Source organism: Eptatretus burgeri, chromosome 17 (assembly GCF_056783735.1).
Source record: "Eptatretus burgeri isolate ZD-2024b chromosome 17, Ebu_testis_v1, whole genome shotgun sequence".
NCBI classification, from domain to species: domain Eukaryota; kingdom Metazoa; phylum Chordata; class Myxini; order Myxiniformes; family Myxinidae; genus Eptatretus; species Eptatretus burgeri.
Genome location: NC_140977.1, coordinates 45,261,137 through 45,322,047, shown reverse-complemented (window position 1 = coordinate 45,322,047; position 60,911 = coordinate 45,261,137). Strand labels below are relative to the sequence as shown.

At 43.6% G+C, this 60,911-nt stretch overlaps 2 protein-coding genes across 7 annotated transcripts; one reads left to right on the top strand and one right to left on the bottom strand.

Annotated features, from left to right (window-relative positions):
• Positions 1-6,011: 6,011 nt before the first annotated feature.
• Positions 6,012-44,883, bottom strand: LOC147009953 (uncharacterized). 6 transcript variants are annotated; one of them, XM_085863231.1, is made up of 9 exons: positions 44,491-44,883; positions 35,502-35,549; positions 35,329-35,385; positions 26,679-26,735; positions 26,524-26,580; positions 26,254-26,361; positions 23,449-23,586; positions 13,248-13,380; positions 6,012-6,612 (listed from the first exon to the last, which is right to left on the bottom strand). In XM_085863231.1, the coding sequence occupies exons 1-8, from the start codon at positions 44,666-44,668 to the stop codon at positions 13,283-13,285; spliced, it is 741 nt and encodes a 246-aa protein (XP_085719357.1). In that variant the 5' UTR covers positions 44,669-44,883; the 3' UTR covers positions 6,012-6,612; positions 13,248-13,282. The 6 variants fall into 6 exon arrangements, with proteins under 6 accessions (XP_085719357.1, XP_085719358.1, XP_085719359.1 ...); XM_085863232.1 differs by lacking the exon at positions 13,248-13,380 and having other exon boundaries at positions 6,021-6,612; XM_085863233.1 differs by lacking the exons at positions 6,012-6,612; positions 13,248-13,380 and adding an exon at positions 17,498-20,298.
• A 6,373-nt stretch (positions 44,884-51,256) lies between these two features.
• On the top strand, positions 51,257-57,128 carry LOC147009952 (uncharacterized). Its single transcript, XM_085863298.1, has 5 exons — positions 51,257-51,655; positions 51,797-51,853; positions 51,965-52,021; positions 52,182-52,289; positions 55,822-57,128. The coding sequence occupies exons 1-5, from the start codon at positions 51,484-51,486 to the stop codon at positions 56,973-56,975; spliced, it is 1,548 nt and encodes a 515-aa protein (XP_085719424.1). The 5' UTR covers positions 51,257-51,483; the 3' UTR covers positions 56,976-57,128.
• The last annotated feature ends 3,783 nt before the right edge of the window (positions 57,129-60,911 follow it).

The following is a 60,911-nucleotide window of genomic DNA, read 5'->3' as shown; positions in this document are numbered from 1 at the left end:
GGAGGAGAAATGGTGTCGGGGTAATCCTGAAAGAGGATTATGTCAAGAGGGTATTGGAGGTGAGGAGAGTGTCGGACCGAGTGATGAGTGTGAAGTTGGAAATTGAAGGGGTGATGATGAATGTCATCAGTGCATATGCCCTGCAAGTGGGGTGTGAGATGGAGGAGAAAGAAGATTTCTGGAGTGAGTTAGATGAAGTGGTGGACAGTGTATCCAAGGAAGAAAGAGTGGTGATTGGAGCAGATTTCAATGGGCATGTTGGGGAAGGGAATAGAGATGATGAGGAGGTGATGGCTAGGTACGGTGTCAACGAGAGGAATGTGGAAGGGCAGATGTTGGTAGATTTTGCAAAAATAATGGAAATTGCGGTGGTAAATACGTATTTCAAGAAGAAGGAGGAACACAGAGTGATAGACAAGAGTGGAGGAAAGTGCACACAGGTGGACTACATCTGAAGCAGGAGATGCAACCTGAAAGAGATTAGAGACTGTAAGGTGGTGGCAGGGGAGAATGTAGCTAGACAGCATCGGATGGTGGTTTGCAGGATGATTTTGGAGGTGAAGTTGAGGAAGAGAGTGAGGGCTGAACCAAGGACCAGATGGTGGAAGCTGAAGGAGGAAGACTGTTGCGTGAAATTCAGGGAGGAGGTGAGACAGGTGTTGGATTGTGGTAAAGAGGTGTGGGACGATAGGGCAACTACTGCAGAAGTGGTGAGGGAGATAGCAAGGAAGATACGTGGTGTGACATCTGGATAGAGGAAGGAAGATAAGGAGACTTGGTGGTGGAACGAGGAAGTACAGGAAAGTATAAGGAAGAAAAGGTTGGCGAAAAAGAATTGGGATAGCCAGAGAGATGAAGAAAGTAGACAGGAGTACAAGGAGTGGCGGCGCAAGGCAAAGAGAGAGGTGGCGAAGGCTCAGGAAAAGGCATATGACGAGCTGAATGAGAAGTTGGATACAAAAGAAGGGGAAAAGGATTTGTACCAATTGGCCAGACAGAGGGATGGAGCTGGGAAGGATGTGCTGCAGGTTAGGGTGATAAAGGATGCAGATGGAAATGTGCTGACAAGCGGGGAGAGTGTGTTGAGAAGGTGGATGGAGTACTTTGAAGAGCTGATGAATAAAGAAAATGAGAAAGAGAAGGTTGGAAGAGGTGGAGATAGTGAATCAGGAAGTGCGGTGGATCAGTAAGGATGAAGTGAGGACAGCTATGACGAGGATGAAGAGTGGAAAGGCAGTTGGCCCATATGATATACCAGTGGAGGCATGGAAGTGTTTTGGAGAGATTGCAGTAGAGTTTTTAACCAGATTGTTTAATAAAATCTTGGAAAGTGAGAGGATGCCTGAGGAGTGGAGATTAAGTGTACTGGTACCGATTTTTAAGAATAAGGGTGATGTGCAGAGCTGTGGTAACTACAGAGGTATAAAGTTGATAAGCCACACCATGAAGTTATGGGAAAGAGTAGTGGAAGCGAGGTTGAGAGGAGAGGTGACGATTTGTGAGCAGCAATATGGTTTTATGTCAGGAAAGAGCACCACTGATGCGATGTTTGCTTTGAGAATGTTGATGGAGAAGTATAGGGAAGGCCAGAAGGAGTTACATTGTGTGTTTGTGGATTTAGAGAAAGCTTATGATAGGGTGCCAAGAGAGGAGTTGTGGTATTGTACGAGGAAGTCGGGAGTGGTGGAGAAGTATGTGAGGGTGGTGCAGGATATGTATGAGGGCAGTGTGACAGCGGTGAGGTGTGCGGTAGAAATGACGGACCGGTTTAAGGTAGAGGTGGGATTGCACCAAGGATCGACTCTGAGCCCTTTCCTGTTTGCAATGGTGATGGACAGGTTGACGGATGAGATCAGACTGGAGTCTCCATGGACTATGATGTTCGCGGATGACATCATGATCTGTAGGGAGAGTAGGGAGCAGGCTGAGGTGAGCCTCGAGAGGTGGAGGTATGTACTCGAGAGAAGGGGAATGATAGTCAGTCGGAGTAAGACGGAGTACATGTGCGTAAATGAGAGGGAGGGTGGTGGAATGGTGCGGTTGCAAGGAGTTGAGGTGGTGAAGGTGGATGGGTTTAAATACTTGGGATCAACTTGGGATTTAAATACTTGGGTGTGTGTGTGTTTGGTTGGTATCTCCATATATGGGGTTTCAGAATGTGGAATGGAGTCTTCCCAGGGTGGGCTCAAAGTATCCACCTTCATTTCAGTAAGGGGTCACCATTCATAGATCAAGCTGTAAACTTTTCTGTTTTCAAAGTTTTCTGCCAAGGGCTCTCTTCAGGATAATTACTGAGCCAAGGACGGCTTCCAACTGTAGTTTGTTTGACGTGATATTCCCAGGGATGGTTTTTTAATACCTCTGTGAGGTTCTTCGTCATCATGCCCGTGAGGTTCATCATCACTGGTACAACTTTGGCATTCTTCAGCTTCCAGGATCTTTTCACTTCATGCTTGAGGTCTTGGTATTTGGTCATTTTCCTGATTTCTGCATCATTAGTCCAAAATCATCAGTATAAACACCTCAAATAGCAATGCCTTCTTCTCTTTTCTTTTTTGCACCTATTGTTGCGGGCCAGGGATCGGTTGCGAGCACGACCGCTAGGTGGAGCAGTAGGGTCGACTCTTCTGAACACCCTGAATCTAGATCGTACCTTTCGGAGAACTCCGAAAGGTACGGGTCCCTTACAGGACCGTGAATCGTCAATAAATCAACCATGTGGGACAGGGTTATTTGCCAAACTTCAAAATACCTAGAGACCCACGTGGCGAACTACCGAGTATTCACACCCTCGACAGAACTCGAATGGGACGAGTCGTTTCCGTGTTCGACCCGTGCGTGACCCGAGCGGATGGTCACCGAGCTTCCGTCGGTCCCAAATGCACACCACTACGGTAATGGCCTTTCTAATTCCCCAACACGCACCTTGCTAAACCAATGAAGGAAGGGACAGAAACGAGCTGAAACATTCAACAAATGGGGTATTTATTAACAGTAGTTGGGGAAGGAGGGAAGCACGTAAGGGCAGAGTTATCACGACTAATAGAGATGCAAGTATGTACAGCAAAGAGCACTTAAACAATTCCTACTTACAGACAGGGCCCACAGACAGACGCACACCCAAAAGAAACGAAAGGGACCTTCCCGCCTCATGCGATCTTCGACGAGATGAGCGAACCAGGACGAGACCAGTCGCGTCGAGATGCGACCAGGCCAGCACCAGCGACGACACGAGACCATAAGCATCGAGTGATGCATTCCGCGCTCAGGCAGATCAAGCACTCGAGTTGAGGGAGAACCAGACTCCAGCGACAGGACGAGATGAGAGCAGACGCCGGCGACAAAACGAGATTAATCTCCTCCATTCGTCCAAAAATCACCAACCATTCTCTCTAGCAGGGAGGGCTTCTTTTTCTCACCACTCGCCTCTTGATTGGCCAGAACCATCGCGTGATTCCCTGGCCGCCCTCCATTGGACAGATGCACGGTAGGTGGGGCAACTCCCACCCTTCTGGGCGGAGTCCCGAGTGGAGGCATTTGTGGCTCTGCCCACCTCCTCACCTCTGGCCGTGTGCTTAATGGCGATCGTGTGGAGTTGGAAACGGGGTGGGTTAGATGCCCGCTCCTTGCCGATTGGCTAAAGAGACGCCATGCCTATGGTAGGCAGTAGTTGGGGCGCGCTTGCTGGCGCGCTTGCTGGCGAGCGCGCGAAGAATGCCGCGAGCGTTATGGTGTCAGGATGGAAGTGAAGATGGCGTTGTTATCGTTGTTAGAAGTGTAAAAATCCTATCTATAAAAATAACTCGCAGCGCATGTACATTTAATTACCCATTAAACAAGGGAAAGGGAGCTATCTATCCACATTTACTTATCGAAATAACTGAGCTATGGGGACCTGAATGTCTGTGTGCACAAGGCTTCAAAATTCATAACAGTATGATATCTGGTCGCAATGCTTTGTTTTCGATGTTAACGTCAGATGGGATCATAAGGCTGTATGTGAGCGGAACTTCAATGTTTTCATTGATTGCTTTTGGTTCATTTTTCCCACAAATCTTCTGGAATTGGAATATCAAAGTTTCTGCAGATGTGCCAGCAGATTACTTTACAAACTCTGTTGTGTCGTTGTGTGTACAGCTGTTCTGACATGTTTTATTTTTATTTCTTTTTCGTGTTCAGTCATTAAGCATCACATCATTCTCTTTGCCAACCCCACCTCTACCCCTCACCTGTATTTTTTTTTCCTCCTCCCCTCCCCCCCAACCTTTTCTCTCACTCTGTCCCCTACTCGCTCCCCCTCCTCATAAAATGCAGCACACTCTCCTCCCACACCTCTCTGTCTGTCTGTCTGTCTGTCTGTCTGTCTCTCTGTCTCTCTCTCTCATATATGCTTTGGCATATTTTTACGGCACTACAGCTCCCAGATTTCATTCATAGAAAACTACAAACCATTTTTATTGACTTCTTTTGGAGGGGAAAGCACTGGCTCTGGCCCGATGTGCTAAGCCTGCCTATTGCCGAAGGAGAACAGGGGCTGGTTGCTATGACCAGCAAAGTGATGGATTTTCGCCTCCTTTCGTTGCGCAGGTTGCTATACACGAATGTTTCTTAGAAAGCCTTCGCTCACTGCCTCCTTCGACAGGCAGGGAAACTTGGCTATGATCAGGAACTCTTTCTCATAAACACCAAGAAAGTTGACATCACATCAGTACACTGTTCTATAGAAGTATGCTGGAGGCATGGCAGGCAGTCACCGTCCGCCGTGATGACAGTAGCGACTCTCAAAATATTTTTCAACGAGATTTTTTTTAAACCCTATTTTTAAAGAAGTTCGTGGTGACCGCAATTTTATGCAAAAATTTATTGATGCCGGATATACTAAGGTTAAACATTTTAGAACTCCTTTTCCTGATAAGTGGAAGCCAGTTGCCGAGGTCGCTGTGGCCAATGGGAATAGGTCCATTCGAGTCATAAGGAGAATTTTCTCTGTAATTCTATGTTTTTACAAGCAGTCCGGGTTAAAATGGACTCCACAGATGGACTCCAACACCCCTTTCCAGCACTTTTACTTCACTTTCAAGGTTTTATCCCTTTTAACTCAATGGAAAAACATATTGTTTATATTTTGTGTTGTAGCTCTTGTTCCCGATAGACCTGCAGAACCCGGGTTACTCCTTCCACTACGATCCAATGGCTTGTTATGTATAAGGCGCCCATTGCCAAGCACTCTGGAGACTTGCATTGGCGGCTGGCGCACTACATTTTACCCTCTAATGTTTTGTCTCGTCACATATGCTCGAGTAACATGGAATTGTGTCTTTCTGTGGTGCTAGTGAAAATATTTTTTCACATTTTTATTGAGTGCCCAAGGTTGGCCCCCCTTTTTATGATTTTACCTTGTTTTTACACATTGTGTTTTTATCTTCGGTTTTAGTATCTCTTACCGATGCAAAAATGAGCGTCTTTTAGCAAATGATTTGTCTTCCGAGGCTAAACTCGCTATATACTTGTCAAGGAAGCATAAAATGCAAAATACTGACAATTCTGATGATGATGTAGTTCATCTTTTTAAAGCCTTCATCACATCACGTTTGCACTTTGAATTTCAACTCGGTGATTTTACGTTGTTTTTAAAGAAGTAGTGTGTGAAGGAATCATTATGAACTCTTGTTGATGGTATCCTGAAAGTTAATTTATGATTTTACCTTGTTTTTATGTACTACCTCTTTCCTCATTTTAACTTTGTAAAATGTTTGCCTTTGGTTTCTGATTTCCTTGTGCACAATGATTCCTGGAAATAAAGAGGAACAAAATGTCAAATGTCTCTGTCTCTCTCTTTCTCTCTTTCTCGCTTTCTTTCTCCCCCCCCCGCCCACACACACACACACTTTATTGACCCGTCAGTGAAGCGACAGATTGTATTTGCTTGTGTTAAATGAAAAACTACAATCTAAAAAAGGTTTTAAACAAGATAGGGATGATGTTAGTTTAGAGAGTATCTCGTAGTATTACCGTCACATAAGTCCAGACTCTTGTCGAGCTAGAAGTAGTAGAAGCTCCAATATTTCATTTCAGCATAAGTTATAAGAAGCTCCTTTACAATGTCAGGGAGTTCTTGCAACTTCAGTTGTCTTTCCTACTTTATTTTATTTTTTTATTAAGTCAGACTAACCAATCACAAATGCTGACAAGAAGGGCATTCAGTAGATCGCATACCTCCACCACGTAATGCCTGATCCATGAGAACATATCTGGCCAATACATTTTTTAAATCCATGCTATATATCATTGAGCCCGATCTCTCAATGGTGAAAATCCCTTAAAAATTTGGAATAGTCGGATCAAGATTCGGATCTTCACCAAAATCGAATGAATTTGTCATGGTCACACACTTAACTCAACGTGTCCCCCAAGTTTCATCCGAATACATCCACAACTTTTTAAGATATCATGCTATATATTAGTTGAGCCTGATCTCTCAATGGTGAAGAATCACTTAAAAAAAATTTTCAGATTCGGATATTCACCAAAATTGAATTGATTCTTCCTTGTCGCACACCCAACTTGTCCACCAAGTTTCATCTGAATCCTTCCACAACTTTTTGAGATATCCTGTACACAAACAAACAAACAGACAGAAAGGGGTGAAAACATAACCTCCTTCACCTTCAGTGATGGAGGTAATAATTATAGAATGCTGTTATCAGAGATGTGCACACAGTTTGTAAGAAGTTGATGTTTATATACTGGTATTAATATTGTAGTCGAGCTGCCAATTTGTAGAGTCTCCGTATGTGGCAACACGACAAGAGTAATCAAGTCCTGTTGTAACCAGTGGAGTGTTTGTAGAAGATTGAAGCAATAATTGTTGAATTGTAAAGGAGGCAGTGTTGTGGGGATTGTTGTGTGATGGCAATACTGTAAGCTACTCTCTAAACCAACATAATCCCTATCTTGTTTAAACCCTTTTTTAGATTGATCCCTACATTCTTTTTTTAATTATTATTTAGCATAAATATTTTTATTCAATTGTTTCTGTAATTTTTTTTATAATGTTCAATAACAGAATGGTATTGTCGGCAGGTGCTCAGGTTGACAACAATCAAGTAGTCCTGGTGCCAGGTATTAGCCGAAGGGATTTTATTCAGTAATTTTAGACCAAACAAATGAATTGAAAAAGAACCCTGCAACACGCGGAGTATAAAAACACCATATCTACAATCTTCAATTCTCTTCACACTTCTTCAATAACAATCAAAATTCAATTACAATCAAAATAACATCACCGGTACAACAAATCCACTATGCTCAGATAGTGATTATCCCCACCTCAACGTGTATTCTCATCCCTCAAGAAATCTCATAAACTTCCTTTGTCTGACTTCTCTCCAACACTTTAAATTTTCTTTGTTCAAAATGAATCTCATCACCACAAGCAATAACGATAGCATCATGTTTTATTTAATTGCACATCTCTTAAATTAATTACCTTGTTAACATTTCAATACGAACTACTTCTCTCCATTGAACTGAAAGGGTAAAAGGAATGCACTGGACTACATTTCACTTTCCGACATCTTCCCCCGCTTGTTTTGTTGGTGACCCGTCCAACAGGGTTTAAGTGTAGTACCTTCAATCCTTGTCCATTTAAAAAAAAAACAGCACAAAACTAAAATCCAGTGCATATGATCAAATCATTTTTGTAAGATCAGCTGACAGTTTTTGATTGTATCATCCCATGATCAATGGTATTCCTAACTAGAAAACACTAACCCCATTTTTTCCAAATACTTCGTTTTTTAACTGGGTCACTGCATCAGTACAGAACGAAGAAGCCTTGCAGGGTTCGGATGAATGCCTTTGGTACATCTGGTGGACCGACTCACTGATGCACCTGCCATGAAAGAAGTCTGTTTCACTTCAATCATGTCCCTCTCCCGGTACCAGTTGTCGATACTCAACCTCGGACTAAGATTCAGACTTCTCGGAAGAGCTTTCATCCAACTCAACATCAAGAAAAACCTCTTCCATATCTGGTCTCCCATCATCCAATTCAGTCCGTGGGTCAGCGATAATCAATCTCCGGTTGACCCACTTTAGGGTACTATCAGAAGTCGAGTGTATTTCAAAAATATCGTCTTCCTCATTCTTACTCACGACAACGTATGGAGTATGATCAAATTTATCCTTCAGTTTGAGTTGTCCTGTGAAAGCCTGTCGCTTGAGTAATACCCGTTGTCCAACAGCAAGTGGCTCATCATGGGTACGCACATCATGCCTTCTCTCTTCTGATTTGGATGCTGTTTGTAGCCTGGAACATATCACCTCATGGGCCCTCCTCACCAATTCTGCTTTCGTTTTGGTATAGTTCTCATTCCAATCACTTCTTAAATTGGACAGAAGATGATTGACTGTCAAGGCCACTTCATGCCCAAACATCAACTGGTACGGGGTAACACCCATCACTCTATCCATGTGATGTAGTATTGTATATGTATACCACTGTTGAATCAGCTCTGGCCATCGTCGTCGCTCTGTTGAGTGAAGTGACTTCAGCATTGAGCACAATGTTTTATTAAAACACTCAACTTGACCATTCCCAGAAGGGTGATATGGGGCTGTATGAGACTTCTTCACTCCATATAAGCAGCACACCTCTCTGATCAACTCGCTCTCAAAGTTTTTCCTTTGATCGGAATGGATGTGGGTCAGCATCCAATAATGTGCAAACCACTGATATCTAAGGGCTATCGCCACTGTTTTTGCAGTCTGATCCCTGCATGGGACTGCCATTGAAAATTTTGTGAACACATCCGTTAGCACCAACACATCTTGATGCTTCGCTTCCCACGGTCAAGTTTCAGAAAGTCTATAGCTAACAATTCCTGAGGTCTAAAGGCAAGTAAATGCCTCATCGGTGGTCTCACCATCGGGGAAGGAGCCTTAGTTGTCACGCACTTGAAACAGTTATTTACATACTTCTTTGTCTGCTTATGTATCCTGGGCCAATAACACCTTTTCTGGAATAGGCTGAGAGTTCGACCAATGCCCTGGTGGCCCCATTTGTCATGCATCAATTCGAACATCAGTGGTTGCATCACTTTGGGTGTGAGAAGTTGTCTTAATTTGCCGAACACCTGGTCTTCCACTTATTGATACAGTTTGTACGCCCTTGTGTTCTCTGATACGAGGTCACTCGCAAAACAAACCTGTCAGTTCAGGCACCTCTCTGTCAAATTCAAAACCTGGCTGCCATTTTTGGTTCCAAAATTTCCAAACTAGGCCCAATGCAGCACCTTCCTTCTGCAACTTGGCCAGGTCCTCATGAGAGTACGACAGGAGTACCAATGACCTTACTCCAATTGGAGAAGTCTCATCTGGAACTATCACTTTCACATCTGCAATCGCCGCAGCATGTAAACCCAGAAAACAAGCCACTTCCCTCAGTTCAACAACCATGTCATCTATGGTAGTGTTGACAGGACATCGACTCAGTGCATCTGTTCAACTGACTGGGACAATACTTTAGCTCAATATTGTAGGACGCTAACTGTGCCGCCCATCTGAACTTGGCAGCTCCAAGTTTTGCTGTTTTCAGATGCGTTAACGGGTTATGGTCGGTCTACATGACACAATGTGAGCCTTGGGTATGGGGTCCAAACTTTTCAGCTATAGCCCACGTCAATGTCAAAAGCCCGATTTTGAAACTTGAGAGATCCGGGTAATTCTTCTCAGTCACACGAAGAGTCCAGTTGCCATAACCTATGGGATGAATTCCCCAATCATCATCTTTTTGCATCAGGCATGCACCTAATCCTTTGATTGAAGCATCAATATTGATGAAGTCTCGATCAAACCATGGGTATGCCAAAACAGGAGCTCTCGTGAGTGCATCTTTCAAAGCATTGAGAGCCTTTCTCTTGGGGATCACCCCACTCAAACAGGAGCTTCTTCCCCGTTTGTTTCCTTGTCTTAGCCGACACTGAATGCAATGGTCCAGCTATTTGTGAGAATCCAAGAATGAATCTGCACCACCATCATATCTTGTCTTTTCGGACTTATCTAAGTCCCCATTTCAGACTAAGTCCAACGAGGGTTGATAATAGGAGAGTACCCACCCTCTGGGAGGGAAGAGTTTGCACATTACTTGATGAAAAAAGTGTGGTCTGTACATTGCAAGAAGACTCCTTTGATGCTTGTGTGGTGTGTGTTTAAAGGGGTCCAACGTGTCTCAGGTGTAAAGGTCCAAAGGGTTTAAGCCTTTAAGTGGTCGAAGGAGACTAAACGTTCTGAAGGGTCTATAGGGGTCCATACAGTGGCCTGCAAAAGTATTTACCCCCTACCAATGAGAACAAAATTCGACCAACAAGATTTGGGAAAAATCAGGAAAAGGGTCCTGCCTCGCTGGCTCACAATCTGAGACCTCCCTTGGATATTCGGGAAATTCGGGGAAATCAGCAAAAGAGTCTGCCTAGATGGTTCACAATGTGAGACCTACCTTGGATACTCGGGAAATTCAGGAAAAATCAAGAAAAGAGACTTGAAAAGGTGAGTTATATTTTGGGGACTTGGAAAGCGTATTCTCCCAAGAAGACTATGAGTTATAAACATATCAATGTCGTTCTTCGTTGGATGGTGCTTGATGAGAGGTAAGCTCGGTTGATTAAAAATTAATTGAATGATATATTGTTTCGAATCTGGAAGCCTTTTGCACACAAACAGACAGCAGTCCCCGTAGCTTAGTTATGTCGATAACTTATATAGTTATCGATAACTTATATAGTTAGTGTTTATAGTTAGAATCTCTCCTGTCTAATGGGAATTTTGTGTGTGCGCTGCGAGTTATTTTATAGTCAGGTTTATTACATTACAACAACAACAACAACAACAACAACGGCACCGTCCCTGACTCAACCCGGTCGCCATTGCCCATGTGTTTTTGTCTGAAGGCGTGGGCAGAGCCTCCATCGCCAAAGATCGAGGCTCCGCTCCAAGGAAGGGCGTGGGACGTTTCCTCCAGCCAATGAGCGAAGGGGTGAGCATCGCACACGCACCCCAGCCAATGGGAGGCGAGCATGCCGAAAGCTACTACCGCACCTCGTCCAATCAGGAGGCGAGTGGTGAGGAAAGAAACCGCTCCCACCTCAAGAGAGTAGAGGAGTGATCATGGCGACTGCTTAGCGTCTGCAGTCTTGGTGGCGATTGCTTAGCATCTGCAGTCTTGGTGGCGATTGGCTTCGTCTGCGGTCGTGGTGGCTTGGTCTCATTCGTGGGCCGTGGACTTCGGGTCGTGAGTTTGAGTCCCACCGTGGTGGTTTGGAGTTGGTGTGACCGCACGAGGCAGGAAGGTACCCCGGCCTGGCTCGACCGAATAAAGACCCATGGGTCCAGTTTATTTTGGGTGTGTGTGTGTGTGTGTGTGTGTGTGTGTGTGTGTGTGTGTGTGTGTGTGTGTGTGTGTGTGTGTGTGTGTGTGTGTGTGTGTGTGTGTGTGTGTGTGTGTCCATGGGCCCTGTCTGTAAGTAGAATTGTTAAGTGCCTTGTACAATGTGAATTACATTTCTTATTCATGATAACTCTGCTCTGTGTCTCCCTTCCCGATTATTGCCTATTGTAAAATAAATCCCCATGTTAAATGTTCCAGTTCGTAGCCTGTCGTTTCTTCCATTGACCCAGCACAGTGCAGGCTTGAGAAATAGTAAGGCCGTTCGTGCCGTAAGTTGTTCATTTGGACCGACGGATCTTGGTAATCCCTGCTCGGTTTACACCCGGATCGGACTCGGTAAACGGTCCGTTCCGCCCGAGGTCCGTCGAGGGTGTGGTTTTCCCCAGTAATTGGACAACGTGGGTACTTAGGTATATTGAAATTAGGCAATTAACCCTACCCCACGCCTTCAAAATATTGGCGACCACGGTCCACTCAGGGATCCGTGAACTCTCGGACTTATCCGAGTCACGACCTAAATTCTGGGTGTTCGGTGAGACGACTCCACTGCTCCACATAGTGGTCGTTTATCGCCACTGAACCCCGGCCCACAACAATATTACTTAATTCGATATTATGTCAGTAATGCATTTATTTATTATTTTTCAGCAATATCAAGAAAGTGCTGGGAAGACCTGGGAATTATTTAGACATTCTTACGATACATTGGAAAGAATCCCCCTTTCTACTGATTTAAAATTGAAAGAACTGAAACTTCGTTCACAAGACAAAACTGGAAGAAAAAAAGAGAGAACTTTATTGAGTTGATATTCACCATGTATTATTGAACTGTTTAAAAAAAAAAGAAGGGTTTAGGGATGGGTTGGGGTTTGAATGTGAGGTTTAGGGTTAGGGTTTTGGTTTGGAGTGTTGGGATTACGGTTGAGTTTGGGCTTGAATGTGAGGGTTAGGGTTGGGTTTTGGGTGATAGAGTTAGGGATGGGTTTCATTTTCCTGTATGATTGTGAATTTTGTCTTTTGTAAATCCTGTGAATAAAATAAAATTACCCTAAAATATCTTCTCCTTTCAAGTCATATAATTAATAAGTCCAATGGTGTCTAAAATATTGCTGTGGAAATGGCTCTGAAGGGATTACAAATCTTTCAAGTGTCTGTGCGTTTGTTTATTCCTCTTTCATGGCTTAACCATAGCACCCAGAGGCCCCAAATTTTGCGTGTATGTACTTCAGAATCTTGGCAAGATTTTATGTGAATGCACATTGACCTGGAAGGCCATGTTGAGACTAAGGGCCACAATAAAGAGTATATTGGGATGTGGGTGAAGCAGTGCTGCCACCAGTCCACAGGCAAAAGGTAACCATGAGGCCAATAACTTCATGGTTTTTCAATCTCCAACACGTCCTGAAACCCCCGCCTTCTGATAAATAATTTCAAATCACTGGGTACTTTTTATCTGGCAGCACCAGGTACACCCTTCCCCTTTGGTATGTTGTACAATGCAAAGTCCAAAACATATTCAAGAGCTTCAGGTTAAAAAAAAAAACCCCTGAAAAGAATTAGGAAATTAACATGATTATTCTGCTTTCATTTTGCATCAAAGAGTGTCTTAGAATGTTTTAAGGTTAAAATTACAAAATTCCCCAATCATGGGAGGGGGGGGGGACCTCCTCCCAATCGCGTCGCTTCCTCACACCATTACTCCTTTCCTCTTTTTCTTCCCTTAATGTTGGCAACTATGACACAAGTAAAATTTGGTGTGGATTTGACTCGAAATATATGCGGAAATCAGTCAGCTCCCCACCTTCATAGTCCCCTGACTTGTCCCTGGGTACCAGGTCAGGTATGGGAGCATGCGCCAGAGCAGCACGTCACTGCGTCCACTCCAGGGGCCTCCATCTGGCCATCCTCCAGGTAGATGCCTGGCCCATCCCCATCTGTTTGGAGAGTGATGGAGGGCATGCTTGCTTTTTTGTGCCAGAAGAAATTGAGAATTTCTATCACATGTCTGACGTCCACATACAGCCTCAAAAAGAGCTGCACATTGCTCTTTATGGAGATCATACATTTTTGCCCTTATCAGCTGTTTTGGTTGAAAGAGATCCAAACAAGAACTTGTTTCTTACAATGGTAGTAGTATCAATCTGAGAGTTCTGGGACAATCCCATCTTACATTGAAGTTTGGGGGAAAAAAGGAAAAACTATTTGACCAATTAATGCCAATGTTTATGTATCACATATTTTATATTGAAGTAAATGAGGGGTAAAAAATCATACCTATTCCTCCCACAGGAATGTATACCCCCATCTCGATTTTCAAAGAAATATCCCGTTTGAACATTTGATCAATAATATTCCATTTGACCATTTGAGCTTTTGATTAATAATATCCCATTTCAACATTTGGCTCAAGTCTGAAATTATTTATCGATAGGCTCAAAGATTTTTAAAACCAAGTGAGGGCAAAGCCCCACTCCTCTGTTTGATATCATTATACTGGCTAACATGTCTGTTTAACCCAAAGTTCTCAATCAATAGAGGCCATACTGTTCAAAGTTTAATAGCATGAGGACTCATTAGACCAATAAACAAAGGCAACTAAAATCATTGTATAAACAAAAAGTATCGATAAATCAGTCCTAAGAAATCATTGTATAAACAGAACAAACTATAAAAACACAAAAATGTACCCACTAATTTTTATTTTAAGTGTAAAAGTATCTTTAAATAAGTTCCAGAATTTTTTTTTTTAAATATGGTGAATACAACTCATTGTGATGTATGTGACAAAGACTGTAAACATTTCGAGAAACACTGAGAATCACAAAAACACACATTCAATATATTTAATGTAATTCATTCATTGGAATGAGAAACAAGACATTGTAAAATTTTCAATAAAGATGTGCTTACAACAGTTATAAAAGACACTTTCAATCATGCAAACACGAAAATAATGTAGAAGAAATACACGGACAGACGATGCTTTTAAAGAACACATTAACAGAAGAAAAAAAAATGGGTTTAAAAATCCAGAACCAAAACAAAAAAAACAAGCAGTCATAGACTGGTACTTACTAAATGGTCAACTTGACCTCTGACCTTGTCGAATAAAAGCTGTCTCTAGAGAAGGTAGCGACGCAAACCAGAAGTTTCCACGATGATTCTGCACCAAACCATCAACAATCGTAACGTCGACCGAAGCAAAAATCTCCATTTCTCCACGCAATTATTTAATATTATTTTATCAAAGTCACAAAACCGTAATATTCGGCCATCCACCAACAATCTTTACATAATCCGATGGCTTAGCGAGTCAGGCATGCGACGATATCCTTTATTGGGATAAAAATGACTTTTAAACACCATCTTTATCGAAAACACCGTCAGCGCGCACACGGAAAACCTTAACGTGATCAACGACGCCTCTGTTCGAGCGCGCTGCACCACGTGACGAGCTGTGATGCGGTGAGTGAAATATTTTTTATACAATCTTAAAACATCTCCAAAACATCCGATTTTTACCAGAATTTCGACAACCGAGTTTTAAGCGTCCCAAGCTATCGCAAAAACCGAAGACAATTAAAATCGAATTTAAAACGAACTCGTAACGTCGACCGAAGCAAAAATACTCCATTTCTCCACATAAATTTACGAAATTATGTTTGACCTCACTGTGACCTTGACCTTTGACCGATTTTGACCAAAATCTAAGCAGCGCTAGCCATCACCCTCCTGAATCACGTGGTTTAATTTCACATTGGTAGCTTCTTCCGTTCTCGAGTTATCGTGCCTACAAACAAACACAAACACACACAAATAAACACACAAACACACAAACAAACAAGCAGTCATAGACTGGTACTTACGAAATCGTCAACTTGACCTCTGACCTTGTTTAATAAAAGCTGTCTCTGGAGAAGGCAGCGACGCAAACCAGAAGTTTCTACGATGATTCTGTACCAAACCATCAAACATCGTAACGTCGACCGAAGCAAAAATCTCCATTTCTCCACGCAATTATTTAATATTATTTTATCAAAGTCACAAAACCATAATATTCGGCCATCCACCAACAATCTTTACATAATCCGACGGCTCAGCGAGTCAGGCATGCGGCGATAACGTTTATTGGGATAAAAAAAATGACTTTTAAACACCATCTTTATCGAAAACACCATCAGCGCGCACACGCAAAACCTTTACGTGATCAACGACGCCTCTGCTCGAGTGCGCTGCACCACGTGACGACCCATGACGCGGTGAGTGAAATATTTTTTATACAATCTTAAAATGTCTCCAAAACATCCGATTTTTACCAGAACTTTGACAACCGAGTTTTAAGCGTCCTAAGCGATTGCAAAAACCGAAGACACAATTAAAATCGAAGTTAAAACGAACTCGTAACGTCGATCGAAGCAAAAATACTGCATTTCTCCACATGAATTTACGGAATTATGTTTGACCTCACTGTGACCTTGACCTTTGACCGATTTTGACCAATATCTAATCAGCGCTAGCCATCACCCTCCTGAATCACATGGTGTAATTTGACATTGGTAGCTTCTTCCGTTCTCGAGTTATCGTGCCTACAAACAAACACACAAACACACACACACACACACACACACACACACAAACAAACACACAAACACACAAACACAAACAAACAAACAAACAGAGGACAGAAGTCATCAATATACTTACAAAATCTTTAGATTTTCGAAGTAACAAACAGAGGAAGGAGGTCATCAATATACTTACGAAATCTTTAGATTTCGTAAATAACAAGAGTAAGAATTGCTTTGCAATACAAGAGAGTCCCAATACAACAAAACAAGAGTCCCAATTGATGTTCGGGATATTAAAAAGAAATTGTTCGTGTTTGACGCACACTTGAGCCGAGATCAGAACGAAAATGAAGAAGAAGAAAGACTCTAATCTCTTCTATTCAGCTTGGCATATTCAGCAAAATAAAAGGAAAAGCAAGTTTCATTTACTGATATCTTTTGTAGACTAGATACCAAATGGCAATGAGGATAACAAACCAGAGATAAACATTAGTTTGCTTTAACGCACGCTTCAGCCAATACCGGAACCAAATTAAGATATCAAGAGCAAAACAAAGATATTAATTAGGTTATTATGAAAACCCTTTTGAAGGAAGTGGTTTCAATGTGAATGTTTTATTTATTTTCAGATATACACATCCTGATATCTAACCTTCTCAATGCTTCTTCATAGATAGATTTACCGAGAGAAATACAACTTGAAAAGGCAGTCATTAATATTTAAAATAAAGATAATAAATGTTTTCTCTGATCTGTTCTTGCTCACTTGTATCCCTCCATATCAAAAAACAGAAAGAGTAATGAATTACAAGAAGTATGAAAATACCATAAAAGTTGATGGATTGACCATTCCGATATCATTAAAGTGTACTGTATTCCAAAATTTGAAGAAATGAATAATAAATAAGTCCATTAACATCTATGGAATATATATATATATATATATATATATATATATATATATATATATATATATATATATATATATATATATATATATATATATATATATATATATATATGTATATGTATATATGTATAGATATTTATATATACATATATACATATATAGATTGATATGAATATACCGGGCGTAGTGGCATGCGCCTGTAATGTGCCTACTCGGAGGCTTGGGTTGGAGGATCGCTTGAGGACGGGAGCTCCGTGCTGGGCCGTGCTATGAGAGAGTGTAGGGCAGCCCGGAATCATGGCGAAATCCAATCCTTATCCCTGTGTCGTAAGAGGCGACAAGGGTTGCGTCAGGAAGGGCATCCGGCGTAAAACCTATGCCAAATCAGTATGCAAATCATAACGGATGATCTGCTGTGGCGACCCCTAACGGGAGCAGCCGAAAGAAGAAGATTATATATATATATATATATATATATATATATATATATATATATATATATATATATATATATATATATATATATATATATATATATATATATATATATATGTATAAACGAAAAGCGCGGTGATGCCGTCCGGTCATCCGCGAAGCCGCCTGTCAGTCAGTGAAGACCATATGCCTTTTAATCATGTCCTGTTTGAACGTTAGTTGCAGACGACATGAACGTCTATAAATTACATACTATTGGAATGTTTCTTTCACAGTGAAGTTGTGTGACTATATGTCTATTAATTACATATTGTTTGAAAGTCGGTTGCAGACTGCACATATGTATATTAATTATGTACTGTCTGAACATCAGTTGCACCCTCACTTCACACACATACGTCTGTGAATTACGTACTATTGGAATGTATGTTTCAACGCTTTAGACTGCTGAGACCCCTTCGGCCGTTGAAGACCCTTTAAGACCCCCAAGACCCATAAGACACCTCAAAACCCCAAAGAACCCAAACACTCAAAAGGCCTAAAAGACCCCAAGGACCCAAAAGACCCCAAATACCCAAAACTCTCCGAGGACCGAAAAGTCCCTGAGCACCCATAAGACCAAAAAGATCCCGATAACCCTTTAGACCCCTTAGACCTTAACATCATTTCGACCCCTTACACCCTTCAGACAGATTAGACAGCTTAGACCCTTGACCATTTCAACCACTTGGACATTTTTATATTACAAACAAATTTCAAATAAATATAATATCACCAATATTACAAATAAGTTTTAAGAAAAGAAATGTTTGTATTATGATTGGTGTAAATCATGACAATACAGCAAATCTGTGACGCCAATCTCTGTAACGCGTAGCAATCTGATCGACACCAGTAACAGATAAAAACAAAGTTGAGGTGTTAAGCGTTTTGAAAAAACATAAGTATGATAAAACACACATTGATCTTCTCTATTTTGAAGATGAGAAAAGAAATTCACATTCTGATTTCACAAAAATATCTCAGATGTTTTCCTACTTTGAGATATAATGGGATATTTCTGAAAAAAATAGACTTATGGATAGCCCCATAGAACAAATATAGAGTTTTTAGAGAACATAGAGTTTTTTTCCCCCTTCTGCAGCCTGATGAATATAAAATGTGGGACACATAAACACTGGGATACAGAAACTCATGAAATGAGGCAGGCACTGGATCATTGAGTCTAGTGGGGCTTATTACACAGAATAACTCATGGGATCATTGTTCACAAGCTAATGACCAATTAATAACTGAACTTATTTAAGATGAAATCATGAGTCTTGTGGAGAGGGAGAAATACGCCACATATTTTGGAACGATGGTCAAATTGTTTTTCCTTCTTTCCCAATCACTTCAGTATAAAATGGGAGTGTCCCAGAACTCTCATACTGATACTACTGTACAACTGATGGTATAATGAATGGAAACTGTTCTCTCTATGAGGCGTTCCTTGGTGAAGGCATCAAATGGCTTTTTTCCTGTTTTGTGTGTATTTTGCACGGTTGTTACTACAGAAGAATCAGCAATCTCCTTTGTATCAAGAATGATAATTTCGTTACTTTCCTAATTTAATGGATTACTAAGTTCTTCCTTCGCATTCATTGCCATCTTTCAAATAACTTGCATGAATGCTTGCTATCTGATCATGATGCTGTGTGTCCATATCCCATTCTTCTGATTAATAGCATTCTCATATTCACCTATCACACAGGATACCTCCAGACCAGCGACCATCCTCCTATTTTATATACTTGAGAACCATCTAGGTGGCCATCTTGGAAAATGGCCACGATGAAGTTATTTCAAGAGGCCTCAATATCTAAAATAATTTGAAATACATTTCTTAACACATGTGCAAAGTTTGGTATTTTTTTTATTTTTTTTTGTATACCTTGGTCGAGGCTCGTATGAGAGCTAACACACAACTCACAGCAAGGAGGCATGAGACAAGAGGGGCGGGAGTGGAAGGGACAAAACAGTGGGGAACAGACACATTAGGTGAACTGTGGAAGGGAGAGGGATGGGGATGGGACGGGGAACATGGCGAAGAGAGGATGGACATTTCAGGGACTTTCAGGAAGGAAAGCAGGAGAAATGAAGGAAGTGGGCTTGGGTGGATTATCGGGGGTAGAAAAGATAAGTTGTATATAAGTATTTGTATAAGTATTTTCCTGGGAAAGCCACATTTCCAACCCTTCCTCCAAAGGCAGTCACTGACTGGGAATCCTCCGTCATGCAAAGTCCTTCCTTGACCCACCTGAGCTCCTGACCACGCACAATGCTTTCGTCCACAGCCTGATGGAGTACTGTTCTCCCCTCTGGGCTGGTGCTCATGCCTCTCACCTTTCTCAGCTTCACACTGTGGAAACCAAGGCATTCAGGATCATTGGTATCTCCTGCGATGAGGCTGAGTCTTTGGGCCTCTCACTCTCTCACCACAGGCAGGTCAGTGGTCTGTTGTCTACCGTCTCCTCTCCGGTCTCGCCCCCCTGCTCTGTCTGCAATATGTCTGCCCCCCCATATTTCCGCAGGGCGCTCAAGGTCTGCCAGCAACCCCCTTCTGGTAAAACTACCAAAATCACAAATCTTATGCCCCCCTTGCTGTGCGTAGTGTGTAAGCTCTCATACGAGCCACGAAAATGTATTTAAAAAAAAAGAAAGTGCACAATTATTGTGCTCTGCCACCATGTTCATCAGGTTAAAATGGGTGATAGCTCAGCGTTGAGCCCCGTTGAAAGGATCAAAGTCCTGAGGGTATGCACAAATGGTGAAGCCAACACAGGCAGTCACGCTTCAAAAGTCCTCAGAAGGTGAATCTCCGAATCACCAAAGCCTGAAGAAGAACCCGAGTCAGCCAGTAAATCTGCACCACAGATAATGAAGACGGGAACTCCAAGCTGAAAAGCACGATGTGGTTGAAGAATATTAGAGGTTGGACCGAGGGACGAATAAGCTCTGAGGATATGGATCGGTCAACACACCTCCCCAAAATGGCACGAACGAGGGAATACAAGGAGCAACGTTTATATAACCCTGGAGATAACAAGTGAAGTTCAATGTCTGACATGCAGGTCCAACGAATTGTTGAGGAAGTTCAGCAAAGAAGAATATCTCAGGGTAGATGTACAAAAATAAGTGGAATCTCCAGTGCACAGTGGGTTAAGAATGATCCACAGTGGCAAATGAATTTGGGGTCATTAAACCTTCACATGTTCACGAACAGGAGATCCCCGATCCCTCCTTTAATGTGGATGTTGGTTTTAAAATATATGCACCACTTAACTCCAGATTGTGGCAACTCCAGAGAAGTCCTAAAGTCTGTCTGTCTCCCGTTTATTTCTCCTGCCTCCCTTCTTGCTCCCTCTGCTTTTCCACTCTCCAACCCACCCAGACCATGTAGGATTTACACATCCCTTAAACAACAGAATCCATGTTTGCCTTTGCTGACCTCCACTCATTTCCTTATCTTTCTTCTCCCCTGTGGAACCACCTTCTTCAATCAGTTTTAGCTCACTCTTCCCTCGACAGCTTCAAGCTACCAACCGGTACACAGCAAACATAGTGTCTTCTTACATCATGATCCACAATTTTTTCAACTGCAATGAACCCTCTTGAATTCCCTCCTTCTTAGTTGCAAGTCCCAATCTTGGTTTTGTTTTATCCTTCTTTTCTGTTCATTCATTGCTCTGTTCACCTGTTACCCCAATCATATTTAGCAGCCTTTCTCCCTCCATATAATTCTTCCAAGAACCAAGCTTTGAATACAAGATAAAATAAATACCTCACAGTGATGTCCAATCATATTTTCCAATCAGCTTTATTTGTGTTCAATTTTACATTCTGGAGTCATTTACCTCCTGGTCTTGAAGTGGTTGGTGTCTAGCTTGCCAAGAAACTTCTTTCTCTCTAATCTTCGATGATGTATTTGTGCAGTTGAGATGCAAATGAGGTGATGATTTAACAGTGTGATTAAACTCATGTATTTTAAAGTTAGACAAAGTTGTGAAAACTTTATCACAAACAGAACACGATAGGATTTTCACCCTCGTGGATCATCTCATGTTTATTTAAGTAAAACGACAATGTAAAGAGCTGCCGTGCCTTTCCATCCTGAGGAATACTTTCACATTTCTTCAAATTGTGATAATGTAATGAAAGTTTTCTTTTCAAAAAAAATAATTTGCGTGCCTTTTATCCTTTATGATTCTTCTCATGAATATCTAGTTGACGAGGATATCTGAATGCTTTGTCACAAACAACACACTTGAATGGTTTCACATAGGCATGAATCCTTTCATGTACCCTCAATGTCCACGACGCAGTGAAGGACTTTTCACAAACAGAACATTTGTGTGGCTTTTCACCTCTGTGAATCATCTCGTGCTTCTTGAAGTAAGATGAACTCGTGAAGGATTTTTCACAAACAGAACACTTGTGCGGCTTTTCCCCACTGTGAGTCATCTCATGTTTCTTGAGGTAAGATGAACACGTGAAAGATTTTTTACAAAATGAACATTTGTGTGGTTTTTCCCCACTGTGAGTCATCTCGTGTTTCTTGCGATCGGATGATTCTATGAAAGATTTTTGACAAACGAAACATTTGTGCGGCTTTTCTCCCCTGTGGATCATCTCGTGTTTCTTGCAGGAAGATGAACAAGTGAAGGATTTTTTACAAAATGAACATTTGTGTGGGTTTTCTCCGCCGTGAATCATTTCATGTCGCCTTAGTTCGGCTGAGACAATAAAGGATTTTTGACAAACAAGACATTTGTGTGGCTTTTCTCCACTGTGAGTCATCTCGTGTTTCTTTAGATCGGATGATTCTATGAAGGATTTCTGACAAACAGAACATCTGTGTGGCTTTTCTCCCCTGTGAATCATCTCATGTTTCTTGCGGGAGGATGAACACGTGTAAGATTTTTTACAAAATGAACATTTGTGTGGGTATTCTCCACTGTGAATCATTTCATGTCTTTTTAGGACAGATGCGGCTTTAAATGATTTTTGACAAACACAACATTTATGTGGCTTTTCTCCACTGTGAGTCATCGCATGTTTCCTCAAATCCGATGATTCTATAAAGGATTTTTGACAAACAGAACATTTGTGCGGCTTTTCGCCCTTGTGAATCATCTCGTGTTTCCTGAGAGAAGATGAACACGTGAAAGATTTTTGACAAAATGAACATTTGTGCGGGTTTTCTCCACTGTGAGTCATCTCGTGTTTCCTTAAATTAGATGGGGCTATAAAGGATTTTTGACAAACAGAACATTTGTGTAGATTTTCTCCCATGTGAATCATCTCGTGTTTCTTGATGTAGGATGAAGATGTAAAGGATTTTTCACAAAATGAACATTTGTGGGGCTTTTTAACACTCATGTGTTTACTCTCGTGCACATTTCGTTGAGAGGAGTACCTGAAGGTTCGTTCACACACGGAACACTTGTGTGGCCTTTCACCGGTGTGAACCATCAAATGAATACTCAGATCGTATGCACCTATGAAAGATTTCTTACAAACTAAACATTTGTGTGGCTTTTCTGTCAAGTGAATCATTTCATGTCTCTTTAAAGCATACGTAGTCGTGCAAGCTTTCGCACAAACAGTACACCTGTATGGCTTTTCACCTCTATGAATCCTCTCATGCATCTTCAAATAATATGAAGTTGTAAAACGCTTTTCACAAACAGCACACTTGTGAGGCCTTTCACCGGTATGAATCCTCTCATGTACAAGTTGGTGAGTTGAAGTTCGGAATGCTTTTTTACAAAAAGTGCAATTGTATGGTTTATTTCCAGTGTGAATCATCTCATGTATCTTTACATAAGAAAAAGTTGTGAAAGCCTTTTCACAAAAGGAACACTTGTGTGGTTTCTGTCCATTGTGGTCGAGCTTGTGTGTTTTTAGAAAAAACAAGTTTGTAAAGGATTTTTCACAAAGAGCGCACTTGTACAGCTTTTCATCAGTACGAGTGGTCTCATACATCTTCATAGCAGATGAAGTAGTGACGGATTTTTCAAAAAAAGTACATTGTTGTGCTTTCTCACCGGTGTGAATCACTTCAAAATTCTTCAATGCAAATGAGGTTCCCCTTCTCCTGTACATGTTTCTTTTCAAAATAGCGTTGCTTGAAAAAGAGCGAGACCAACTTGAACACAAATTGAGAGGATGTTCCATCCGTGCCTCTGCAATGCAAGGGGGGGGGGAAAATAAAAATAGTAATAATCATAATCTATCTATAATTCCAGCAATCTCTGTGTGTCTGTCTGTGACCACTGTTTCTCAACAACCACTGGTCCCATCAAAGTGAAACTTGCCAGGTATATTGCTGGGGACCTGAGTATGTGCCTTTTCAAGGTTTGATATTGTTACGTCTGAGGGGGGGGGGGGTATGCATTCAAAGGGTAATTAGGATGTTTAATTAGGTATGCCATACTGTTCAAGTTTACCAGGATCTCGATGTAATAAGTAGCAATAAGTTGTCTAGTAAATGTCCATTTCTTTAAGGGGGAAATGATAATTGTCACGTAATTAGATAGGGAGACGGGTTAGGGTAAGTGTGTATGCGTAAACCCTTTTAGTATTCCCTGTAGGCTTGCCGTGACGTAACAGGACAGTGCTGCGGATGGCTCCGCCCCGTGATCACGATTGGCGGAAGGCGACGGCAGAGGGCCAATAAAAGGGCTCGATTGGAAGTGACGAGGACTCGAGTATAAAAAGGTTCTGTTCGGGAAAAGAAGCGGAAGAAGAGTCATAAAAAGAAAGCGTCTGGTCGAGCTGTTGGTCTCGGAGCGCGCTCTCTCGTTGCGCTGGTTCGTTCCTCGATTCGTCGTGTCTCGTGGCCTTGCTGTGCCTCATGCCTCACCTCGGTTGGCTCTGGAGTTTTGCTGGCTCAGAGTAAGGGACCGAACGGCGGGCGGACCTGCCTCCCTCTCCTGCTCGCATCTTGGCGCCAGAACTGGCTCCCTGGCGGCTGTGAGCGGTCTTGGGCCTACACCAGGAGGTCGACACCACCAGGAACAGCACCACGGTGTCTCCTGCCCCTGACGAGCGCAACGCCAGCTCGTCCGGCGCCAATCGAGTGACTGTTGCGTCGACACCATGGGCAAGCCTGACCACCAGCTACGTTGTGTGTGTGTGTGTGTGTGTGTGTGTGTGTGTGTGTGTGTGTGTGTGTGTGTGTGTGTGTGTGTGTGTGTGTGTGTGTGTGTGTGTGTGTGTACACCTGGCGCCTTAGAGGGTTTGAGATTTGTATATCCATTGGAATTGTTTGTGTTTTCCCCACGCCCGAACCCACACCACCATCCCGTTGAAACGCCCCGGATCCCTCCTCTTGCCGAGTCTTATTATTATTTCTGGTTAGAGAAATAAACATTATTAACTCAGTGAAAAGCGACTCGTGCCACCTTCCTCGTCCCGTTTGCTGTAGAGCGATTAAAACCGCCATCTTTGGGTTATAAAAAATAAACCGCCTCCATCGTTTCGGCTCATTCTACGTTGGCGGGACTGTTCAAGTCCCGTGAACGTCACAATATTAATCGGACAAGTGGTTCCCAAGTTATGGCCATTTATTTACCAAACCAATGACAGGACGTGGTGCTATGACGTCACGATTCTTCTTTATTATTATTATTTATTTTTTTTTGCACGTACGGCCACGCACATGCGTACGGGCACGCACTAGTAATAATAATAATAATAATAATAATAATAATAATAATAATAAAGGACAGAGAAACACGAGATTGTTTTGAAAAACTATCCGATGTTTTAACCATTCTTTGTAGTGTGGCAATTAAAAAACAAAAAATCTCAAAAAGTTGTGGACGGATTTGGACGAAATTTTGTGGCGAGCCTGGGTATGTGACAAGGGTGAAATTGTTATATTTTGGTGAATATCCGGATCCGGATCTGGATCTGAGAATTTTTGAAGTGATTTTTTACCATTGGGAGATAAGGCCAAAAACGAACATATTGCAGGATATCTCAAAAAGTTGTGAACGGAATCGGACAAAATTTGGTGGAGAACTTGAGTATGTGACACGGGTGAAATGATTATATTTTGTTGAAGATCTGAATCAGGATCTTCATCTGAATTTTTAAAGTGGGTTTTCACCATTGGGAGATGGGGCCAAAAATGAAATATAGCATGATCTCTCAAAAAGTTGTGGATAGATTCAAAAACAACTTGGTGGATGAGTTGGTTAGGTGGCCAGAACAAGCTCATTAAATTTTAGTTCATGTCCGAATACAGATCCAGCCTATCAGTGGGATACAAAACAAAGTAATCAGACTGGCTGAGGTATGCACTCCACTGAGTGCCCTTCCAGTTTCACATGTTTTCAGATATCGAAAAGTTTCATGTGTTTTCAGCTAACGTGGTAAATTCTCGGAATGCAACTACTGCATTAAACGAGGAATAACCATACAAGATTAGTAGATTCAATGTCGTGCCTTCTTTATCAATGGATGTGCCTTAACTACTGGCACCACTGGTCTGGAAGGTGGATCTCTCTTCGTAATCATGTTGAGAAAAAGAGGACGTTGAGATTCATGGAAGAGCCAGAACATAGAACAGGATATAAAAATAACAGTGGAAATTTGAGAAACAACAACAGCACGGCAAGAGTATTCTTTAGAGAAAACAAATAAACATCCAAAAACATGACATAACAACTTCTCTGTTTCTTATGTGTCTGCAACTATAAACAAAATGAGCTCCCGAACATCAACAATGAGGCTTTGTACTTCTACAATGTTTTAGGCAAAATTGAATGCAACAAAGGGAGTAATAAAACATTCCTTTGGTTAAAAACAATTGGGAATGATTCAGAATTTCATTCATCGCTCACCTTCTGCTGAGAGGGGATCGTCACCCGGCTCTTTCTTCACTTGAGTGCCGTCCAACATCGGAGGAACGTTACCATGGAAACCTCCGGAGTTCACTCGACTCGTTTCATCTATGGAGAAATGGACGGACGTCAGGGCCCTGGAGGGTGCAAAATACCGAGTACATCTTGTGGGAATTTATATAGTTTTATCGTTTATAAAATAACAAATAAGAAATTGAAAGGTTAATTTAAAATCTGTAACTCAATGGTTAAATGTCGTGCTGGACTTGCCTTGTGAAGAACAATTCTCCCCAAGTTCAAGTTTCACCTTCAGCTCTTCATTTAAATCTATAACAACATCAATGGAGTCAGAAACCAAACTCACCACAACCCGTCAGGTCATTCCTATCATCCAGCATCGTTATCTTCAACGTGTACATTGTTACCTTGTGAGGGAAAAACACCTGTAGGTTCAGGTTCCACCTTCACCACCATTATAGGATCTGTAGAGAAACAAAACCCGTTTTAAACAAAGATAAGACTCTGAGATGTTACTTTAAAACAAACTCATCTTAAACTCTCCCCGAGAACATTTCCTAAAAATTACCCTCCTGTCGTGTTGTTTCACTTTCACCTGGCTTACCATCTAGTTCTAGCCAGCTGTTGAAAAGGAAGGGGTTGGGGTGGGTGATGTACAAGCTCAGCTCAACCACACACTGACAATGAAACTCGTATGCCATATTTTTTGGCGTACAAGTCGATACCTTTTTTCCAGGAAGTCCGGACCCTGACTTGTACTCAGAATTGACATCTATCCTGTTGGACCCAACTATTTGCGGATTCGCTAATCACAGACCCTGTGTATTTGCAGGTCATAAAGTGTGACCTGCTTCTACATTCGCGTATTCGCTGTTTATATACACACTTCAGGACTGGTCTCCGAAATCCACCTGGGGAATTGGAAATCAGCCAGAATCACAACATTACATAAAAAGTTGCAAAAACAGATCCCCTTGACTACAGACCAATTAGCTTATTTCCAATGATCAGCCAGGTCATGTGATCCATCATCACAGTTTACATAACATCATTCCTTTTTCTCCAACAGCCTCATCTCAGATCATAAATTTGGATTCAGACCAGGTCGCTCCACCATTGTTGGGAGAGTAGAAGTATCATGCCCAAGGTGGAGGCCTCAATATCAGACCTGAGATCAGGGCCGTCTCTCTGGACATATCTCGAGCTTTTGATACATTCTGCCATCCTGTCTTGCTCTCCAAACTGTTTGCCTATGAAATCCAAGGCCAACTCCACTCTTGGATTACTGACTTCCTCCACTCTTGTCAATAATGTGGGGCTCAAAACAGAACCCTTTCTTATCCTCTCCCTGTCAAGGCTGGAGTACCCCAAGGCAGTGTTCTTGGCCCCATATTATTCTTAATCTTCATCAATTATCTCACTAACTCTCTGGAAAATCATCTTTGTCTCTGCTGATGACTCCACTCTCTACTGTGACATCTCTCATCCTTCTGACAGACAGGCAGCAGCCTCTTCCCTCTCCTCAGGCCTTTTTTTTGGATAAAATGTCAAGGCTCATATAAGAGCTAACACACAGAACATATAACAAGGAGAGCAGGAGACAGGAGGTGGTACTACATGGACTTTCAGGAAGGAAAACAGGGAATTTGAAGGAGGTGGGTTTGGAGTGGATTAACGGGAGTAGAAAAGATCATGGATTTGGAGGGGGGAAGATATGAGATGGTGGTGAACAGCTGTTTTGAAGACCTAGAGGGAGGATCTTATTTATTTATTTGACATCCTGTGTACCTAAATGAACACTCGTTTTACTCTTTGCGTGTTACATATCACGTGCAGTGAATTTCACCTCCCTGTGCCTTGTATTTATTATTTAAGAAAACGATTCTGTACACTGGCCTTGAAGCCCGATTGCAAGTGACCATCTACAATTCCAATAGAAGAGATGTAATTACTTTCATGAAAAATGTTTTTCAAGTTTTTTTTTTTGTTTTTTTGGTCCTGAAAAATACACCGTCATGAACACACAGTCCGTGTTAAAAGATTGAGTCCCCTTCTTAAATCATTAAATCATCCTTATGAAGGGGGACAGACAAATGCACAAACATACAAATACACATTGTGTTTTATCATCGGTAGATTAACTCCAATAAGCCATTTCCCCAACATTACCCCCACCCTCCTTCAAACTCTCCCAAGTGTGCATTAGAAAAGGGGAGCAACATTTGGCATGACCCCATTTATCATACAAGACAACTCCCCACTGTAGATTAAAAATCCACATGTACAAAATTCAAAGCAGTATTCAACCCGAATCAAATGTGTCGCTCCGCTAATTCTATGCATTCATTCATGAATACATGTAACTTATACATCTACATTCGGATGCAATTGAACAATTTATGTGGCTGGGATGGGGGTGGATGCACTAAAGGGCTTCTTCTTCTTCCTGCTCGGTGAATGTGAAGTTCATGAACTCTCTGTATTCCACCCCCATTCCCACCCCTATACCTCGTAGAAAACCCCTCCCCCGACGCTATCATGGCCCTGGTTCCCAGCAGAAGTGTCCTATGTGATCGCAAGGCCGCTGGGAGAGGGAGAGGGGGGGGGGTTCCTACCCCTACACTCACAAATTTGGGACTCTGAGTCCCCGCATATACCACTTACCAGGTCATCTCCAGCAGCCGCAGATATCAAAAATGGTGTGAACGATAAACATCTATATAAATACTAACATTTGCAAAATACATTTTCTCTTTTCACCTTTAATCCGCCTCCCCCTCCCACCCTAAACAGTGATTCTCTGTAACAACTTTACCCATGATTTCACGTGCTGGTGCCCTCACAGTTTGGGCCTCGCTCTCAAATGATCCATCTGCACTTTTCTTTGCACAATCTCTTGGCTGGGTGGTGTGGGCTTTCCTTGCAGGCCTTTACCTGCTGTCTGTCATGGCATGCCATGCTGCTGGAATTAACCCACCCTTCCCCCCACCTCCCCTACCAGTGTCCTCTCTGGCACGTGGTGCCACGAGTCCTTTTCGCGGACACTCGGCCCCACTTCACACAAAACCCCGGCCCCTCTGAGCTCTCTTGTCTGCTTGGGCCCAGTGTACACCCAGCACCAGAATGCCCTTCACACTAAAGCCTTCTTCCCCGTGAGCCATATCCCCAGCCCAGCCCATTAAGCCTTATAAGAAAGGAGGAGGCCATAAGATATATTTAGGGAGACATGTTCCCCGTGAAGCCTATAGAAAGGGCGAAGCCTATTTACCAGCGAGGTAAATTTGCAGTGTCCTCTACGAGCATTGGAGAAAAGGTGTCAGAGGGCACCGCGTAACATACACGCCAGACTGCCAGGCGTGCATGGAGGACTGTGCAGATGGCCTGAGGTTCGGCGGAAGGTTTTTTTTTTTTAATGTTGAAGGCTTCAGGCATGGACTGAATAGTCCTCATCGAGGCCAAGCCTTAAATAAAAGAACTGCATGAATAGAAAAGTAAGGAAAGAGAGAATAGTCAAAGAGTTTTTGAGGAAGTAAAAAAAATCTGCTTTTTGAAAAGGGAAAGGTCATAAGTGTTTGGGAAGACATAAGAAGGTAAAGAGTTGCAGAGTTTGGAAGTGCAGGGGAAGAAACAAACATCGTAACGGCCCACCCTTGAGTTGCCAATGGCCACACAATAATCATGTGATGTAGTGGCTTGTCGAGGATTCCTTGGTCTCGCTCATGGTGGAGGTACACAAGCAGCAAGTTCTTGTGAGCAGAAACCAAAGTAATATCTGTAGAAAAGAGAAAGAGCCCACGATGTGGCGTAATTTGAGCGGGTCGAGTTTTGAGGTCATATTAGGAGAGTTGAAACGTCGAATAACTTTGGATTCAATTCTGTCCAGTAAGTATGTGGAGCTGGAACCTCCCCAGATGTGAGAGCAGTACTCCATACAAGGACAAACCAATCATTTATACCGCATAGTTGGAGCAACTGTTCAGAGGAGAAGAATCTTCGACATCTGAACAGGACTCCTAATTTCTTCGAGGCAGACTTAGCTCTTTGCCTCATGTGTGAATTCCAGGATAAATTTGATGCTGGAGTAATACCTAGTAGGTTTATTGTATCACATGGTGTAATTGTAGAGCTTTCAAAGGAGATTGGAGAGTTGAGAGGAGTTTTAGAGAGAGAAAGAGAGATGAGAAGAAATTGAGATTTTGAAACATTAAACTCAACTTGATTACATTTGCCCCACTGGGAGATCTTGTCCAAATCCGAATTGAAAGAGGTGGCTGTGATGAAACGAGATGTAGATCGAGTGAGGGAAGATGGAGCAGATGGGAAAGACATGGAGGAATGTAATGTTGAGTCATCAGCAATACGAGTGCACTTGGTTATTTGTGGAAGAAAGAAGGTCATTGATAAAAAGAAGGTAGAGTGTTGCGGACAGAACGGAACCCTGAGATACACCGGTGTTGATGGGAAAGGGGATAGATGTTGAACCATCAACAATCACGGAGATGGAGAAATCGGAGGGAAAGCTAGAATGTGTGTTGGGTGTGGAGGCCAATGCTGGGTTATCAAAAGGGAAATAGCAGGATCCAGGGAGAACAATAATTACAAGGAAATTATGCGCAGGAGGAGGCCATTCGGCCCATCATACCTGCACCACACCAATACCAGATTTAATAAATCCGTCAATACCTTCTTCCCTTCATGTGTAGCAGATTACTGAAATAATCTTTCACTTGGTGGTACAAGCACCAAATTTGGTATACATGTGCTCCAGGACCTATTCTCTCAGAAAAGTACGCTATCCACATTGAAAAACAAAATGGCCGCCATTTTTCAAGATGGCCACCATTTGAAGTGGTTTGAATCTGTGTTTGAGCTAAATTTTGATGGAATAATGCTATTTTAACGTTCTATGCATCGAAATATATGTTTTTGAGTTAGAAAAATCCATTTCTGCACTTACAAAATCGTAATTATTGAAAACTAAGATGATATGGCTGGAATTAAATGACGACAGGCTCTTTTAGCGCTACATTTTGCAAAAAAGAAAAAAAATGAAGAATAATATAGCATATACAGCAGGAAATTCTTATCTTTTGATTCACGTGGTGGATTAGTCAATCATTTAGTCCTCACATTTGCATGCACACAACTTTGTACACTTGAGACTGAAGCGATAGCATTTACATTGCCCTCGGCATTCCGTCTTGTAGCCACATTTTGTTAACTGCTGACAACTCTGGGCAATGGGTGGAATGGTCGTCCAAAAGACTTGCCAGACCTCACCATCTTTCCCCCAGTTAGCAGGGCTTTCAGTTTGCATTTTGCACACTGTTGCCTGGCCCCATATGCAGCCTGCTTGGTAGGCAGACCGTTTGACATGCTGTATGAGAGCTGCACTTGTCGGTGGAATGGCATCATAAGACCTTTGCTTCCGAGCGAACAAGTCCAGTCGTGCCTCATCAACTTTGTCCATAGTGCTGTTCTTGTCATACATGGTGATGACAAACTTCTGAAGGACGTTGTAGTCTGCATTTTCCATGACTGGTGGGTACTGACTTAACTTCTTGAAGACGGGAGTCACTGTCTTGAGGGGAAACCTCCCATGCCTGCCATGCAGTTTTTTTGCCTTTTCCGCGAAAAGCTGACAGAATATCACAGCCAGTGAAGGCATGAAAGAACAGCATGCCACTGGATTTGTCTGGGCCAAGATTCGCCACCATGTCATGAATTGGCAACCACTTAATAAACTGATCCTGGCCAAATTCAACCCACAGCATTTCCATGCCTGCGTCTTGGAGGGTAGCAAAAACACTGATAAAAAAAAACACTGATTCATATGCAACTTTGCCTTTGGGAGGAGAAGGGTTCTTTGTTGTGAAGAACGCAGGATAGACATTTGTATACGAGTCGGGGATTTCTGGGACTTTCTTTACTTTGGTATTCTTAATTAGAATTGGTTCCCGTACTTCTCCTTGATTTCCTGATGTTGTATGTTGAAAGATGGATATGCTGGTTCCATGGAATGATGTGGTCGCCGTTGTGGAAGAGGGATTATGGTCGATGTTATCCATCACAGATGTGCTGAAAAGACCTTTCCTCAGTTTGGGAGGACAAACCACACCTTCCTCTACATATCTGGCTACAGCTGCATCTCCCAGCTGAGCTGATATGTCGAGTACTCGATCATATGGAATACTGAGACCATGGTCATGGAGCATTTCTACTAGGTGTCTCTTTCTTATCTTAGCATGAACAGACATCCCTATGTAGACTGGAAATGGGGTTTCTCTGTCTCTGGAATGCCTGTGTGTGGCAGCACCTTCTTTGTGTTTGGCAAAGCAGTTGTATTGAAGGAGCTGAGCCATAGCCAGGTCAGTTGTAGTTGCTCCAAACCTCAGTTGAGACTTTATGTCTGCTCCATGCTCAATCATGCAGACAAATTGGAGCAAAGCTGGAGGTAATGAATCGTATACTGAAATCTCATGAAGATTGCCCTCATATTTACATTTGTGATCAAGCATGTGCCTCCGCAATATCTTGGCAGCTTTGGCGAGAATGATGGCATCAGAGTAGGTTGATGCTTCTGACATGACAGGACCTACATCCTTCTTGAATGTCAAATAAACATCACATCCATCCTTGCAGGTTTCCAACGCAGGTATCTCTGCCAAAAGCTTTTCTTTCAGTCTGGTAGAGTTCACATCAGGTATATCTGTTCCAAATTGTTCAAGTCTTTCCTTGTAAAGACTCACCAAGTTAGCAAGTCGAAATGAAACAGGCCCATCACTGCTGTTTCTTGTCTCAATGACACAGGTAAGAAGTTCAGAGAACACCAAAGGGAAGACTTCCTTTTCTTGGGATGACTGGACTTTTTCTTTGTTCTTGGCTGCAATGTGTGCCCTCTCTCTATGATGCAGAGCTGTTAAGCAAGAGTAGTGGTATTTCAGTTCCAGGGCAACCACATCTCCACCGCTCAAGACAGCCAAAAGCTTGCCATCACATTCATTAAGCCTCTCATTTAGCTGCATGGTCATGGCTTGTCGCAACTTTGACTTTGGTTGTATCTTTTCACATAGGAAACACCATTGCACTTCCATGCTAGTTCTTGGCATTTTTGAGTGCCCTTCTCCTGGATCATTTTGAATTTCAGCTGCTCTTTTAGTGGCACGCTCAAGTTTATAGCTGTCAAACATTTTGCGACAATTTTGGTGGTACTTGGCACTATTTCGCCTCAGTGTATCCTCAATACCACCTCCTTCATCCAATCTGGATGGGTCTAACCTGATAGGTAACTGGTGGATTGCCTGAAATTGTGGTAGGTTTTTTGCTATCATGGAATAACCATCAGAACTACACTCATAACGGGTTGGGGGAGACTTCAACTCTTCTTTTGTATCAGTCTGACAGAGGTAACACTTCCTCCAGTCAGTTTTAGGAGCACAACTCAACGGATTATTAGTGGACATATTGAACAGGTCAAGGCCGAGGGTTTATCCTTTTACCACCTAACCATACAAAATACATAAGCACATTGAGATATGGGATACAACTAGGTTCATACATATAAATGCCCTACACCTAGCCCGATCGTTCATCCAGTGCGATTTAAGTCCCGTGCGATCTGTACACCTTCCGGGTAACTGAAGTGCCGTTACCCTTGGCTCGGCTCTCCCGCGCTGGCACATCCTGTCAATTCAGGCGCGGCTATCTAATAGTGCAATACTACAACTAGCTATACTTCTAGCTGAAATATATACAGGGGCTTATTAGATAGCATTTGGGACGTTCAAGTATACTACAAACTACAGTTTAGGTTAGTAAACTCCAGCTACAAGTAGTACACTATAAGCCAACACTGAACCCCATGCTGAGTCTCACAGCAGTGATGTCACCAGTGTGCCCTGGTTGTGCTTTAACATCACTCTTATTCACATAATGTAATAGAGCTTGACCGCATCACCTCAATACATGATCACAGATGTTGCCCAGCAATATTTGTGATAATTTTGTAAGACAGCTACAAAAGTACTGATTTTAAGTCATGCAATGGCCGCCATCTTGAAAACTGGTAACCATTTTCGAATATTAGTGCCAAAATATATTTCTCCAGTCAAAATACAATCTATTTAACATTTGGATCAATAGCATGTTCCTATTTATAGACGTTTAGCACTGAAAACCCTTTTTCCTCCTTTATGAGACGGCCATCTTGAAAAATGGTGGCCATTTTGTTTTTCGACGTGGGTAACGTACTTTTCTGAGAGATTGGGTCCTGGAGCACATGTATACCAAATTTGGAGCTTGTACCATCAACTGAAAGATTATTGTGGGATATTGACCTAATCTGCCCCACTACTACACTGGTACTCATTTTGCCGACCTCTGACGGATGACAGGCTGAGTCAACCACCTGGTGTTAATTCAGCCACCAACACGGCTTGAACTCAGAACCCTTGGATCCCAAGCCACAACCATAACCACTAAGCAAACACCAAACTTGCTTTTGTGGCCTCAATAACCGAATCCAGCCCACGATCAAACCGCTCCACTGACTCTCCCAGCATGGAGTCCAATATGTCCAGTATGTCACGCATACCTCACATTCCCCAGCACGTCCTTCCACCTCCTCAGTCAGGGCCTGCTCTAACTCTCTTCTTAACCTCCTGGCCATGGCTACTAACTCTGCACTACGTCACTACATTAGTTATTTTACTTCTCTTTATCTCGTATTTTGGTGCGATCTCCAATTTACTCGCTATTTCTGTCTCCCATAGTTCATTTCGATTTCCAGTCTCCCTTCCTGGCACTGTTTTATTCACACTCTGACCTGGTTTTAGATAATAAATTCTTCTACCGCTGACTTTCCCCCATTCTACCCCAACAATCCTGTGCCCCGAATCCCCTCTATTACTCTGGCCTGAACAATCACTAATTCCTGCTGGTTTTCAGTGGGTTTTCTGTTCCTCACCAACACCCATGACCTTATAAAATAACAAATAATAAATTGAAAAGTTAATTTAAATTCTGTGAATAAATGGTTAAATGTCATGCTGGACTTGCCTTGTGAAGAACAATTCTCCCCAAGTTCAAGTTTCACCTTCAGCTCCTGATTTAAATCTATAACAACATCAATGGAGTCAGAAACCAAACTCACCACAACCCGTCAGGTCATTCCCATCATCCAGCATTGTTATATTATCTTCAACTTGTACATTGTTATTATGGATTGTTACCTTGTGAGGGAAAACCACCTGCAGGTTCACGTTCCACCTTCACCACCACTATAGGATAGGCAGAGAAACAAAACCTGCTTTAAATAAAGATCAGACTCAGAGATGTTACTTTGAAACAAACTCATCTTAAGCTCTTCCTTTATTACCTCCACCACTGAAGGTGGACAGAGGTTATGTTTTCACCCATTTGTCTGTTTCTCTGTGAACAGGATATCTCAAAAAGTTATGGACGGATTCCGATGAAGCTTGGTGGGCCCTTTGGACCGAGCTGAGCTAAATTTTTGGAATGAGACCAAGTGCGAAATAAAAATTTTCAAAAACAAACATTGGTGGCACAGGTCATACAATAATTTCAACAAAATATACACTTTGGATGATACTTGACTAAATACTCGAGATATAGAGTGTTTATACTCGCAGGGTATGCTTACATATTGTGTAAGCATATGAACCGTGCTTCACCGTTGTCTCGGGTCACTCACCTGCATTTGATTTTTCATTTACGGATGCTTTCAGACAGTTCTGTGATATTTCTTGGTGTACCTGCTTTTTTTTAAAATTTATGGATGTTTTTCGACGATTCTGTGATTTTTCCCGGTGTACAAGCTTCGATGTCCATCGGCACACAAAACTTCAGCTTTCTACGTCACCCGGAAGGTACCGATCATTAACAGTCAGTGAGTCAGTCAGTGCTTAGAAAGCTTTATATATTATATACTAGCAAATACAACCGGTCACTTCGCTGACAGGGGGTATAAAGGAGGGGGTTGAGAGAGAGAGAGAGAGAGAGAGAGAGAGAGAGAGAGAGAGATGGAAAAAGAGAGAAAAAGAGAGAGAGAGAGAGAGAGAGAGAGAGAGAGAGAGAGAGAGAGAGAGAGAGAGAGAGAGAGAGAGAGAGAGAGAGAGAGAGAGAGAGAGAGAGAGAGAGAGAGAGAGAGAGAGAGAGAGAGAGAGAGAGAGAGAGATAGAGATATATGAGGGGTGGAGGTGGGGTTAGTAAAGAGAACAATATATGTTATGCTTAATGACCGAATACACACACGAAAACAAATTCATGTCATAACAGCTGTACAAACGACACAACAGAGTTTATCATGTAATCCGTCGGCACATCTGCAAAAACGTTGATGTCCCATTTCCAGAAAATTTGTGGGAACATGAACCAAAAGTAATCACTGAAAACATGGAAGTACCTCCCGCTCAAATACGACCAAATGATCCCATCGAGCGGGAACATCGAAAACAAAGTATTGCGACCAGATACCATACTTGGGTACAAAAAAAAAGAGAAGAAGGCATTGTTTATTGAGGTGTTAATAGCAGTGATTTTGGACTAAATGATGCAGAAATCAAGAAAATGACTAAATACCAAGACCTAAAGAATGAAGTGAGAAGATCCTGGAAGCTGAAGAATGCCAAAGTTGTACCAGTGATAGCTGGACCTCCAGGAATGATGACAAAGAACCTCACAGAGATATTAAACATAGGGGCAATACCCCTAGGTGCTTACCTGGTAGTGGCTGGATAAGATAATCAGGCAACAACTGGTTGGCATGGATGACCCACAAAATATATAATGGAGAAGAAAGTAAATACCTATGGACTTTTTTAACGCCAGGAATGCCATTTTTTTATGCCATAAGCTTTGGTACATCACAGTTGAGAAAGGTTGTGGTCAAATTTCATCGAAATTGTGTGTGTGGTTTCAGAGGAGAAAGCAAATACATATTTTGGGGAGGCAACCCCCGCCCTGTAGAACCCCTAAGACCCCATTATTATTAAATGTCATGAACAAACTTTGGTACATCACGGGTAGTGAAGATGGTGGTCAAGTTTCATCTGAATTTCATGCATGATTTGAGAAGAAAGCAAATACCTCTTTTGGGAGGCGACCCACTCCCCCCTCCCCCATAAACTCCCTTTGTAGACCCCTTCAGACCCCTTTTTTTATGCCATCATGGGTGATGAAGGTTGTGGTCAAATTTCATTGAAATCTTATGTGTAGTTTCTGAGAAGAAGTTGCAAGTATTTGTGGACGGACGGACGGACGGACAACGCACCATCCTAAAAGCTCCACGGAACTACTCAAACCATCCCTGTGAATATTTTACAAACGAACTACAGTTGGAAGCTCTCCGGGGCTCAGTAATTATCCTGTAGAGAGCCCTCAGCACAAAACTTTGAGAACAGAAAACTTCACAGCTTGGTCCATGAATCGTGAGTCCTTACTGAAATGAAGGTGGATACTTTGAGCTTGCCCTGGGAGGATTCCAGTCCACTTTCTGAAACCCACATATGTAGATACCTCAACGGCGCACACACACACACACACACACACACACACACACACACACACACACACACACACACACACACACACACCCTTGACCGATATCCGTTTCACCTTCCGACACCCACCCATCAAACGTGGAGACCACACACACGCACACGGCCGATATCAGAAATTTTGGGGGAATCGGCAGGTTGGAGTCAGTGTGATTACTAACTGCAGTATGTACTGTATACAACCCATAAACCTAGAGTAGCTTTCACCAAAAAACGTTACATTTATTTTGACGTTTCAGGGAGATGTTCACAAACATTATTCTTTATAAACAGCTACATAGAAAAAAAATTGGGTCAGTAATTTAGAAAATACGTTAATACGGCAAACGGCTCAGAAATTGGGTGTTATCAAATATATTTTGCTTTGAAACTCACAAAGATAAACCATATAACTTTTGTATAGCAAATCCGATAACCAAATGCTTTAGAAACAGGCGCGAGGACAAAGGAAAACCTGAAAGAACCTCCATAAGATATGGGATGAAACTTTTCCACCACGGCACCCGTAACAGGCATGGCATGTCCACACACCTGCGGAGAGTCCGTACAGATCCAAATCTACCCACATGTACCACGTCTGTGTGTGCCGTATACGTATCTCTTCCTTGTAGTAACTGTCGAATGCACCTCCCGATCAGGACACGAACTGTACTGTGCAGCTCGGTAAATGACTTAAGCACTCCAACGGAACGCTTGGCTTGGTAAGCGATTACCAATTGCCCTCGATACAACGATGCACTTGAAAACGCCCATGCAATGTCCGAATTGGACAAATCAACACATTTTTTTAGGAGTTGGAACTGCTGATGCTTTCAAATCTGGAGCTTACATTTTGGAATTCTACTTAGTTAAAGAGATTCTCAAGGTCATGGCATGTGTGAAAATGAAATAAAGCCAGGAACGCTGGTGTCTCCAGGCATTTATAAGCACTGCAATATGCCTAGCGATTCATAGCTATGATGAACAGGTATTCGATAATATGAGTGAGGAAAGTGAAAAAAAAAAAAAACTTTATCATTAAGAAATCATTGCGGCCTGTTCCAAGACAAGGTATGGTTGAGCAGGCCAAAAAACATGGCGGCTTCAGACCTCAGCGAGGTAACCCAGGAAACGCCTTAAGATCCCAGACAGCGATGTGGCTGTGGATCGCCCGATGAAGGATACAATTCAATAAAGCCATTAATTATCTTCAAAAGGGGTGTTTTAATTAACCCAAACACCCAATTTTCACTCTTGCAATTGCTTGGAGTTTTCTTAGTATGCATGCAAGGTTGCAGTCTGCGAGGTTTTATAGTTTTGGAGTTATGGAGGAGACACACACTTATTAGTGTTGACTGGCAAATACCACCCATTGCTTTCCTGATGGGAATACTGAGCGGGGGGGGGGGCGGGGGTGGGGGGGGAGAGTGAGGAGGGAGGGAAAGTGATGGGAGGTGGGGAAGGGAAGGCAGTGATAGGTGAGAGGAAGAGAAAGCAGCATGCGGTGGAGCATTAATTACGATTCATACCGTCTCATCGAAATGATCTCAGAACCGAAAAACAACTCTGCATTTATATACACATTTCAGGGATATGTTCATGAACATTAACCTTTATAAACAGCTGCGTGTGACGGGTCGAAAAAAATTTGGCTCGGTAATTTAGAAAACACGTTTAAACAGCAAACGGATTCGAAATCAGGTGTTATTTCACAACTCACTCAGGATGACTGAGCACCAACCACTCGCTTAGGATGACTGAGCACCAACCACTCGCTCAGGATGACTGAGCACCAACCACTCGCTTAGGATGACTGAGCACCAACCACTCGCTCAGGATGACTGAGCACCAACCACTCGCTCAGGATGACTGAGCACCAACCACTCGCTCAGGAAGACTGAACACCAACCACTCGCTCAGGAAGACTGAACACCAACCACTCACTCAGGATGACTGAGCACGAACCACTCGCTCAGGAAGACTAAGCACCAACCACTCGCTCAGGATGACTGAGCACCAACCACTCGCTCAGGAAGACTGAACACCAACCACTCGCTTGGGATAACTGAGCACGAACCACTCGCTCAGAATGACATGATGCAGCCAAAATGTCCGCAATGATTCTTCACCATTGAGAGATCGGGCCAAACAAGATATATAGCATGATATCTCAAAGTTGTGGACTGATTCGGACGACAATTGGTGGACACGTTTTGTGTGTGGCAAGGACGAATTGAATCTATTGTTGCGGTTTTGGAAATTCACAAAACACCATTCAGGTTCCCCGAAGATCAGTTATCTCGATAAGTAAGTGTTTCAGGTTAGGATTCCCCCACCAATGTGTGAAGGGATTTATTCGTGTGCCGGGCTGTGAATCTTGAGGTAGCGTTATTCTTTTCTACCTTTTATTTCAACAAACATCCCCGAACAACAGAAACACCATCACATCCTCCTCAATGACAGCCGCAAAATGCTGATGGTTGCAGACACGCTGCGCAACAGTAAAAGCCACATTACACTGACAGTGTGCAAACAGCCGCGGAGCGGCTAATTTGAATAAGCGGATCAAAAGGAGGTCTTCCCCGAAAGCACCCTGTGACGTCAAAAATGGGGTTTCCCTCAAGGGGTGAGAGTTCAGAAGTGAAAAGTAGGTGGAGCCCAGCCTCTGGTGAGGGGCGGGCGCCGGCCTGATAAAAGGGGTGGAATCGAGACACGTCGTGGTTGTTCACCGGTGGAGGCTGATTCGGGAGACGGGCGGCAGCACGGATTCGGCTGATTCGGGAGACGGGCGAAGCTTGGAGAGTCGAGTGTCGATCAAGGAGATATTCATTGCTCCCAAGGATATTCGTCGCTGTCTGGCGTCTGCAGTCATCGTGTCGAACAGCCGGAGTTGAGCAAGCTGCGTCGCGGTCCGGGCAGACGGCTCCGAGACGGTCGAGCGATGCTGACGAGTGAACTGGTCCTAAACAGCATCAACTCTGAAAGAGCAAAGACCCGTTCACCCCTCCGAGCGCGTCGCCGGCCAGGCCCGACCACCCAGGCCGCAGTGAAGGCCGAACGACCAAAGAGAACCGAGCAAACCGCTCGCCAAGCTGCTCAAGCCGCCAGGCCGCTCAAGCGACCGGCGCGTGCGACACGAGGGCCAAGCCAGGGACAGCAGGGGTCACTGACCCAAAGACCTTCGAGCCGTCACAAGAGGTGGCAAGGTAACCTGCCCGGCCTCTTGTGAGCCTCCGGTCATCCAGGCTCAAAGTGGACTCAAAGTGACTCAAAGTCATTTTCCTCCCATTGACTGCCACGGCGCGTTCGGGAAATTAGCTGGCTATTAAAGCCAAATGAAAGTGGCAATTGGTCCGACGGAACTTGTCGATTAAAACCGCTCGGCATTGCACATGGAACGAGCGCGCTTAGCGGCTCGTTTCCGTACAAGTTCCGTCGAGGTATAAACTCTCGGTACTTCTGTCTGCGCGGATAATTAGGTATATCGAGATTCGGCGATTAACCCAGTACCGCGTGGACAGAATATTGACAGTTTATGATTCGTTAGGGCATCCGTAGCAGGTTTCCAGAGTTGTGCGGAAGCTACGACTGAATGCCGGGTTTCGGCGGATGGGCGACTGCGTTTGGGCTGAAGCGGTCGTGCGTGGTTGTCCTAACCGGCAAATTCGTAACACTATTTTGAAGATCTGAATCCGGATCTGGATATGAGGATTATTCACCATTGAGAGATAGGGCCAAAAACGATATAGTACTGTATAGCAAGATATTTCAAAAATGTATTGGGTCTGATATGTTCAGGTAGATCAGGTATTACGTGGCGAAGGTATGGACTCTACCGAGTGCCCTTCTCGTTTTCAAAATGATTCTTCGTAATTAAGAGATCGGGTCAAAAACGATTTCTCGCACGGTATCTCAAAAAGTCATGATCGGGTTGGATTGATGGCTTTATTAAAATAAGCCGATTTGATTTTGGTTCAGGTCCGGTTGTAGATCCTGCCCATCAATGGGATACAAAATGTAAACTGTTCAGCCTGGTCGAGGTGTGCGCTCTATCGAGTGCCGGTCTAGTTTGCTCACTGAGATATTCATCAATGTGGTTTCTTCATCACGAGAGAACCATGAACTGGGGTCCAAGTCCGTCGGGTCCACTCCATCACGATAGAACCACGTACCAGGTTCCAAGTCCGTCCCGTCCACTCCATCACGACAGAACCCCGTACCAGGTTCCAAGTCCGTCCCGTCCACTCCATCACAAGAGAACCACGTACCTGGTTCCAGGTCCGTCCTGTCCACTCCATCAAGAGAGAACCCCATACCTGGTTCCAGGTCCGTTCCGTCCACTCCATCACGAAACTAACCGCGTACCAGGTTCCAGGTCCGTTCCGTCCACTCCATCACGAAATTAACCCCGTACCTGGTTCCAGGTCCGTTCCATCCACTCCATCACGAGAGAACCTCGTACCTGATTCCAGGTCCGTTCCATCCACTCCATCACGAGAGAACCCCGCACCTGGTTCCAGGTCCGTTCTATCCACTCCATCACGAAACTAACCATGTACCGGGTTCCAGGTCCGTCCCGTCCACTCCATCATGAGAGAACCCCGTACCGGGTTCCAGGTCCGTCCCGTCCCCTCCATCACGAGAGAACCCCATACCGGGTTCCAGGTCAGTCCCATCCACTCCATCATGAGAGAACCCCGTAGAGGGGTTCCAGGTCCGTCCCATCCACTCCATCACGAGAGAACCATGTACCTGGTTCCAGGTCCGTCCCATCCACTCCATCAAGAGAGAACCCCGTACCTGGTTCCAGGTCCGTTCCGTCCACTCCATCATGAGAGAACCCCGTACCTGATTCCAGGTCCGTTCCGTCCAATCCATCACGAGAGAACCCCGCACCTGGTTCCAGGTCCGTTCCATCCACTCCATCACGAAACTAACCATGTACCGGGTTCCAGGTCCGTCCCATCCACTCCATCATGAGAGAACCCCATACCGGGTGCCAGGTCCGTCCCGTCCCCTCCATCATGAGAGAACCCCGCACCGGGTTCCAGGTCCGTTCCGTCCACTCCATCATGAGAGAACCACGTACCTGGTTCCAGGTCCGTTCCGTCCACTCCATCATGAGAGAACCCCGTACCTGATTCCAGGTCCGTTCCGTCCAATCCATCACGAGAGAACCCCGCACCTGGTTCCAGGTCCGTTCCATCCACTCCATCACGAAACTAACCATGTACCGGGTTCCAGGTCCGTCCCATCCACTCCATCATGAGAGAACCCCATACCGGGTGCCAGGTCCGTCCCGTCCCCTCCATCATGAGAGAACCCCGCACCGGGTTCCAGGTCCGTCCCGTCCACTCCATCATGAGAGAACCACGTACCGGGTTCCAGGTCCGTCCCGTCCACTCCATCATGAGAGAACCACGTACCGGGTTCCAAGTCCGTCTGGTCCACTCCATCATGAGAGAACCCCGTAGAGGGGTTCCAAGTCCGTCCTATCCACTCCATCATGAGAACCACGTACCGGGTTCCAAGTCCATCCCATCGACTCCATCATGAGAGAACCACGTACCGGGTTCCAGGTCCGTCCCGTCCACTCCATCATGAGAGAACCCCGTACCTGGTTCCAGGTCCGTCCCATCCACTCCATCACGAGAGAACCACGAACCGGGTTCCAAGTCCGTCCCGTCCACTCCATCACGACAGAACCCCGTACCAGGTTCCAAGTCCGTCCCATCCACTCCATCACGAGACTAACCATGTACCTGGCTCCAGGTCCGTCCCGTCCACTCCATCACGAAAGAACCACGTACATGGTTCCAGGTCCGTCCCGTCCCCTCCATCATGAGAGAACCCCGTACCTGGTTCCAGGTCCGTTCCGTCCACTCCATCATGAGAGAACCCCGTACCTGATTCCAGGTCCGTTCCGTCCAAGCCATCACGAGAGAACCCCGCACCTGGTTCCAGGTCCGTTCCATCCACTCCATCACGAAACTAACCATGTACCGGGTTCCAGGTCCGTCCCATCCACTCCATCATGAGAGAACCCCATACCGGGTGCCAGGTCCGTCCCGTCCCCTCCATCATGAGAGAACCCCGCACCGGGTTCCAGGTCCGTCCCGTCCACTCCATGAGAGAACCACGTACCGGGTTCCAGGTCCGTCCCGTCCACTCCATCATGAGAGAACCACGTACCGGGTTCCAAGTCCGTCCTATCCACTCCATCATGAGAACCACGTACCGGGTTCCAAGTCCATCCCATCGACTCCATCATGAGAGAACTACGTACCGGGTTCCAGGTCCGTCCCGTCCACTCCATCATGAGAGAACCCCGTACCTGGTTCCAGGTCCGTCCCATCCACTCCATCACGAGAGAACCACGAACCGGGTTCCAAGTCCGTCCCGTCCACTCCATCACGACAGAACCCCGTACCAGGTTCCAAGTCCGTCCCATCCACTCCATCACGAGACTAACCATGTACCTGGCTCCAGGTCCGTCCCGTCCACTCCATCATGAGAGAACTACGTTCCAGGTCCGTCCCGTCCACTCCATCACGAAAGAACCACGTACCTAGTTCCAGGTTCGTCCCGTCCCCTCCATCATGAGAGAACCCCGTACCTGGTTCCAAGTCCGTCCCGTCCACTCCATCATGAGAAAACCACGTACCTGGTTCCAGGTCCGTCCGGTCCACTCCATCACGAATGTTCTGAACGTCCAAGATCCTGAACCCGCAGATCCCAGCTTCACCTCTCGGACACCCGCTGTTCCCTCCATCACAGCCTGACTTGGAATCCAAGGAACTGGGATCGTGAGCGCAGCTCGGGGGGTCTCGATCCATGACCATCAGTAACGAGTTACGGAACTGATTGAATTGGTTCGCGTTCGTTTCTTCCCATCCTCAAAGATAAAGGAAATCGCTGCGATGTCCATGGATATGAAAAACATTCGATCAAGTGATCGATTGTACTGTTGTTTTTCTCATTTCCCAAAATGAATATATTTTATTTTACCAAAGCTACCCTCCTCTCCTGTTATCCTGTCAAAACAGCTTTATCCACTCTCAAGGAATAAGGGGTGAAAAGGAAAGAGGGAGGATTTACAAGATTTACAAGCCAAGCTCAGCTATACACCAATAGTGAGATCCTGCATCGAAACCTCATTTACTCCTAAATTACGGGAAAAGTTTCACAAACAAGAAACTCATGAGTTGATTGATTGATTTCATTTAATTGACGTGAGCATGAGATCTATAAGAGACCACAAAATAATTTATTGGTCTAGGTTTCAGACACCCATGAGAAAAATAAAAGAATAAAAAAAACGACGCAAAATCTTTAGTAAACTTGATAAAGAGAGGAAAAAAAAAAAACAACCCACCAACATAGGCCTCCAAAAAGGAAACACGTGAGGATGAATGAATCGGTTCGTTTTGATTTTTTTTATTTTTAGATCTGGAGAGAAAATAGTGAATATCAAAAAAGGAGGCAGCTGAAAAAAAGGAAGCGAGCGGGGACGAGCAACTAATTCATTTTACTTGGCCAAACACGTATAATTACCTTTTCAAACAGTCACTACTCCTGACCACGTACAAAGCTTTCATTCACAGCCTGATGGAGTACTGCCCTCCCCTCTGGGCTGGTGCTCCTGCCTCAGACCGTTCTCGGCTTCACGCTGTGGAAACCAAGGCTTTTTGGATCATTGGTATCTCCCGTAATGAAGCTGAGTCTTTGGGCCTCTCACTCTCTCACCGCAGGCAGGTCGGTGGTCTTTCTGTCTTCTACCGTCTCCTGTCCGGCCTGCCCTCCCCCCTTGCCATCTGTCACGCCATCTGTCACTATGTCTGCCATCTGTTACGCCCACATTTCCACAGGGCGCTCAAGTCTGCCAGCAACCCCCTTCTGGTAAAACTACCACAATCAAGAATCACTGCTCATAGTCCATGACCCAGTCGGGTTGGTCGATACCATCTGGGGAGAATAATTCTCAGTGATTTTTGGCAAGGTATGCAACCCTAGAGTTAGAAAATATGTGATGGCATTGCATCGGTGGTAGCTTTTTGTGTGTTATCACCCTATTTATATGCTTACCCTTGAATAAGATTTTGTGCAAAATGGCCAGTTCAGGGTAAGACGTCCTACTTCAACTTCATAACATTTTTCTTATCAGTCAAACATTAACATTGAAATTTGTCTCACCTTTTGCTCGGATCATTTGCTTCTCAACAAAAAGTGCTAAACATGCCGAGGTTGAAAGGTATGTCATTGATTACACTTATATATCAGTGTCTATATTTCCTGTGTGATAAATCATACCGCCTTGAGAAAAGTGTTTGTCTATCATTTACTGTCGAAACTAAATAAAAGTTCTGGAACAATATAATTACATGGGTGTTCAGCAAATTTATTAAGAAATCCAAAAATCTAAATTTCTTTTTTGTATGTTGTATATTATGATCAGTTTCGCAGACAATGTTACCCAACCCCCCCCCCCCCCCAATGAAAAAATACCTAATTTGGATGGATTTATGTAGTTTGGTCAATGTCATGATATTTTTCCTGTTGTTATTGAAGGATACTTTCCAAGAATCAAACAAAGGTAAATGATAGCATGCTCACGAACAAGATTAATGTTTTTTTCCCTGTAATTTCTCAAAAAATACAGAATTTCAGGGATTTAGAAACTCAATAATGCACATATGAAGGTATCAAACACCCGTATTACACAATATAAACCAATAAGACAGTAGCAAGATGGTTAATCATGTGCAATCTGATGAATGAGTCAAATAACAATAACATTCATAATGTACATCTAACTTAAAATATATTTTGTTATTTTAGTTTATGATTAAATTTTCTTCAAATTCACGTATTTAAACATGGTATCCATTAATTTGGGTATGGGCAAAAAACTTCCGTACCACTTTTTATGAAAACAAAATCATATGTTCCACAATATATCAGCAATGGAGTATCAGTGCCTGTAATTGTAAACACTAAATGCTAGGCTAGTTTTAACTGTTTTTAAAAGCAAATAACATGAGCTACATGCCTAACAATTTTCAAGAAGATATAGCCTATAATAAGAGAGAACCATTCGTTTTTAATGTAATGTCTTCTTCCGTCTTACGCCGGTTTCAGAAAAGTTCATTTTGCGATGGGGCTACTAAACGGCTAATACCACACAAAAGGCTACCACCAATGCAATGCTATTACATAGTTTCTGACTGTAGAGATGTATTGTATACCCTGCCAAAAATTATGATGAGTATTATTCCTCTCGAATGGTACCGGTGGCCAAAAATTACAGGGTCTGGTTCATGGCCTATCACCTTCATTATTTCACTCCTCTATTTTCCCACCTTTTGAACAAACTTCCACACACTCTTAAATCCCACTCTTCCCTTCAGGTCTTCAAAATAGCTGTTCCCCAATCCAAAATCTTGATCTTTTCTCCCCCCATTAATCCACGAAAAACTTACCTCCAAATTCCCTGCTTTCCTTCCTGAAAGTGCATGTAGTGTTCATCTTGTATACCTCGTGTACTCCACCACATCCCTCTCCCTTCCATAGATCTCCTTATGTCTCTGTTCCCCACTGTTTTGTGCTTCCCTCTCATGCCCCTCTTTTCTACTGCTCCCTTTGTGATATGTTCTGTGTGCTAGCTTTTCTACAAGCTTCGACATTTTATACTAAAAAATAAAATAAAAAACCCACTAAACTGAAAGGAAGGAAACTCGACATTCGTGAGGCATTGTATGCTTATGACATCCCCCACAGACTAACATAGCCAAGCCAAGATCTACTGTCATCGATATACCCCAGATTGGATATTAACATGACCCTTTTTGCTGCTCCCATAGGGATGAGCGTTTAAGCATAAATAAAAAACAAGATATATAGATTACCATTATTATTATTATCTATATATTACTAAAACTCTCATCTTGTATGTATGTATGTATGTATGTATGTATGTATGTATGTATGTATGTATGTATGTTCCCGAAATACAGCCAAAACCGTACACGATAGCGCAAAAATTTTCACCCCACCTTACTCACCATTTTCCTGCGGTGTGCAGTATCAAGTTTCGTTTAAATCGGGCAACGAAAAAATTAATTAAACAAACAACCTCAGCGATATAGTTCGCTGGAGCTATCTTTTATTTTATTTTTTTGAAATGATTTTTTTTTCATCAACCGCTGTCACAACGGGAACCCCATGGGTTCACGGATCGTCTAGTTATTACTATTTCTTACAATGAAGGGTATAAACAAAATCTAGTACGGAAGATTTTTTTTCATCGTAATGGACAGTGATAGAACCCGAGGCCACAGCCTTGAAGTAAAGAAGAGTTAGCACGGTAGTAAGGTGGGTCTTTATTTACTTATTCATTCATTCATTCGTGAGCAGCCTATGGCTGCTTGGCTGCAACGTTTTCTGGAAGTACGACTGTGCCACTAAAGCAATGCCCCTGTTACCATCAAGCTGGTACTCATTTTGCCAACCTCGGAAGGATGACAGTCTGAGTCAACCAACCTGGTGTTAATACAACGGGTAAAACGGGGACTTGAACTCAAGACCCTACGATATCCAGCCAGCCATCTTAACCTTTCCACCTTGGAGATAGAAGGGTAAATGGATATATTGGTAGTTTCGGTATGGTTAGGTGATTGCCTACACTACAATGAATGTAATGTCTGACAGGGTCTCGTCAAAAAGTGAATGTGCTGTCAGTATTTGGCCATTCATGACCGGACATCCCAAAATCTCTGTTGATGTCATTGTGCCAGCTTGGGTAGTTTTCCTCAACGCACAACCCCCCCCCCTCCCCTCCTCTCTCAGTGAAATTAAATTGATGTGAAGATACATTGAATGAACATTGGGTTGGTATAGTAATGCTGTGATGGGTTCCTCCTTTGTCCAAGTATTTTTTTTTTGTATACCTTGTCGAGGCTCGTCTGAGAGCTAACACACAACACACATCAAGGGGGGCATGTGACAAGAGGGGAGGGAGTGGGAAGGACAAAAGAGTGGGGAACAGAGACATTAGGCGATCTGTGGAAGGGAGAGGGATGGGACGGGGAACATGGGGAACAGAAGATGGACATTACAGGGACTTTCAGGAAGGAAGGCAGGGAATTTGAAGGAGGTGGGCTTGGGTAGATAATTATCGGGGGTAGAAAAGATCGAGGATTTGGATGGGGGATAATAAGAGGTGGTGGTGAACAGCTGTTTTGAAGGCCTGGAGGGAAGAATGGGAATGAATAGAGAGAGGGAGTTTATTCCAAAGGCAGGGAAAAAGAGGAATGAAAGAGTGAAGGTGACCAGTGATTCGTGATTTTGGTAGTTTTACCAGGAGGTTGTTGGGGGACCTTGAGCGCCCTGCAGAAATGTGGTGGGGACAAATCGCAGGGGGGGGGGCGAGGCTGGAGAGGAGACGGTAGAAGACAGAAAGACCACCTACCAGCCTGCGGTGAGAGAGTGAGAAGCACAAAGACTCAGCCTCATTGCGGGAGATGCCAATGATCCGAAATGCCTTGGTTTCCACAGCATGAAGCCGAGAAAGGTGGGAGGCAGGAGCACCAGCCCAGAGGGGAGAGCAGTACTCCATCAGGCTGCGGACAAAAGCTTTGTAAGTGGTCACGAGCTCAGGTGGGCTGAGAAAGGACTTTGCACGATGGAGAATTCCCAGTCGGCGACTGGCTTTGGAGGCGAGGTTTGAAATGTGGCTTTCCCAGGAAAGGTCATGGCAGATAGTGAGACCCAGAAGCTTGAAAGAAAGAACTTCTTCCAGAGGATTGTTGAAAGGGTTTTCTAAACGGTCCTTTCGAAGAGACAAAGTGAAAGTGTGAGATTTGTCCGGATTGAAAGACATGTTTCACGTGTTGGACCAGTTTGTGATTTTATCCAGATCAGCAGTGAGCGAAGAAGCTGCTGCTTGCTGGTCTGGGGGATGACCGATGGTACGGCAGAGGGTGGAGTCATCAGCAAAGAGATATAGAGGATTTTCCAGAGAGTCGGAGAGATCATTGATGATCACAGAACGCTACCTTGAGGAATTCCAGCCTGGACAGGAAGGGGGGATGAAAGAACTCCATTTAGGGCCACACGGTGACTGCGATTCACAAGTTACATCGTGCCCTCACCAGAGGGGTGTGTGTGTGTGTGTGTGTGTGTGTGTGTGTGTGTGTGTGTGTGTGTGTGTGTGTGTGTGTGTGTGTGTGTGTGTGTGTGTGTGTGTGTGTGTGTGTGTGTGTAATGAACCAACATTGGCCATAAACACCACCTGGTGGTACCAGTATTACACGTTGTCTTGTTTTTTTTTTTTTTTTCAACCGCCGACCTCAACAAAGCAAATTACAATTCTGTGAGTACATCCATAAAGTAACACACAAGGAAATGAAACGCAGGTCATTCAGTCCAGCAGGAGGAGGTCATTCAGTCCATCATGCTTGCATCACATCAACACCACATCAAGTCAACACCAAATCAAAATACGAAAAATGTAAATTGTCTTTTATTAATTAATTTTTTGCAGCTTTTGCAGTTGTTTTTTGTATTTTTTTTGTCTTTCCAGGGGAGGGGGCAAGGGCGTATATGGTCTTGGGTAAAGAAAAAAACACACAATATCAATCACACAACACCCCTTGACGAGACCCCTACCAACAGCACTCCGAACACATGCACACAATCACCCATCAATGCTCAAGCTAATTAAAAGTCCTGCCAACAACCCAATACCCCTCTATCTCCATAACTTCCAGGTACCTATCTTACTCTAATGTAAACTTATCTCCTGTTTCTGCTGCCACGACCTTTCCAGGGAGACCATTCCATGTATTAACTACTTTCTGAGTAAAAGACCCCTACTTTCCTAACGTATTCAATCTTCTTTTCTTTACTCTCAAAGTACGTCTATAAAGTACCTCCTACAAAACAAGTTCTGTTGAGGGTCTGCCATCTGTGATTGCTCTTTCTAGTTTCTCCTCGTCTCCCAGGAAAAATCACGTGTTTCCAGATGATGATAACAGACGCTATCTATTTATGACGTAGGCACGGGAGTGGTGATCGTTCAAGGAAGGTAATTAGGGAGGATGGCGAGTGTGACTGGAAACAGAAAGGAATTTCGGAGAACAAGAGGGAGAGGAGAAATAACATTTATGGGGTGGAAAGGGGCAAAATGTTGAAATGTTGTTTGTCCGTTGTCTGCTTTATATTTACGGACATAATAAACACCTGATCTGAACTGGAATGTGTTGGGTGGAGTTTCGGCCCCTTTTAAGGTGACATTTTATATGTAATCAACTCATGAGTTTCTTGTTTGTGAAACTTTTTCCTTAATTAAGGAGTAAATGAGGTTTCGATGCAGGATCTCACAGTCGGTGTATTGTTGAGCTCGGCTTGTAAATCCTCCCTCCTTCCTTTTCACCACGTTATTCCTTGAGAATGGATAAAAGCTGTTTTGACAGAACAGGAGGAGGTTAGCTTTCGTAAAATAAAATATATTAATTTTGGGAAATGAGAAAAACAACAGGACAAGAGTCCACCTGAATGGTTTTCATATCCACAGGTGTGAGAGTGATTTATATGAAGCTGTGAAGAGACGAACCCGATCCAACTGAATCAGTTCTGTAACTCGCGGTGATTGACGGTCATGGACCGAGACCCCCCGAGCTGCGCTCCCGATCCCAACTACTCGGACTCCAAGTCGGGCTCTGATGGAGGGACCAGAGGGGGTCCGGGAGGAGCTGCTGGGATCTGCGGGTTCAGGATCCTGGACGTTCAGAACCTTCGTGATGGAGGGGACGGGACGGACCTGGAACCCGGTACGGGGTTCTCTCATGATGGACAAACCACGTTGATGAATATCTCGGAGAGTAAATAAAGGAAGAGTTTAACACGAGTTTGTTTTAAAGTAAAATCTCCGAGTGTGATCTTTGTTTAAAACGGGTTTTGTTTCTCCACAGATCCGATAGTGGTGGTGAAGGTGGAACCTGAACCTACAGGTGTTTTTCCCTCACAAGGTAACGATCTATAATAACAATGTACAAGTCGAAGATAACGATGCTGGATGATGGGAATGACCTGACGGGTTGTGGTGAGTTTGGTTTCTGACTCCATTGATGTTGTTATAGATTTAAATGAGGAGCTGAAGGTGAAACTTGAACTTGGGGAGAATTGTTCTTCACAAGGCGAGTCCAGCACGACGTTTAACCATTTATTCACAGGATTTAAATTAACTTTTTGATTATTTTTTTTTTTTTATAATAGAGGAAACCATTTAAATTCCCACAAGATGTACCTGGTACTTAAAATCCTCCACGGCCCCGACGTCCGTCCATTTCTCCCCAGACGAAACGGGTCAAGTGAAAGCCACAAGTTTCCATGGTAACGTTCCTCCGATGTTGAACGTCACTCGTGTGAAGGAAGAATCTTCTGAAGATTCCCTCTCGGCAGAAGGTGAGCCATGAATGAAACTCTGAATCATTCCCAAGTGTTTTTAACCAAATTAATGTTTAATAACTTACTCCCTTTGTTGCTTTCAATTTCGCCTAAAACATTGCAGAAGTGCAAAGCCTCATCGTTGATGTTCGGGAGCTCTTTTTATAGTTTATATTTACAGACACGTCAAGTCAGGTATAGGAGCATGCGTTGAAGCACTTTTGGCCGGTACTCCCGGGGCCTCTGTCTCGCCGTCCCCCAGGGAAATGCCTGGCTCATCCCCATCTCCTTGAGATGCCGATCAACCTGGTGCAACCATGAGGCACGTGGTCATCCCATTGACCCTTCCACTCATGAGGCTCCCTCACTAAGAGAATCTGGTGAGCAGGATCAGCGTCAGGAAAACGAGCCACATGTCCATACAGCCGCAGCTGACGCTAGTAGACTATGCAGGTAACAAATCGCATTTGAGTCACTCTCAGTAACCGCTCGTTGAACACAAAGTCCGAGCAGCGATAGCCACCGATTCTCCCAAGAGATCTGGTACCAAAGGAATTAAGTTTCCATCTCAGATATCTGGTCAGAGTCCAAATCTCACATCCATAGAGCAAGACTGGAAGAAAGCACCAAGAGGCTGAAGACTCAGACTTTTATCCTCCTGCACAGGCACCGGCAGCGACGCACCCCATGATCCAGTGAATCCATGACTCCCCAGGCCTAACTGAAACGCTTATTGACCTCTGTCTCACAGCCAGCAGACATGAATACCACTGCCAAGGTAAGTCAATCTCTCCGTGACATCAACATAGTCACCACAAACGGGTGCAGACAAGATAGCAGTATCCAAGATGTCATTGAAAGCCTGGATCTTAGTTTTGTCCCAGGAAACCCATAATCCCAGTGGCTGCAAATCCTCATTCAGCACTTCGAGGACCCCCAAATGGAAATGCAGAGTCTCCGCAAAGATGACCTCATCTGCGAAATCAAGGTCAGAGATCTTGACATTCCCAAACAAAGCACGGCAGCTTGATTTCTCTGACATCCTCCCCAGTATCCAGTACATATAAGCACTGAAAAGTGTGAGGGCCAGTGCACACCCTGCCAAACTCCAGTAACAACTGGAAATATGTCTGAGATGGTATCACCACATCTCTCAGCACTCTCAGTACCAAAGTATAGTTCAAACATCAGATTGATCAGTTTTGGTGGCACCCCACGAAGACCAAGAATCCTCCAGAGGACATCCCGATTCACTGAATGGAATGCTTTACAGAGATCAACATAGGCTCCAAGCAGCTCCTGCTGAAACTCTCGACTGCGTTCGGTGAGGACACAAATACTGTCAATCGTTGATCTATTTGGTGTAAAGCCTGACTGCTCTGGGCGCTGGTGCTTAAGCAGATTGTGACGAATCCAATCAGGGATTATCCGAGCAAAGACCTTGCCTGGCACTCGAAGCAGCGTCACCCCTCAGTCCTGGCGATCACCCTTCATTTTTCCAGACAGGGACAGCAAGGCCCCTCCTGCAGTCAGTTGGGATGATGCCTGTGTTCTTGGCAGAGCACTGAACTTCATGCAACACCATGAGCTGTATGCAACGCCAAAGGAAACGGCATTTCCACCAGCCTTGACAAGTTCAGCTTGGATGCCACAGATCCCAGGAGCTTTACCCCCATTTCAACCGGTTCAGCACAATCTCTGTTTCCACAAACGAAAGTGGATCACAGTTGATTGAACGGCCAGAAAAGAGATAGTAACACTGCTGACATCCAACTCAACAGCTGGTGGATCAGCCTGGAACAGCTGCTCAAAGTAACAGGGACAGCGAGCTTTCACTTTGGACTTCTCTGTCAGGAGCCCACCACCCTCCGCTCTAACTGCAGTACACCGAGCGATAGGAGATAAGATAGGAGATAGTTCGAGATAGGACATTCCAGGCCACCCACCCAAAGGGACCACTTCAGGTTAACCCAAGGAGGCTGCCGTCTGGTGGATGACACCTCAGCACCACTCCTCCACACACAACCGCAATCTGACCCTTCGAGGTTTATCCCATGGTTGTTGGAGGTTTTTCTCCTATCATCAAGGAATGGGGGTCCCAAAGGCTTTGCCCCAATCTTGTCATCTGGTGAGCTGCAATGTGAAGGGCAGTAGCATAGGAGGTACTCCCACAAAGTGGGTTTTCAGATTTCCTTACATTTGTGCGTTTTGCAGAATAAAATGTTTTACGGTGGCCGGAGTGCAAATCCTGCCACAAACCTAAAAAAAAAAAAGTAACCCAACTGCAGGAAGACATCCGCAGACACAGATAGGCATGAGAAATGGATGGCTGTTGGCTCACATGGAGCTCCTCCATCCTTTGACAGGTTTTGTTTTTAATCCTGCTGGGTGTCCATATCCTCCACCCTCCTCACCAGAAAACCTGGTAGGGGAGGTTGTTTAGTCACTAACAACCCGACTATGAAACAGGTTAGTACAGGTTTACATGGTAATTGTAGCAAGTCACAGATCTAATCTGGCCTGGTTTGACTTGACCTAATGAGAAACCAAAAAAAGTTTATGTGTTTGGATGTTTATTTATTTTCTCTGAAAACATAAATTTGTTTTCTTCAAAGAAAACCCCTTGGATGTTTCTCATATTTCCACTGTTATTTTTGTCATCTGTGTTCTGGCTCTTCCATGCATCTCGCCTTCCTCTTTCTCTCGACATGATTATGAATAGAGTTTCACCTTCCAGACCAGTGGTGCAAGTAGCTGTGCACAACCTATCTCCACTCCTTGGGACTGCTTAAAGATATACCCAGTGTTGCACCTGCTCGCTACGTCCACTGATGCTGGTCAAATTAACAAGAGCTGGAGTTTCAGATTTTAATCTTAGTAATTGGTTATAAAGTAATTTATATATCATAATTTCCAGGAGGGGTGTCTTTAATGGTGTAACACTCTGAGCACTCGTTTTGATTTTATTGATATTTGCACAAATTGTTCGTAAGGTGGATTCTGCAAGTCCAAGTGATCGGCCAAGGTCCACTGCTCGTTCACCTTTCTCATTTTGCTCAATCACTCTTAATTTCACCTTTACTGAAATGGCTTTCATTTGTTTCTTGGGTACAGAAGCACAAGTTTCACTTGTTGATTCCTTACCAGTCATTATAGGGAAGGATGCACAAGATGTTACGTGACAAGTTTAGTGGGTGTTTGGAGGCAAGTACACACACTAAGATGGCTGACAAAGAACTGGAGCATGTGTTGCTTTGTGTGTGGTATTGGTCCGTGCTTGCCCAGCATCCCACGGCCCATCTCGGACTCGTTTAGTCAGTGAAGAGTGATGGCTGCGTGATTGCTGGTAGTTGTGTAACAAGACAAATTTACGCATTATATGAAAAATGGTGCTGAATTCATCAGCCGCTTAATAACGAAAGCTAGTAAAATGAACATGCATCATGTGAGGAATTACTGCACTGCAAAAAATGGTAAAACCATCGGATACTTTTTCAAAACAATATCAAGTGTTTCTCTGTCATTTTTTTTTTAATCTTTTGCATTGCAGAGGCACGAATGGAGCATCCCCTCAATTTGTGTTCAAGTTGGTCTCGCTCTTTTTCAAGCAACGCTATCTTGAAAAGAAACACGGATAAGACAAGGGTAACTTCATTTGCTTTGAAGAATTATGAAGTGATTCACACCGGTGAGAAAGCACAACAATGTACTGTTTTTGAAAAACCCTTCACTACTTCATCTGCTATGAAGATGTACAAGACCACTCGTACTGATGAAAAGCTCTACAAGTGTTCTCTTTGTGAAAAATCCTTTACAAATTTGTTTTCTCTAAAGAGACACAAGCTCGACCACAATGGACAGAAACCACACAAGTGTTCTTTTTGTGAAAAGGCTTTCACAACTTTTTCTTATGTAAAGATACATGAGATGATTCACACTGGAAATAAACCATACAATTGCACGTTTTGTAAAAAAGCATTCCGAACTTCAACTCACCAAATTGTGCATGAGAGGATTCATACCGGTGAAAAGCCATACAAGTGTGCTGTTTGTACGAAACCTTTCACGACTTCATGTGCATTAAGGAGACATGAAATGATTCACCTGACAGAAAAGCCGTACAAATGTTCTTTTTGTAAAAAATCTTTCACAAGTGCATACGACCTGAATATTCATGTGATGGTTCACACCGGTGAAAAGCCACACAAATGTTCTGTTTGTGAACGAGCCTTCAGGTACGCTTCTCAACGAAATGTGCATGAGATTAAACATACGAGTGTTGAAAAGCCCCACAAATGTTCATTTTGTAAAAAATCCTTCACGTGTTCATCTTACCTCAAGAAACATGAGATCATTCACAGCGGGACAAAGCCGCACGAATGTACAATTTGTTCAAAATCTTTTATAGCCTCATCTGATCTTAAGAGACACGATTTGATTCACAGAGGTGAAAAGCCACACAAATGTTCCATTTGTGAAAAATCCTTTATATCCTCATCTGATCTTAAGAGACATTATTTGATTCACAGAGGAGAAAAGCCACACAAATGTTCTGTTTGTCAAAAGTCCTTCGCAATGACGTGGACTTTGAAGGTACATAAGAGGATTCATGCCTGTGTGAAACCATTCAAGTGTGTTGTTTGTGACAAAGCATTCAGATATCCTCGTCAATTAGATATTCATGAGAAGAATCATAAAGGATAAAAGCCATATGAATGTTCTTTTTTTGAAAAGAAAACTTTTGTTACATTATCACATTTGAAGAAACGTGAAAGTATTCCTCGGGATTGAAAGGTACACAGCTCTTCACATTGTCATTTTACTTAAATAAACATGAGATGATCCACGAGGGTGAAAATCCCATCAAGTGTTCTGTTTGTGAAAAAATTTTCACAACTTTATATAACTTAAAAATACATGAGTTTAATCACATTGTTAAATCATCACCTCATTTGCATCTCAACTGCACAAATACATCATTGAAAATTAAAGAGAAAGAAGTTTCCTGGCAAGCCAGACACCAACCACCTCAAGACCAGGAGGTAAATGACTCCAGAATTTGTAATTGAACACAAATTAACCTAATTGGAAAAGATAATTGGATATCTTTTCATGGATGGAATTGGTGGAAAAGAACGCATTGGATATCTGTGAACATACCGGAGTGCTGCGAGATCAGGGAGTAGTAAACAAGATGACGAGTTTGAATAGCCACCATACCCCCCGCATTTTATCTTTTGAAGAGGGGTCCGCAGTAAAATGTGATCGCTGTGGACGGATGGCTCATAATCAAACTAGCGAGTGTTCAACTAGAAATGTGGACTGCTATATATGTGGCAAAAAGGGTCACTTTGCAACAGTCTGTCATTCAAAACCCAAAACATTTCTCGGAGCAAGAACAGCTCTCCAGAGGGAATGAGAAAAAGGTCTCAATACAAGACATATCAATTAGAGGAGGAAAATGAAGAGGACAAGTACAGTCTTTTCCATAAATCGAGCAACCAAGCGGAATCCAAACCACTGGTTGTGAGGTTGGAGGTACAAGGCAGAGAAGTACAGATGCAAATAGATACGGGGTCTTCAGTATTACTGATTAGTGAGGCTATGTTCCAGGAGAAGTGGAGGGCAGACAACCCAAACAGACCCACAATCTGCCCCAATCTGCCCAGTCAGACCATACTACGCACATATACTGGTGAACCTGTGGATATTGTGGTGGAATGCAAAGTCGCTGTAAGATATGGCACACACAAGGCTGAGTTGACCTTAATGGTGGTGAGGTTCATGGCCCAGTCTGCTGGGATAGTATTGCCTCCGAGCAATCCAGTTGAATTGGCAAGAGGTGAACAACCTCAATGCCAGTGATCAATTGAGGAAACTCCTTCAGGACTATGGAGACCTTTTAACATTGGAGCTGCGAAAACTGAAAGGAACGGAGGTTGAGCTAGACATTGACCCAAATGCAATTCTGAAGTTTGTGAAAGCCTGCCCGGAACCATTTTCGCTGATAGGGAAGGTAGATCAGGAGTTGGATCGGTTGCTAAAGGCTGGGATCAAAGAACCTGTACAATTTTCTCGTTGGGCAGCTCCGATTGTTCTGGTTATGAAAGGAGATGGCTCGGTTCGGATATGCGGAAACTACAAGGTTGCAGTCAATCCAGCAGCCTCTTCAGACACTTACCCCATTCCACACATTGATGAGTTGTTCACAAAACTTTCTGGGAGGAAACTCTACACAAAGCTAGACTTGAGCCCCACCTACCAGCAGTTGGTTTTGTCGAAAACTTTACTTGAATTTGTCACAATAAACACACACAGGGGATTGTTCAGATACACAGGCTTACCATTTGGTGTGTCAACGGTGCCATCTGTGTTCCATTGCACAATGGAAAATTTGCTGGTGGGGATTCCAGGAGTCGTGGTCTGCCTAGATGATTTGTTATTAAAGGGAAATTCCATTAGCGACCATCTTTGCAACCTTAAGAGTGTCTTGAAGAAGTTGAAAGATGCGGGATTGCGATTACAACGACATAAATGAAATTTTCTCGCTGCTGAAGTCACATACTTTGGCCACAAGTTAACCGTGAATGGGATACAGCCGACAGATGAGAAGGTCAGGGGGATCACTGAGGCACCTGCACAGAAGAAGATAAAAGAACTGAAGTCCTTCTTATGGCTACTGAACAACTGTGGCAACCTTTTGCCGGATATAGCATCTGCACTTGAGCCTCTACATCGTCTACTACAGAAGGAGGTGCAATGGCAATGGAAGAAGGATCAATAAGGAGCATTCCAAAAAGCAAAGTGCTTGCTGAAATCCACACACGTCCTGACTCATTATGATGATCGCAAGAAACTTGTGGTGTCATGTGATGCCAGTCCATATGGTTTCGGAGAGGTGCTGTCGCACATAATGCCAGAGAGGACAGAGAGACCGATTGGGTATGCTTTACGCATGTTGAATAAGACAGAGCGCAGATACTCGCAGGTCGATAAGGAAGGCCTCGCAGTCATTTTTGGAGTTAAGAAATTCCATATCCATCTGTATGACCGTGCCTTTCAAAAAATACAGACCACAAGCCCTTGCTAGGGTTATTTAATGAAAAGCAGGCTATTCCAACAATGGCATCACCTTGAGTTCAGCGTTGGCCATTAACCCTTGCAGCCTCTGATTATAATTATCATATCATATACAAACCTGGAATGACCAATTGCAATGCCGACGCGCTGAGCCGTCTTCAACGTGCACTGACTGGGCCGGATGTTCCAATTCCAGGAGAAGTGACTCTCTTGATGGACATGATGGAGAGTTCACTAATCACCCCTACGCATGTATGGCTAATGACAGGCAGGGACCCTGTGCTTTCACGCATTTGTGAGTACATCATCGGGGGTTGGTCAGGCACATTGCCACAGGAAGAGTTCAAACCATTCGCTAGTCGTAAGCAGGAAATGAGTGCTCATGTAGGTTGTGTGCTATGGGGAGCACGGGTGGTACTGCCACCCCAATGCCGACATCAGATGGTTGACATGTTGCACGAGGGCCACCCAGGTATTGTAAGGATGAAGGCTTTGGCACAAAGCTACATGTGGTGGCCACGAATGGATATTAACTTGGAGCGAAGAGTTAAAGGGTGTCATGAATGTCAGGCGTTCCAGAAACTTGCTTTCAAAGCACCACTGCATCTTTGGGAGTACCATAGTCAAACAGGGTCGCGCATACATGGAGAGACGATGCGGGTCCAGTCGAAGGGAAGATGCTGTTCATTATAGTCGATGCATACTCAAAGTGGATTGAAGTATATATAACTTCGAAAATGACGAGTGAAGTCATGATTGACAAAGTGAGAGAAGCGTTTGCTGCACACGGCATACCTCAAACTCTTGTGTCGGACAATGGGCCGTGTTTCACGAGCGAAGAATTTGCAAAGTTCATAAAAATGAATGTAGCTCGACACGTCAGGAGTGCTCCATACCATCCAGTGACAAACGGGTTAGCGGAACGTGCGGTGAAAACTGTGAAATCCGCACTGCGTAAAATGAGTGGTCCCTTGCACACTCGTGCGTCACGATTTATCTTGAGTTATCGCACAACACCGCAGTCCACAATGACACAAACACTGATAGAGATGCTCACGAACAGGAAACTCCATACACGTATAAACACGGTTATACCCAACATCAACACCACGGTTGAGCAGAAACAGCTGTCACACAAATTAGCCCATGATTCGCGGACAATCCAGGAGTTTGAAATTGGACAATACGTTTCAGTTCAAAACTACAGCTCGGGCGACAAGTGGGTACCCGGTTACATTGCCAAGCGAACGGGTCCTATTTCATACACTGTGGAAGTGTCAACTGGAGGCATGCAGCAGATGTGGAAGCGACATGCCGGCCAGATCAGACACCGAGCTTCGACGTTGTTATCGAAAGTCATCAGCGATGTTAATTTTTCAGCAGAAGTGGAGGAAGCTCCTGAACATCAGGGAAGTGACACACAGATACCTGAGGAGAGCAAGGTTGCAGTGGATGACATTGAGGGCCCCAAGGTCGACATTGTTCAGGAGCCCGTCAGGAAGCGTTACCAACAAAGAGATCGAAAACCAAAACAGCCAGATTGCTGTGGCTGTAAAAATA

Coding starts and splice junctions, on each gene's coding strand:
- LOC147009952 (XM_085863298.1), top strand. CDS start 51,484: ATGGACCGAGACCCCCCGAGCTGCGCTCCCGATCCCAACTACTCGGAC. Junction 52,022..52,181: donor GGAGAATTGTTCTTCACAAG/GCGAGTCCAGCA, acceptor ATTTCTCCCCAG/ACGAAACGGGTCAAGTGAAA. Junction 52,290..55,821: donor AGATTCCCTCTCGGCAGAAG/GTGAGCCATGAA, acceptor TTTGCATTGCAG/AGGCACGAATGGAGCATCCC.
- LOC147009953 (XM_085863228.1), bottom strand. CDS start 44,668: ATGGTCATGGATCGAGACCCCCCGAGCTGCGCTCACGATCCCAGTTCC. Junction 35,550..44,490: donor CCGGACGGACCTGGAACCAG/GTACGTGGTTTT, acceptor CCTATCCTATAG/TGGTGGTGAAGGTGGAACGT. Junction 26,581..26,678: donor AGGTGTTTTTCCCTCACAAG/GTAACAATGTAC, acceptor ATGTTGTTATAG/ATTTAAATGAAGAGCTGAAG.